Genomic DNA, 72,089 nt, shown 5'->3' with positions numbered 1-72,089 from the left:
GCCGCAGCACACTGAGCCAACGATTTCAAAGTATTATCCACTATGACACCTAGATTTCTTTCCTGGGTGGTAGCTCCTAATATGGAACCTAACATTGTGTAACTATAGCATGGGTTATTTTTCCCTATGCGCATCACCTTGCACTTATCCACATTAAATTTCATCTGCCATTTGGATGCCCAATTTTCCAGTCTCACAAGTTCTTCCTGCAATTTTTCACACTCCACTTGTGATTTAACTACTCTGAATAATTTTGTATCATCTGCAAATTTAATTACCTCACTCGTTGTATTCCTTTCCAGATCATTTATAAATATATTGAAAAGCACGGGTCCCAGTATAGATCCCTGAGGCACTCCATTGCCCACTCCCCTCCACTGAGAAAATTGTCCATTAAATCCTACTCTCTGTTTCCTGTCTTTTAGCCAGTTTGTAATCCACAGAAGGACATTGCCACCTATCCCATGACTTTTTACTTTTCCTAGAAGCCTCTCATGAGGAACTTTGTCAAATGCCTTCTGAAAATCCAAATACACTAGATCTTTATCTACATGTTTATTAATCCCTTCAAAAAAGTGGAGTCAAAAGCCTTTTCAGCATCCAGGCTAAGGATTATTGTTTATTTTGCTGCTGACATCACACATGTTTAACCCCATGGCACCCTTCAACAAAGCCCGTTTGGCCATTTTTTATCATGTGGGGGAGAACTACATTCATTCTGTTAGCTAACATCACTGCCAACATTTTAATATCTATATTTATTAATATTAATAAATATGTAGTGTTGACAGAGAAGATGTGGACCCTTTAGCCGAGGGGGAGTTGGCACTTCCTGAGGGAGTGAACTCCCACAGGTCCCCACCGTCAGGAGGCGAGGCTGAACTGATGCAAGGGCCAGCTGGAGCTTTACTAAAAGCAACCTCGTTCCCCGCGGTTTGAGCCTTTGGGTGTGTGGGGCCGGCTGGACATAGGTGGGCCCTTAAGAAGATGAAGGAATCGCCGAGGTTCAGTCCGAGGTCAGAAGCCAGAGAATCACCAATTGCCAGGCCGAGGTCAGAAGCCAGAGAATCACCAAACACCAGCCCGAGGTCAGAAGCCAGAAGATCCGTCCAGGAGCTGAAGGATGGAAGGCAGGAACAGGACTCGGAAGGCAGGACAGGACTCGGAAGGCAGGAACAGGAGCAAGAGCACAAATGGAGCACAGAAGAACCCACCGAAGCAAGCAGACTTGTTGCCAAGTCAAGGAATAGGAAGAGGAAGCTCCTATTAATAGTCCCTGACCCCAGATGTCATCCAGGCAGCTAAAAGTAATTAAGGTGATGATGGCCCTTTAAATATGAGCAGGAGGCGCGGCCGCACGCCTAAGAAGAGGGCGATTGTTCTGAATCTGTTAGACTTTCTGCTAGGATTTAGCAATCTGTTAGAAAACTGTTATGCTGATGGGAGGAGCAAGCAGAAGGAATCTGTACAAGTAGACTACGGAGTAGCAATCTGTAGTATTTGATATAGTTGTGGGTGGATCCCTGGGCCAGTGGCAGATGACCACGCCCTCGGGAGAATATCCCAAGAGGGACCACCGGCTAGGCTTGAGTATGGAGACAGACACACATTAGTTCTTTTATTAAACAGGTATGAAGCCACCAGAGGTGGCAGTAGTGAGCCGATATGCCTGGCAGGGCTATAGTCCCTCAGGTACTGGAACAGCGATCCAGGATGGCTGAGCTGTTAAGAAACTGTAGAACGTGAGTAGGCAGAGTAGACAGGGTTCATGAACAGAACTAGATGATAAAACTCACATAAGGTCTCAAGGAAGCTCAGGAGCTGGAACGATATAGACCCTTGAGGAGCGAGTACCTGGTTCCAGGGAAAGCTCTGAGAGAGCGATGGTAACTCACAATTGTTTGTAGTAGCAATATCTTCCAAGAAGTAGAGAATCTTCAGAGTGTCCAGGAACATGGGTCCTCGAGGAGAGAGTACCGGTTCCTATCTGTAATCTGAAAGGTAAAGAGAGAGCGAGGCCCCCGAGGAACAGGTACCTCTGGTAAGTCCGAGGAGGCAGAGTAGCTTATTTATTTATTTATTTATTTATTTATTTATAACTTTTATATACCGGCATTCGTAAAAAAAAACATCATGTCGGTTTACAGACAACTGAGAAAGGAAATTACAATGATAGATGGAGGAAGGATAGGAAGTTAAAAGGTGACAACTTTACTGTAGAGCCAACGGGCGCCACAGTTATTAAATGAGATTACATGTGGTTAACCAGGTTGGACATAAATTAATTATATACAAGAGGAATCGAAACTGGATCCGTATCTGTATCTTCTCCACTCCTTGCTAACTCAATTCGATAGTGAAAATAGAGACCTTAAATATTGGAAGCGGATGATGTCATCTCAGGGGGACGCCCCTGAGGTTCGCGCCCTTGCTGGTACTTCAGTCAGAGTGTGCGCGCCCTAGGTCATCAGGCAACATGACGGATCTGCAATGTCAGCCGGTCCGGGGACGCCGGAGGGAGATGGCATGGAGACACTGCGGCAGCCAGCCGTCCATCAGACCCGGAGGGAGTCGCCACAGAGGTAAAGAGGGCGGAGTGAGGACGTCAAGCAGCGACGGACGCAACAACGACCCACGTGGGCTGCAGGAAGTGCTGGCGTGCGGCCTGATGCAGCAAAGAGGAGGCCGAGAGCCGCCTCTCCCATCGCAGAGCGCAGCAGGAGTTCGGCAGCCGGAGCTGCTAGGAAGGAGGGAGCCAGGAGCCTGTGTCTGGGCCACCTCTCTGCTGCCTCGGAGGTGCCGGCAGCAGTCTCGACGCAACGTTTGAAGGTAGGGGGGCCCACCCACGGCTGCCCGCGGCTGGGAACTCCAACAAAATATATCTATACTCAAGTGGATCCCTTCCTTTTTTTGGTAAAACAACAATCACGGACTAATTCATCTCCAGTGGAATGGTGTCCTGGGTGAGTAAACACTGTAGAAATTGGCTAGGGCAGGGAGTACAGCTAACTTTAAGTTCTTAAAAAAACTCTGACCCTAGTCCATCTATCCCTGCAGCTTTTCCGAGCTTAAGGTCCAGAATGACCTGAAAAATTTCTCCATCTCTAACTGGCTGGTTTAATTGATCCACCTGCTCATGGGAAAGGCTGGGTCAGTGAAAATTTGGAAAAAAAACACCTTTTTGTACTTCCTCATTCATGTTTTTAATGACTTACTCCTGATAGTACTCTAAAAAATGATTTGTAATGCCCTCTAGAGAATGTTTGTATCCGTCCTCTTTCCCTTTAATACCAGTAATGTGTGAACAAGACCCCCATATCTGGATTAAATTTGCCAGGAGTTTGCTTGGTTTATTGACCCCTTTCTGATTCCTTTCTCAGGTTTGCAATCACTGCTTTGATCTGCCACTATGTTGAGATCTTCCCCAACTATTTATGTGTAGTCTGGGATAGCTAATAAGCTAGCTACCATACCTACAAAGAAATCCTGGGAATATATATTTGGGGCATAAAGATTACAAAGGGCTATTTTTTGACTATGCAGCGTGCCTATTATGATTATATACCTGCCCTCGTCGTCCTGGAGATAGCGATCAATCCAAAAGGGTAATTGTGTTATGATTTCAGCTGCTATGCAGCCTTACTTTGATTATGACTCCTCCCTACCAGCAGAGGCCTCCGGTGAGCCCCGCTCAGGACTGTCCTCACCATCTATTCCCTTTTCTCATGACTCAGCCTTCTTACAGCCTCCCCTTCACCATGAGGTCTCAACGAGCATACTCTCCAGGCTGGCCAAGCTTCTCCCCTCTGTTCTCAGCATGCCCAGATATCTCCCCTATATAATCCAGCCCTGCCATAGCCATCTTGTCGGTTCATGGAGTTATCTTTGGCTCCTTGTTCTGGCCTCTGTTGTTCTCACTACTTTTCCTCTAGCCTTGCCTTATGGCTTTTGGGCCTTCTGCTTCTAGCCTTGCCTCGTGGTCATCTGACCTTCTCGTTCAATGTCTTGCCTTGCCTTGCATCCTTTGGGCCTTCTGATCCTTGCCTTATTGGTCTTGTGGCATATCTAGCCTTATTTTGTTACCCAGTGGCCTACAGGCCATATGCTTAACTGCCTTTGGGCAAATTCATTCTGTGTTCTGTGTTGCTTTGCTCAGCCTCTGTTCTGTCTTGTTTCAGTTCTGTCCTGCCCTGTCCTAGTCTGGTGTTACATCCTAGCTCTGTCCTGTGTTCGCCCACAGACCCTGCCTTGCAAGGTCCAGCCTGTCCACAGCCTTGCTTGCTTCAGCCTGTCAACAGCTTTGCCGAACCCAAACTGTTCATTGCCTTGCCTGATCCAACCTGTTCTCAGACTTCCCATGTATTGCTGCCACATGGGGTTACTACTGTCCCCTAGGACCCAAAGGCCCAACCTCTGGGGAAGAGGACTAGCTAGAGAGTAGGCCACCGTATGTCCCATTCTGCCATTTTGCGCTACCCATCAAACTGTGTAACAAATTACTTGAGAATCAGTATTGCTACACCCCCTGTCGACTAGAGCAGGTGGAATATAGTTATTGGCTGACTCATTTATGTTTTAATTTAGCGTGTTCTACATTTGTCAAGTGTGTCATCTACAGGTACACAATCTGAGATTTTATTCGCTTAAACATATTCATAACAACAAAAGAAGTCAGATCAAGGGTCGATCAAGTCCAGCATCCTGTCTCCAACAGTGGGCAATCCAGATTACAAGGACCCAATCAATCATTAAATAGATTCCATGCTACTAATGCCAATAATAGAAGTGGCTATTCCCTAAGTCAACTTGATTAATAGCAGTTTACAGACTTGTTCTCCAGGAACTTATTCAAACCTTTTTTAAACCAAGCTACATTAACTGCCCTAACCATATTCTCCAGCATTGAATTCCAGAGCTTAATTGTGCATTGAGTGAAAAATAATTTTCTCTGATTTGTTTTAAATATGCTACTTGCTAACTTCATGGAGTGCCTCCTAGTCCTTCTATTATCTGAGAGAGTAAATAACCGATTCACATTTACCCATTCTAGTCCTCTCATGACTTTGTAGACCTCTATCATATCCCCCCTCAGCCGTCTCTTCTCCAAGCGGAACAGCCTTAACCTCTTTAACCTTTCCTCATAGGGGAGCTGTTCCAGGTAATTTGCTATTCTTCAGTTTCTCAATCTGGCATACTACACTTCCAGGTTCACCATGATTTGGGTCAGTTCATCTGAATAGTCATCCTTGAAAACCGTCTCTGGATCAGGTATCTCTCCAACATCCTCTTCAGTAAACACCGAAGCAAAGAATTCTTTCTGTGATGGCCTTATCTTCCCTAAGTACCCCTTTAACCCTTCAATCATCTTATGGTCCAACCAACTCCTTCAAAGGCTTCCAGCTCTGGATATATTTAAAAAGGTTTTTATTATGAGTTTCTACCTCTATGGCCAACTTCTTTTCAAATTCTCTCTTCGCCTGTCTTATCAATGTTTAACTTGCCAATGCTTATTCTTTTTCCTATTTTCTTCAGATGGATCCTTCTTCCAATTTTTGAAGGAAGATCTTGGCTAAAATGGCCGCTTTCACTTCACCTTTTAACCATACTGGCTATCATTTGGCCTTTGCTTCCACCTTTCTTAATACATGGAATACATCTGGACTGTACTTCTAAGATGGTATTTTTTATACAATGACCACACCTGTTGTACACTCTTAACCTTTGTAGTTGCGCCTCTCAGTTTTTTTCTACTTTTCTCGTTTTATCAAAATTTCCTAGAGCCGTGGATTTACTTATTGTCCTCCTTCCCATCATTAATTGTAATTTGATCATATTATGATCACTATTGCCAAGCAGCCCCCCACCGTTACCTCTCTCACCAAATCTTGCACTCCACGAAGAATTAGATCTAAAATAGCTCCCTCTCTCGTCAGTCCCTGAACCAATTGTTCCGTGAAGCTGTCATTTATTCCATCTACGAACTTTAACTCTCTAGCATGTTTCTATTGTATGCTGGGTTATTGGAATAAAAAAAATTAAGCATTAGAAAAAAAACATAGTGGAGGGGGCAGCATAGTAATTGTTTGTACCGGGCAGCAAAAGAGTTGCACCGGCCCTGAATTTATGTGTGTATTGGGACCCCAAATCTTCTCCTTACTAGCCGTATTTGCCCCTAGTTGGTATGGCAATTGTGGCTTGAACAGGTCATCCCACCTGCAGTTGTGTCAGAGGTCTCAACAGACCCTGACCTATAGTGTGAAATCAGTGTTTTAGTGACGTACCACTCCCCATTGGGAGGGGTCTGTGTGTTAACAAAACTCCTGTGCCCATGTGACAAGGGGGAGTTGAGAATCAGCCTTAGCAGAGGACTAAGGGAGCAGGTGTCTCTACTTGCAGAGGACATTTGGGTAGGTTATCCCTCCTCAAGGAGAGGGCCTGAAGAAGAGGTTCAGGGTTTCATGAAAGGGAATTCCTAGGAGTTTAGAAGAGTTGTTTCTGAGAAAGTATCAGATTCTGAGGAGATCCAAGAGAAGGGAATGCTGCAGAATCTTGGATGAGGTTGCCAGGGAACCCTAAGGGAGAACGGTCTGCAGAGTGCTGGCTCATCAAGCAATTCAGCTAGAGCTCATCAAAGAGAAAAGAGAAAGGTACCAAAAAGATCTGCAATCCAAAGGTACTGAAAAGGCCCAGGGCAAAAGGGTACCCACCCAGAAGAGCTTATCTTTGAGGATAGCAGTGAGTGTGAAAGAGACTGAGATTTGTCTTTTTAGATTTTTGGATTTTGTGTACCAGCTGTGTACTACTGGTCTTTGTTTTCCTGCCACCAATTTCAGGAAAGACTATTTTGAACAACAATTTTTGAAGTCGAGTGTCGTCTGGTATGACTGACTAGTGTACAGAAGAGTCCCATATACAGAGAAAAGCCTAAGAGCCTTGGAAAGACTTCTTTCCCCCCACTGTGCAGGAACCTAGGAGGTCACATATGGGGCTTTGCATGGTCCATGACCCTGTGCGCCCTGTCCCAAGAGCTGACCGGGATTGGGGTTACATGCGCATAAAGGGTTGTTCTAAAATTGACCTAGACTCATTTCTCATTAAAGTGCATACATAATTTGGCTTTGCATGTACTTTTATGTGAATTGTAGAAAAGCGTTCCAAGGGGTGGAAGTGGAATTTAGATGCATGGTTTTTTTGATTCACCCCCTCCTCCCTGTATGCCACCACTTCCTCCCACCTTCTACCACCCTCCTTCTTATCCCAGCTCATGTGTCCTGAAACCGGGGAATTGGGTGGACTGGTCCTGGACCAGCCTGCTAGGAGAAAATGACAGAGGCTGCGGCCTGTGCATAATCACAGAGACCGTTTGAAAACCAAGCCCGGAGAAAGAGTTTAAGGGCTATCCTGGGAACAGTGAGTAGCCATGAAAACTGTCTCTGGAATACATTTCTGCACATTGCTAGATGTGCATCCCTTCTCATTGCTGATGGAAAAGAAAACAAAAAAAAAAAAAGCCTTAATACTAATAATTTCAATAGCAGCATGTATCCTTGGTAAACATTTCTTGGAAACAGGGAAACCAATATAAGAATATAAATGCAATCTAATCCACCAATTATCCATCTCATGTGGTAAATAAAGCAATGATTCAGAATAACAAAACCAAGGCTGAACACAGCATTAGTGCTTTAGGACTGAGTATGACTCAGAATGATCAAGAATCTGGGTGGGATATTTGTGGTCAAACATTAGGTTCCTTTTGGCAGAGGTCCCTGAAGGATAGGTATCGACTTAATTGGCACTCTTTTGACATGATGGATTTCTGTCACTGTCATGCCTCTTAGAGATACAACAAGGGAACAGGTTTTATATTTCTCATGATGTGCTTTGGCAGCCATCAGGTGCATTTTAGGCAGAAAAGACGGAGGCAGTGCCACAGCAGGAGCATTTGAAATGTACGGAAACAGTGCAAAGCCCCCTCCCCCCCCTTTCTCCTTTAGCCATGTGGGCAGCCTACATTCTCAAAGATGTGCTCGGGGCCACCACTTTGTCTTCACTCCCTAGCTACATCCCTGGACTGAAGGTGACCAAGAAGAGTTTATATTTAGATAAGGCAAATTATTTACTTGTACACAGAGAGTGAGTTAGTAACAAAGATAACATAAGAAATTGCCATGCTGGGTCAGACCAAGGGTCCATCAAGCCCAGCATCCTGTTTCCAACAGTTCCACCTTTCATAACTCTTAAGCTTCACGACTGCTTCTACTGTTAAATATTTATATAGTGCTTCATGGTGTAACCAGTGCTGTACATAGAAGAGAGAGACCCTGCTACATGACACTTAGAATCCAAGGTACACAAGACATAGACAAAACCAAAAAAAGCATGATTGGGGATAACGAAAATCAGGTGAGCAGTTAGGTGGGATTAATGAAGAAAAGGGACTAATTTTATCTGAGTAAAGCTGCAGTAAATCAGACCTCTGGGGTGAGTGTAATAGCTCAACTTCCAAAGTTCCATTCTAGACTTGCGTTCACCCTATGACCGATCAGCACATCAAAGCCCATGCACATTTATTTTATTTCATTTCATACTTCTATACTGCCTTTTTCTCCAAAACAATGTGACTCAAAGTTTACAGCAGCAATTAAAATGCATCACAATTAGTACAATAGAAAACAGTTCCTAATGCAGAATGTCATAACCCTTGCTATCACTACAGCAATGGATCCCAACTATTTTTATGCCAAGGCACACCTAGAACTTGGTTCACTTTGTCATAGCACATCACCTTTCTTTTGCTGCCCCTCCCTGGCATCACCTACCCCTTGGCATCATCACTGTCCATTACTTCCACCAGGCATCGCCACCATCCCTTCCCTACCTCCTCGGCAGCTTCACCTTCCCTTCTCTCTCCTCAATCCCTGGCAGCACGTCTCTTCCCTTTCCCACTACTTGGCATCAACATCTTTTCTTCCCTCCCCTACCCCCTGGTATTACCGTCTTTCCCTCCCCCAACAATTGAGCAATCCTTACATTTTGCTACTGCCTCCTCCTCTGCCTACGTCCCACTGAAATCAGAACCATGAAGGCCCTGTAGTCTTGCAAGGCCTACTGGCCCCACACAGTTCTGACTTCAGCAGGAAGCTGGAAGAAGAGGAGGAGGAGGAGGAGAAGGCAGCAGATGGTAGGGAGTGCTACTCACTGATGCCTCCTGCTAGTAGGAGTCCATTACATCATGCAGGGGACATGGTGGGAAAAGATTGAGAGACTTTGCTGCCAGCAGCTGTGACTCATTTCCATTTTCTTTTTATGAGGTACCAAAACTTCACAGCACACTTGAGGTTCCTGCATGGCATACTATTGTGTGTAAAATATTTAGACAATTGGCTTCTTGGTCAATCTTTCTATAGTTTTAATGCGCCACATACATACAATTCAGTACTCAAATAGTTTTGTAGGACCAATACCAACCGAGTCTGTATATCAATCAGACCCAACATGGAAAAGTCACATTACTTTATTGTTATATCCTTGTAATGTTTTTTTAAATTTTTTTTTTTTTTTCACTAAAATCAGTCCATATTGCCACGGGAAATTAAAGTATCTCAATTGAGAATTCTCTTATACCTTGATTTGTGCAAACATCAGCAAATTGCAAAACTTAGCTCATAATAAAGTCCCAGTGAAGTCACATGAAAATCATCAAAATTGCAATACTTAACTCAAAGTGAAGTCATAGTAAATTCCCGACGCGATCTCAGACGCGATAGTAAAGTCCGGACGCGATTTCAGACCCGCTAATTAGCGGGTCTGAAATCAGACCGCCGACGGAAGATCTTGCAAGACGCCTTTTCTGTTGCCAGTTTGGGAAGATTCATGCACTTGAGTATTGCTCTTGAGGAATAAGAGGATTGTCCCCTGAAGCAGGACCGTGTGGTCCGAAACGCGATTGCGTCGGGATTTTACTATGACTTCACTTTGAGTTAAGTATTGCAATTTTGCTGATTTTCATGTGACTTCACTGGGACTTTATTATGAGCTAAGTTTTGCAATATTGCTGATGTTTGCACAAATCAAGGTATAAGAGAATTCTCAATTGAGATACTTTAATTTCCCATGGCAATATGGACTGATTTTAGTGAAAAATGGAAGTGGCCTCGGAGGGAACTTTCCTTCCGCATCCCCCCCCCCCCCCCCCACCTTTGTTGGGCAAGTTACGCCTGCTTGAAGCAGGCGTAACTTGCGCGCACCACCTCGCATCCCCCGGCACAGGCCGCAGTGCCGGGATACTCGGGACCGCCCTCCCAACCCGCCCCTGAACCATCGCCACACCCCTGGACCCGCCCCGGACACGCCCCCTCCCGCCCTTTTTATGAAGCCCTGGGACTTACGCACGTCCCGGGGCTTTGCGTGCGCTGGCAGCCTATGCAAAATAGGCGCGCGAGTGCCCTGCACGCGTAAATCCAGGAGGATTTACGCGCGCAGGGCTTTTAAAATCTAGCCCTTTGATTCTTTATTAATTCTCAATCCTCTTAGGATCATAGATTGTTTAATATATTGAGGTAATGTGCACGAGTAAGTCATTTATATTGATATAGTAGAGCAGACCAAGTACCAATTTCCATAGGAAGCTCTGAATCATCAAACAAAGATGTATCCTTATGCATATTCGCCTCTTGTTGTTCTGTATAACTGAATACTTGTAATCCTGGTATAATAGTGTTACTGCCTATAGCCATATTGTTACTCAATGCTGAAGCTATAAAGACACTGAAATAATTGCATGACTGATAGAATAATAAGTTTATTTATTAGAGGTGTGAATCGTGTAATCGATCGTCTTAACGATCGATTTTGGCTGAGGGGGAGGGAAATCTGATCATTGAGTTTTTTTTTTTCTAAAAATCGTTAAAAATCGGGGGAGGGCGGGAAAACCGGCACACCAAAAAAAACCCTAAAACCCACCCGAACCTTTAAAACAAATCCCCCACCCTCCCGAACCCCCCCAAAATGTTTTAAATTACCTGGGGTCCAGTGGGGGGGTCCCGACGCGATCTCCTCCCGCTTTCTGGCCACCGCTGCGTTGAGAAATGGCGCCGGTGGCCCTTTGCCCTTATCATGTGACAGGACAAAGGTAGCGCCGGCGCCATTTTGTTTCCTGGCTCCCAACATCACTCATGTGGGAGATCGCCCCCGGACCCCCGCTGGACCCCCAGGGACTTTTGGCCAGCTTGGGGGGGGCTCCTGACCCCCACAAGACTTGCCAAAAGTCCAGCGGAGGTCCGGGAGCGACCTCCTGCACGCGGGCCGTATTGCCAATCTTCAAAATGGCTACCTTTGCCCTCACTATGTCATATGGGTGACCGTTCGGAGAAGCCAACTGGGTCTTTGCCACTGGAAGCCCGTGGTCCCCCTGGGAGGAGCCCATAGGGACCCGAGTCGCTGGGACTTAGGTGGACCTTTGAGAGGTTGAGGAGTCGTGAGGTCGGTGCAAGGGCCAACTGGAGCTTCGCCACTGGAAGCCCGCGGTCCCCCCGGGAGGAGCCCATAGGGACCTGGGCCGCTGGGACTTAGGTGGGCCCTTGGAGTCGATGGTCCGGAGGAAGTCCAAAGTCGAGTACCAGAGGGTCATCGCTTACCAGTCCAAGGTCACACACCGAGGGATAACCACTTGCCAGTCCGAAGTCACACACCGAGGAATCACCGAGAAGAAACAGGAACCAAGGATCCGAGGCACCAGAAGGCTCACCGAAGCAAGCAGACTCGAACAACGAAGTTGCCAAGACAAGGAGTGAGTGGAGGAAGTCTCCTTATATATTTCCCCTGGTCTGGTTCATTGGGAACAGGTGCAGGCAATTAAAGGGACGAGGTCCCTTTAAATTCTGTAAGGGGATGCGGCCTCGCGCCTAAGAGGATGGCAGCCATCTTGGATTCCCGGCCGCGGAGGAAATTGGCCCAACGCCATGAGGGAGGAGCAGGGATGCCTCCCAAGCTGGTAGTCACTGCGGAGGTCCGTGCCGGTGTGCGGGAACGACTGGGGCCAGACTCCCGCGACCTCCCCGATGCTGCGGCCCCGCCGTCGCGGGTCAGGTAGGGGATCACGGCTGCGGAACATAACACAAAGTAACTGAAATGCTGGGAGCATTGAAAAAAGAGGCGCTGTAAACTGTCTTGGAAAGGGGTGATGGCATTTTCATCTATACTGGTGTGGCCCTCAAACCTCCATTTCAGATGGAGGAACTGGACAGAGAGCTAGCTGAAGAAATCCAAAAGGTGGGATTGAAGGTAAAGGTTGTATTGTGGGAGATTTTAACCTGTTGAATATGAATTGGAATAGTCCTTCTTGACAAATGGTGAGAAGTGGAGAGATCATGGACTTCCTCCAAGGGGTTTTGTTTAGACAAATGGTGATGGAACCCATAAAGGAAGGGGCAATACTGGACATGGTAATGAATGGAAAAAGCCTCTCTAATGTATGGGCAGGTGTTCACCTGAGCGTTACATCGGCTGGCCGCGGAGCCCTCGTCCGGTCTCCCTCACCCAACTTTGCGCTGCCATAGCAGGAGCGGGCCCCGGTTCCCTGGTGATGAAGGGGAAATGCTCCTGATGCAGCTTTCCATTCCATGGCCCCCTGCTTGCTGCTGGCACTCTTCAAAGCATGGTGGAGATGCTGCCGCTGTCTGCTTCCTGCATCTCAGCCCCCTAGGCACGCGCGTGCGCGCCTCCCTAGTTTATTTAAAGGGCCCGCGGCAGAAAAGGGCTGCTGGCCCTTCCTGATGATGTCATTGGTCTGGGACTATTTAAAGGCAAGCTGTGACAGTCAGAACTTGCCTTGGCAATAGGTCGCCTTGCTTGTCCTGTGCGTAGTTCTTGAGTTGCCGTGTTCCTGATCCTGAGTTCCAGTCTTCGTTCCTGCTTGTTCCTGATCCTGAGTTCTAGTCTTTGTTCCTGCTTGTTCCAGATCCTGAGTTCCACTATCTGTTCCTGTACTGCTTTAGTTCCTTCACCCTGCTCTTTGGACTAAACTTGACTTGACCCCTGGACCAGACTTGACTACGAGTTTGCCGCTTGTCTCTGACCCCTGGACTGGACCTGACTTCTCTTGTTGCCTGCTGTGGCCCCTGGACTGGATCCTCACTTTTCCTTGTCTTTCTCCATGCCTAGCCATCCCCAGGATTATCCACGCAGAGGCCCACCTAAGACCAGCCGACCCGACACCCAAGGGCTCAACCTGTGGGGAACGAGGGCTGGTATTGGCGAAGTTCCTGTTTGCCTCTGCTTCCCTTCCGGCCTTGCCTCCCAACTGTGAGGACCTGTGGGGGCCTTCCCTCACAGGTAGCGCTAATCCCACCTCGGGCCAAGGGTCCACCTCTATAACACTGAGCATGATATGATTTGGTATTATGACCAAAACAAAGAGAGAGGTCACTCAAAACTCAAATCCTGCATTTCAAAAATACTGACTTGGGTAAAATGAATAAAGTAGTTTGGTTGCCGTAGTAATTCACTTGAATATATATATATGTTATTTTTTGTTTGTTTTTATTTGTTAACCTTTATTTATCTATATTATATATAAGGTAAGGACTAACAATCCATTTCTTGACTAACTTTTGAGAGTTAATAGTGAAGGTCAGAATTCAAATGAGCAAAAGATGACATTACCAGGAAATATAAAGTAGTAATGCTGCCATAACTGAATCATAAAAGGCATTCCAGAGGGGAAGGAGGGAGGGAGGTTTATTTGGTGATAAGATGGCGACAAGAGGTATAATTTTGTGGCGTATAATGTGATAGGAAAACTAGGTGTCTGAGTCCTATTTTGTCAGTTCCAAAGTGTCTGATCATTTTGACTTGAAAAATCATGTGTTCCTGGAGTGTTTTCAAATTTCCTTTGAGTAACTTAATCAGAAACTCATTGATGCAGTGACCTGGTTCTGAAAAGTGATCCCCCAAGGAGCTGTCAGCCCTGTGGTGTTCGATTTTGTGTCTGTGTGAATTGACTCTGTCCTTTAACGTTTGGCCTGTCTCTCCAATGTATCATGCATCATCACATTTTCTGCATTAACTAATATGTGCTACATTAGAGAAGGAGCTCGAGTAATTTGGTAAAATGGGCAGGTACATGAGGAGCTATGTGACATGCAAGAACAGTGGGCTAAACTATAAGGAGCTCTAATAATAACAACAAATCTTTGGTAGCAAAGTAGATAAAAGTAAGAGGAAAAGGAAACTGGTATGGTCCTTCAAACAGGTGGCTGCAAAAAAGAAAAGCATTTGAAAAGTATAAAGGATCTCAAAAAGAACACAGGGTAGAGCCTTTGTCAAAGCTGAAAGAGACAAGGAAAGAAATCAGGATAGCTAAAGAGGTAAAGCGAGGTGAAAAGACGTTTTTGGGTATGTCAAGGAAAGAAGAAAAAAGAAAGGTGGAATTGTAGGACTGACAGGAAACAATGATGAGCAAAAAGGAGGTGGAATTAGAATATAATGAATGTATGGAAAAGCATTCCAGGGGAGGCGGTAAAGGCAAAAACAGTAACAAAATTTAGGAAAGCATAGGATAAGCCCAGAAAAGCCTTAGCTTTGAAAAAATGACCGGTTGCCTATGGCATTGCAAAAGGAGGGCTACCAAAATGGTGCCGATTCTGCACCATATTCCCTAAGAGTGGAGACCAATGTTCTGGTCCTGCAGATTCTGTGAGACTATTGGGCCTTGTGTAGTTCAGCCCGTGAGACAACTGAAACGGCACCAGGCAGAGGCCCCCAGCCAACCTAGCTGGAACATTGGATGAGACATAAGAACCTAAATATGTATTCTATAAATGAGAGGAAGACTATAATAGAGACGTCCAATTACCTCAATGGTATAAATAAAGCACAAGAGAAGACAGTGGAAAGAAAATTATATGAGCAGAGGATGTATATCACTGGTCACAATGCTGATATGATTTTTTTCTGTAAATAAATCCTCTTGTGTAGTTTCCTATTATCCTAAACTCATGAGATTGAGTGAGTGAGCACAGAATTTGAAAACAGTTTTTCATCCAGCTTTGAGTGAGTGTTGAGACCTAGTTCCAGTCTAAATGTGGATAAGGGCTTTGCTTGTGTAATTCTCTGAAGGTGTTTACCGTGTAGCCTTTGCAAGGTAAATATTAAATAAGCAGATCTGGAGAGCACAGAAATATCAAAACAGAACATTTCACCTCCTGTTGCTTTAGGGAAAGAAGGACATTTGGTCCCACTGAAGGGGGAAGAAATGTACAGAAGCAGCAGATGCGTATGGTCTGGGAAAGAGACAAACATCACATTTCGCATATCACACAAATTAAAATACAGCATATCTGAGGTTTTAAAGAAGTCTGGGAGAGAGGAGTGAAGCATAACAGGAATGCTGGCTCCCATCTTTCCTGGATTGCTTTCCTAACCCTCATCTCCAGAGGGCTGTCAGTATCTACACTACTTTCATTACTCAATGATGTAGAGCTATCAACAGCATTTTATTTTGTTTCTATTCTATTTTTCTGCAATTTGTTTTTATGTATTGTTTGATGGTAAATTAATTGACATATATTCCCGTGTAGTATCTGGAAATTAAACACAATTTGATTCTGCTCTGGTGGTGTTTATTCATTCAAAAACTGTTTCGATGTTGTCTCTGATGTGAGTACATTACTCCAAATTTCATTGTAGTTGATTTTTACGATTGCACTCTGGAAGCTTTGAATTACTTATTTTATCTTTCTCCTGCATATTCACTGTGGATATCCTGAAAACCTGGCCTATTTGTGGCTCTCGAGGTCTGGAGTTGGCCACCTTTGCCATATGGTCACAAGGATAAGTATGGATGCAGGCTTCAGAACTGGTGGCAGCATGCAGGGTTTAGTTGTATTAAAAAGAAATCAAGACGGCCCGCTTCACATCACACTGGCTAGGTTGAATGTTCAGTGTCTTCAGTGAAGCTCTGAATTCTGAGAAGGGGGGGATTAAGCCAAAAGGGACGGATTCAGGAGTAACAATAGAAAGATGGCAAGTTTAAGGCTACAACAATCGATGTGACTGTACTGGACCTTGCCAATCCTGGGGGCTCCAAGCAAGCTGACTAGGAGCAGCTGTGTGAAAGAGATCCCAATGATCCCTGCATAGCTTCTGCTCTTGTCACTGTTTTGCTGCTACTCCCACTGCGGGGAATTTAAAAAAAGCTGCTGGTTTTGCTGTCCCTCAGCAGGAATAGAACAGCTGAAACCCTCCCTGTTCTGCCAAGGAGAGGAGCTGACGTGCATTGCAAGATGAAGGAGGAGATTTTCTATTACAGGCATTTGAATAATTATCATTGTTTTATCTGCTATTTTTAACTCCTGTTTGATATATATTTAGTAATGGGAGTAATGCCCCATTACTCAGACTAAAGGGGAGTAAAGGGAAAGAGGAAACCAGTGTAGGCAGAGCTAGGAGTAAGGGAAGGGATAACTACAGCTCCCAGAGAGCTCTGGGGCTGAGGGAAAGGGAGATTGCACAAGCCCAAGAACTAGGTGAGGAGCTAATTAAGAAGGAGGAGCTAAAGGAGATACAAAGCCCTTGGAACCAGACCCAGAGGAGAGCCTGGGAAGAGGAGGAGCACAGACAACTGAGAAAACTTCCACAACTGGATTGCAGCTGGAAGAGTAGGAAATGGCTGAAGCCCTTCTCACCTGAAAGTGGGTAATTCAGCCTGTGAGTTTCTTACAAGTGGGATGTGGGAAACCACCCATAAGTAACTGTGCTTGGAGAAAGAGGCAAAGCTCTCCTGGGACTTTGTAAGAAAATCTTGTCTAAGGACCTGGGCTGAAAAAAGCAGCCTGCACTGAACTGCTACGCATCATTAACTGCTGGGTGAAGGAGACAAGGCTATTTTTGGACTTTGTGTCAAAAGCCTGATATAAAGAAAGGACTTGAGGGAAAGACTCTGGTTGTTGGAGACCCAGAGGCAAGCGCTGGGCTTACAAGAGCTATTCCAGCCTCAGATGTGGATTTAGACCGTGTCGCAACCCATTACCCTTAGGATCCTGCACAGGGAATTGGCCTGGGGAAGTTCAAGCTGTGGAATTCTACAAGGTTCATCCTTACAATACATAAATATATTTAGTTTTTAAGCATATGTATTGTAAATCAATTTGAAATGATGAATATTTAATTGTATTAAATATTGTGGAATATATAAAAAAGAACAAATGATAAAAAAATTTGACAAAAAATGGGGAAGGGGAATTTTTTTAAAAGTTGTCTTAGGGTGGAACTGGGGGAAGGGAAACTGAATTGGGATGGTTCAGGAGACTGATGGTCTAATAGAGTCTAGAGAGAGCTCTGGAGAAGTTTGAAGAACTGTGTTGCATCTCGGTTACCCAGGCAACACGTTCATAAGAACATAAGAACATGCCATACTGGGTCAGACCAAGGGTCCATCAAGCCCAGCATCCTGTCTCCTACAGTGGCCAATCCAGGCCATAAGAACCTGGCAAGTACCCAAAAACTAAGTCTATTCCATGTTACTGTTGCTAGTAATAGCAGTGGCTATTCTCTAAGTCAATTAATACCTCCAAGAACTTGTTCTCCTCCAAGAACTTGTTCAATCCTTTTGTAGACACAGCTACACTAACTGCACTAACCACATCCTCTGGCAACAAATTCCAGAGTTTCTGCGTTGAGTGAAAAAGAACTTTCTCCGATTAGTTTTAAATGTGCCACATGCTAAATTCATGGAGTGCCCCCTAGTCTTTCTATTATCCGAAAGAGTAAATAACCGATTCACATCTACCCGTTCTAGACTCCTCATGATTTTAAAACGCCTCTGTAAAATCCCCCCTCAGTCGTCTCTTCTCCAAGCTGAAAAGTCCTAACCTCCCTAGTCTTTCCTCATAGGGGAGCTGTTCCATTCCCTTTATCATTTTGGTCACCCTTCTCTGTACCTTCTCTATTGCAATTATCTTTTTTGAGATGCGGCGACAGAATTGTACACAGTATTCAAGGTGCAGTCTCACCATGGAGCGATATGACATTTTCCATTTTATTCACCATACCCTTTCTAATAATTCCCAAAATTGTTTGCTTTTTTGACTGCCGCAGCACACTGAACCGATGATTTCAATGTGTTATCCACTATGACGCCTAGATCTGTTTCTTGGGTGGTAGCTCCTAATATGGAATCTAACATTGTGTAACTATAGCATGGGTTATTTTTCCCTTTATGCATCACCTTGCACTTATCCACATTAAATTTCATCTGCCATTTTGATGCCCAATTTTCCAGTCTCACAAGCTCTTCCTGCAATTTATCACAATCTGCTTGTGATTTAACTACTCTGAACAATTTTGTATCATCTGCAAATTTGATTACCTCACTCGTCGTATTTCTTTCTAGATCATTTATAAATATATTGAAAAATACGGTCCCAATATGGTTCCCTGAGGCACTCCATTGCCCACTCCCTTCCACTGAGAAAATTGTCCATTTAATCCTACGCTCTGTTTCCTGTCTTTTAGCCAGTTTGTAATCCACGAAATAACATCGCCACCTATCCCATGACTTTTTACTTTTCCTAGAAGCCTCTCATGAGGAACTTGGTCAAACGCCTTCTGAAAATCCAAATACACTATATCTACCGGTTCACCTTTATCTACATGTTTATTAACTCCTTCAAAAAAGTGAAGCAGATTTGTGAGGCAAGACTTGCCTTGGGTAAAGCCATGCTGACTTTGTTCCATTAAACCATGTCTTTCTATATGTTCTGTGATTTTGATATTTAGAACACTTTCCACTATTTTTCCTGACACTGGTCAGACTAACTGGTCTGTAGTTGCCCGGATCACCCCAGGAGCCCTTTTTAAATATTGAGGTTACATTAGCCACCCTCCAGTCTTCAGGTACAATGGATGATTTTAATGATAAGTTACAAATTTTTACTAATAGGTCTGATATTTCATTTTTGAGTTCCTTCAGAACCCTGGGGTGTATACCATCCGGTCCAGGTGATTTACTACTCTTCAGTTTGTCAGTCAGGTCTACCACATCTTCTAGGTTCACTGTGATTTGGTTCAGTCCATCTGAATCATTACCCTTGAAAACCTTCTCCGGTATGGGTACTCCCCCCCCCCCCCCCCCCCCCCCCCAACATCCTCTTCAGTAAACACTGACGCAAAGAAATCATTTAATCTTTCAGCAATGGCCTTATCTTCTCTAAGTGCCCCTTTATCCCCTCGATCATCTAACGGTCCAACTGTCTCCCTCACAGGCTTTCCGCTTTGGATATATTTTAAAACGTTTTTACTGTGAGTTTTTGCCTCTACGGCCAACTTTTTTTCAAATTCTCTCTTAGCCTGTCTTTGTTGCGTCCGTCGGTTTTCGGCTTCGCCCCGCTTGTTGCACCCATATCTCGGCTCCTCCCGTTTACCTGGGCAAGATGGCTACCGCAGCATCGTCAAGCCGACCTCTCTGGCGTCCCTGGAATGGCTATGATGCAGCCATACGCCATTGCTCCTCCCAAGTACCTGCTAGGGTGCATGCGTGTGCAACCTATGTCTAAGTATGCCCAGTGGCGCGAACCTCGAGGGCATTCCCTCATCTGATGTCACGCCAATCTGGGTATTAGAGATGAGCTTCGTTTTTTTTCTACGGGTCGTTTTTTGAGTCAGACGCTTCGGGGTAAAGTTCGTTTTTCCTCACTTAGTTTTTTGGAAAAACGAACAAAAAACGAAATGGGGAAAAACGAAACGGGGAAAAACGAAACGGGCACAAAAAACGACGCGGGAAAACGAAGCTCAAAAAACCCCACCCCAAGCATTAAAATTTAATATAATACATTAAATACAACCCCCTCACCATCCCGATCCCTCCCCAAGACTTACTAACATCCCTGGTGGTCCAGCAGGGTCCCACGAGTGATTTGCCTCTCCGTGCCGTTGGGCTGTCCGGCCTGCCTCGCATCAAAATGGCGCTGATAGCCTTTGACCTACTATGTCACAAGGGCTACCGGTGCCATTGGTCAGCCCCTGTCACATGGTAGGAGCACAAGATGGTGCCGATGGTCAGCCCTTGACACATGGCCAATGGCAATGGTAGCCCCTGTGACATAGTAGGTCAAAGGCTATCTGTGCCATTTTGATGTGAGGCAGGCCAGAAAGCCCGATGGCACGGAGGGAGAAATCCCTCGGGGGACCCCGCTGGACCACCATGGATGTTAGTAAGTCTTGGGGAGGGATAGGGATGGTGGGGGGGGGGGGGTTGTATTTCAGTAAATTTTAATGCTTGGGGTGTTTTTTTATTTAAAAAAAAAATGTTCCCCTCCCACCGTACAAACCTGAAAAACTAATTTTCCTCGTAGTTCGGGGAAAATCAGTTTCGGGGTTCGGGGCCCCCGACCTACGACGAATTAGGCAATATCGTTGAAATTGCCTAATTCGTGATAAACGAAGCACATCTCTACCGGTAATATCTACTTCTCAAGATTGCTAGCTCATTGAGTTGGCAAAGGCTCATATGAACACGAACTGTTCCTGTCTGCGCTACTCTGCCACTTCCCTGCTGCCTGCAGGAAGCTTTCCTTCTGCCCTTCAGGGTTTGCTACTAAGTTGGGTACCCGTTCCTCGGGGGCCCTCTGTTCTATTTTCAGGTGCCATTCAGGGAACAGGTACTCACTCCTTGAGGGCCTGCTCTCCCTGCCTCAGTGCCTGTACCCATGACAACTATCTGGTGGAATCGCATCCATAACAGCTAACACCGAGTGAGTGCTCTAATATCTCATCTGTCTCATCCACAGTAACTCCTTGCTGCGGAACCTCCCGACGTCACCTAGGAGAGAAGGGCTCACTCTGCCGAGGTCCCTGAGACTACAACTCACTACTGCCATCTGGTGGCTATCTTCAAGCTGTATAATAAAAGAGTTCTTCCAGTGTTTTATGTATAGTGTCTAGCCCAGTGCTGTGGCTCCTCACGGGGATCCTCTCCATGGGCGTGATCATCTCCACACCACCCAAGGATCCACTAAAACACACGTAATAAACAACAGTCTTATCATTGATAAGACGGAAAGAAAATCTGTGGCCACAGGAGGTGTTCAACAACTTGCCTCAGTGTTACGATCCCCCCTGTTGCTGCGCTACAGGTGGTCTCTCACCTTCCTCCGGAGGCCGCTCCGAAGCCAGGGCCTCGCCTGTGTTCCACCCGGGACTTGCTCCAGGGCCTGAGAGGCCTAGCTGTGCCTGTGGCTTGCATGCCAGCGTTTGGACTTCCTGTTTGGCGACGCCCTTCTCCTAGGGGCCGGCCCGCAGCTCTCCACCTTATTTATAGGACCAGCGAGGGGCGGTCCTGGCAAGCTCCTCCTAGGGAGTTGCCTACTACCTCCAGTATATAAGGACTTTCTTGTCACTTGCAACTTGCCTTCGGATTGAGCATTACAGTCGCCTGTAACCTTGCCGATTCAGGTCCTCCATGTATTGATGGCTCCTTGTCCTGACCTTGCCTTGATGTCTGTTCCTGACCTTGCCTTGATGTCTGTTCCTGAAGCTGCCTGATCCTGTTCCTGTTCCAGTTCCGGTTGTTCTGCCCTGTGTCTTCGTCTGGTTCCTGAGCCTTCTGTCCTGTTGGGCCCTGGAGTGGCCAACAGGAGGGATTTGTCCCCCGGGCTCTTGAGCTTCTGTTCCTGCCAGCCGAAGGGGCTTCGGATGTCAGTATCCCAGCATCGGAGTTCCTGCTCGTCTGGACCTTTCCTGCACCCTCCTTTCCTCATCGTGGTCCGCGACCAGCCTTCCTGGGCTGTGTAGGGCGCGTCTGGGACGGGGTGGTCCGCGACTCAGTCCCGTGGGTGGGCTGAGTAGGGCGCCCTGTTGGACAGTGCCATGTCTCCTTCCAGCCCTCCTCTTCAACGTCTTGCTTCAGCCTGTCTTGGATGTCTGCTTCAGCCCCTGTCTGACGTCTTCTGTGTAAAGGACTCTGTCTGCCCTCGCCTCTGTCCGGCCTGCTGCCCATTGCCGTTCCCAGCGGCAGGTCCGAAAGGGCCGGGAACAGTCGGAGGACCGTTCATCAGTCAACTTCCCAGTGTTGGCTACCATGGGCGTGCAGGTCCGGCTGAGGGTCAGACTCTGTGCCTGCTTCTGTACCCGCCTGGCTCACCATGCCTGCCCAGCTCACCTCCCATGGTGTGGCTGGGGCTCCTCCCTAGCTTTCGCCGTGGCCCAAGGGCTCACCACCAGCTCGAGACGACCGAGCGATGCGCGCTCGTAACACTCAGGGCTGAATTTAAGATTGTGGTGCCCACAGGCAGAGGACTGGTGTGGTTAGATAGCAGCAGAGGGAGTCCCAGTTTTTGGGCACCTTCAGAATTTGGCACCCAAGGCATATGCTAATGTTGCCAATGCCTAAATCCAGCTCTGGCTTGCGTAGAAGAGTTTCCTTTCCGATCTTGACTTTGGTGGTGAAGAGACCTCAGAGAACCAAATATCTCTGTGGTGAGAATAACTCAGTTAGTGGCTGGGTAGCTGGTGAGTGGCCTTGGGGAAAGGCCTTTGAGTTGGTGAGAGAGCTTTGAGCTGAGGTGGCTTAGCATATAATGTGAACTCTGACTCTTGAAAGCAAACTATGGGAGACAAATGTGTTGTACCTTGGTAGCCCACAGGAGAGCGAATGTTTGATAGTGAATTTATTGTTTTACTGTTGATTTTATGTATTGATTTTAATGTCTTTGGTTATTTAATGTGATATATATATATATATATATATATATATATGTTTATGTAGCCAGTTCCCTGTTTCGGTGCTTTATCCTAGACTAGGAGTGCTACGGGTCTGGACAAGGAGGAAGACTTCTCTTCCAGGGCCCCCGGTGCAGTCTTTACTATCTACATGACCACTTCATATTCTATATCACACTGTTGTGCCCGTCAGTCGCAGACGGCTGCGGCCTTTGCTGCTCACCTCATTTTGCCCTGTAGCTCTGATTCTGGCAAAGATGGCCACCACTGCCTCTGCACGCCGACCTCCCTGGCGTCCCTGGGACGGCGTGGGCGATCCCGGTCGCCATCTTGAATCTGGTGAAACTTAGGGCATGCACGTGTGCGCCTGCCTCCGTCTTATCCACATCATGGTGGGAACCTCAGGGGTGTCCGCTCCGCATGACGTCACTGTCTACGTGTACTTAAGTCTACCGGACCTTCCTACCAATGAGTTAGCAAGGATTCCATCTTGCTCAATTCCTTTTCTCAGATGCTTCACCTCGCTGTTCCTGCGTTCCAGACTGAGTGACTCAGGTACCCGCTCCTTCGGACCCTTGCTGCACTCAGGGCTATCCGCTCCTTGGAGAGCCTTCTCTGCAAGTCTCACCTTCACCAGCTTAGTTGAGTACCTCTCGCTACTTCTACGGATGACCCTTCAGTGTTCCTGCTCCGGGTGTCCACTGCTGCTACTACGATACCTCTACTGCAACTCTACAAAGTGAGTACTAGACCTGATCTACAACTCTGCTTCTCTCTTGTGCAGATCCTCGGGTTACCCCACTCTGCGGACCACTACCGGATCCACACTGTTTTGTGCCTGCTGCCAACATCTACTTCTGGCCTACCCGCGTTGCGGACCACTACCGGAGTCACTATGCACAAGCACTACCAAGAAGGAAGTATTTCCTGGGTTACCCCGCTCTGCGGACCACTACCGGATCCACGCTGTCTCGTGCCTGCTGCCAACATCTACCTCTGGCCTATCCCGCGCTGCCAAGAAGGAAGTATTTCCTGGGTTACCCCGCTCTGTGGACCACTACTGGAGAATCCATCTCAGGTCTTCCTACTCAAGGACTGAGTTTACAAACCCGCTCCTCGTGTTTCTTTTGCTGTATAATAAATATATCTCTGATTCCTGTGTCCATCACTGCTGAGACCCCGCCTGTCGTGGAGAGTCCCTATCCCTGTGGGTGGAGTCAGCTCTTGCCATGACTCAAGGGCCCACAAACCAAGTTCAAGTATAACAGATTGCTAACTCCATGGACCCGGCTCAGCTCTCAGCCTTACAGGCCATCCCTGGCCTGGCCCAACGAATTTTGGAGCAACAGAGGACTTTGGAGATGTTAGCTACCACCTTTAATCAGCTGAACGCCAGACTGAATACTTCTCCTACTTCTGACCAGAATGCATCGCCCCCCGGTGGTTACCGGGCATACTACAGTTCCTTTGCCTGCCCCTACTCATTTCTCAGGAGACTCCCTGTCGTGTAGGGGCTTTCTAAATCAGTGCCTTATGCACTTCTCCTTACAACCGTTGTACTTCCCTACTGCGGTTACCAAGACAATGTATATCTTGTCCTTGTTGGATGGAAAAGCCCTGGCCTGGGCTTCACCACTATGGGAACACAATGATCCAGTCCTGAATGACTTGCCTGGCTTTCTGACTCTCTTCAAGTCTGTATTTGATTACCCTGCATGCCAGTCTATAGCTGGTTCAGCACTCCTACATCTCCAACAAGGGACTAAGCCACTCCCAGACTCTGTGATCAAATTTAAAACCCTGTCTTCTGAACTTCTATGGGATATGGGTTGTTTACGAGTTATCTTCTTAGAAGGCCTCAACTCCCGTATAAAAGATGAACTTGCCGCACATGAGTTGCCTGACACTCTGTTCTCTTATTGACCTTGCTGGATGGATTGACCACTGTATACGAGAGCGATTTGTTGAGGTAAAACCTCTCAAGAGACTCCTCCGGAGGTAATCGCCCTCGCTCCTTGCCTTCAGCTCTGGTCCAAGCATTATCCAATCCTGAAGAAGAAGACGAACCCATGAAATTAGGCTGTAGCCACTTAACAGCCAAAGAGAGGTGCTTTCGCAAGAAGATGGGCCTCTGCATGTGTTGCGGGAGAATCAGCCATGCAGTCCAAACCTGTCCTATCTGTCCGGGAAACACACAGACCTAGGATCTGTCGGAGGACTCTTCCTAGGTCTGACTGCACCATCTCCTCCATTGATTCTCCTGGTCTCCATCATCTCTGGGCCTCTTGAATTCGCCACTCAAGCACTGGTGCAGGTGGGAATTTTATTCTGAAAAGATTGGTAGAGCACCTACGAATTCCTACCGAACCAGTACCCACACTGCTGCTTCTATCCTCCACACATGGCGAGCCATTGCCAGAAGACGTCTTGCTCACCACACAATCCATTTGCCTATGCACTGGGTCCCTGCATACCGAGACCATCACTTTTCTGATCCTCGAGAAAGCTATCCATTCCATAGTGCTTTGCATCCCATGGTTACAAGACCATTCTCCCCAGTTCAACTGGTTTTCAATGGAATTATCACAATGGGGTCTGACCTGCCATTACAGATGCTTGAAAAAAGTAACCGCATTATCATGTATGGTCACCACTACTGCTCTCCCTGGTTTACCACCGCAGTACACGTTATTTCAAGATGTATTTTCCAAACAAGCAGCTGATGTGCTTCCACCATACAGATCATTTGACCGTGCAATTAACTTGAAGCCCGATACAGAACCACCCAGAGGAAGAGTTTATCCACTCTAATTATCTGAGAATGAGACCATGTCGGCCTATATTAAAGAAAATCTACAGAAAGGATTCATTAGACCATCTAAGTCACCAGTGGGAGCCAGATTCTTTTTTGTTGGCAAGAAGGATGGATCCCTTTGCCTTTGCATTGACTATAGAGGTCTGAACCAAATTACCATTAAGGATCGATATCCTTTACCATTAATTTCAGAGTTGTTTGATTGGCTCCAAGGCACAAAGATCTTCACAAAGTTGGATTTAAAAGACGCTTACAACCTTGTCCGCATTCGTTAAGGGGACGAGTGGAAAACAGCTTTTAATACTCGCAATGACCACTTCGAGTATTTAGTGATGCCTTTTGGCCTGTGTAACACTCCGGCCATTTTTCAAAATATGATGAACGACATCCTGCAAGACTTGTTATATCAGTGTGTGGTCGTATACTTGGAAGACATCCTCATCTTTTCCAGTGATGTCCAGAGCCACCAAGCAGATGTCATCAAAGTCTTGCAGAGGCTGCAGGATAATCGTCTATACGCCAAGCTCGAGAAGTGTGCTTTCCACCAGGAGTTTGTTCCCTTCTTAGGGTACATTGCGCCCAACAAAGGCTTCCAAATGGATCCCCAGAAGACAAAAAGCATACAAGACTGGCCTCAACCTACTGGTATTAAAGCTCTCCGTCGCTTCCTGGGCTTCACAAATTATTATCGCACATTCATAAAGAATTACTCGACCTTGACCGTGATCCTTACTGCCATGACTAAAAAAGGAGCCAACCCTTCACAGTGGTCTCCGGACACCGTCACTGCTTTCCAAGCCCTTAAGGAGGCATTCCTCAAGAAACCTTGTTTACGTCATCCTGACCCTTATCGGCCATTCATCGTTGAGGTCGACGCCTCTGATGTCGGCGTAGGGGCCATGCTCATTCAGCACAGTGATACACATACTCTTCATCCCTGCTCATTTTTCTCCAGACACTTTTCTCCAGCCGAGAGAAATTATGGCATCTGTGACAAAGAGTTGCTCGCTATCCAGCTTGCATTTGAGGAATGGCGCCCCTGGCTAGAAGGTGCACAACACCAGATAACAGTGTTCGCTGATCACAAGAACCTGGAATATCTACGTCATGCACAGAGACTCAACCATCGCCAAGCCCGATGGTCATTATTCTTCAACCGATTTGATTTCTTGCTCAAATACCATCCTGCTGATAAAAATGTTCGGGCAGATGCCCTCTCACGCTCTTTTACACCTGAAAATGTTCCTGATGCACCCCGTCACATCATCAATCCAGAGAAGATAGTTCTGGCTGCTACCCATTCTGTTCCAGCTGGTAATACAGTGGTTCCTCAGACACTACAGAAGAAACTTCTGAACTGGGCTCACGACTCCCGGTTAACCGGCCATCCTGGATGGGCCCATACTCTTGCCACCCTACAATGCTTCTATTGGTGGTCGTCTATGAAAAAGGATGTCCAAGCGTACGTTGAATCCTGCGCTACCTGTGCCAGACAAAAGCCTCCTGTCGGTTGCCCCTGGGGTCTCCTATAGCTGTTACCTGTTCCGGACGAACCATGGACACACATCGCAAATGATTTCATCGTTGATTTACAGCTTTCAAGTGGGAACAAAATTATATGGGTCACTGTGGACCGCTTCTCAAAAATGGCGCACTTCGTGGCATTACCCAGACTACCATCTGCCCCAGAACTTGCCAAGCTGTTCATATGGCATATATATTCTGCCTGCACGGCATGCCTAAACACATTGTTTCTGACAGAGGTGTTCAATTCACCGCCAAGTTCTGGAGGGCGCTGTGTCGTAAATTTGACATTACCTTGGACCTGAAATCAGTCCAATCAAATGGGCAAACAGAAATAATGAATCAGACTCTCAAACTGTTCATTCGTGCCTATGTCAACTCTAGACAGAGTGATTGGGCAGAACTATTACCCTGGGCTGAGTTTGCCCTGAACTCTCATCCTGCTTTTGCCACTGGATCTACTCCATTCCAGATCGTTTATGGTCATCAACCATTACCACCACTTCCAATACCTTTGTCAGGTATATCACCAGCAGCTCAGGCTACAGCTGAAGAGATTCACCAACTCTGGACTCAAACTATGGACCTTTTGCAAGAAGCAGGATAACGGGCCAAAAAGCATTATGACGCTCATCACAGAGCAGCAGCCCAGTTTGAGCCAGGAGACAAGGTGTGGCTCAGTACCAAATACCTCCGCTTCAAGCTGCCTTCAGTCAGATTCGCTCCACGCTACATTGGACCCTTTGCTATACTTCACTGCCTAGGTCCTTTGACCTACAGCCTGAAGTTACCTTCATCCATGAAAATACACAACACTTTCCATGTTTCACTTTTGAAGCCTCTCATCCTCTCAGAGTTCTCTCACAAGACTCCAGATCCACAGCCTCTTGATGCTGAAGAGGTCATCGCACATAACGTGGATGACATCTTGGATGTACGTAAGAGAGGAAAGCATTGGGAATATCTAATTTCCTGGGAAGGATACGGACCAGAAGAAAACAGCTGGGAACCTGCTGTCAACCTCCTTGACAAAGACATGGTACACCAATTCCACCTAACTCATCCTAGGAAGCTGAAACCCCCTGGGAGGGGCCCTAAGAAGGGAGGGTACTGTTGCGCCCATCGGTCGCAGATGGCTGCGACCTTTGCTGCTCACCTCATTTTGCCCTGTAGCTCTGATTCTGGCAAAGATGGCCACCACTGCCTCTGCACTCCGACCTCCCTGGCGTCCCTGGGTTGGCGTGGGCGATCCCAGTCACCATCTTGAATCTGGTGTAACTTAGGGCACGCATATGCACGCCTGCCTCCGACTTATCCATGTCATGGTGGGAACCTTGGGGGCGTCTCCTCCGCATCATGTCACTGCCTACATGTACTTAAGCCTACTGGACCTTCCTACCAACGAGTTAGCAAGGATTCCATCTTGCTCAATTCCTTTTCTCAGAGATGCTTTGCCTCACTGTTCCTGTGTTCCAGACTGAGTGACTCAGGTACCCGCTCCTCAGGGGCCTTGCTGCACTCAGGGCTATCCGCTCCTCAGAGAGCCTTCTCTGCGAGTCTCCTTCACCAGCTTAGTGAGTACCTCTTGCTACTTCTACGGACGACTCTTCAGTGTTCCTGCTCCAGGTCTCCACTGCTGCTGCTATGAAATCTCTACTGCAACTCTACGGCGTGAGTACGAGACCTGATTTACAACTCTGCTTCTCTCTTGCTGTGCAGATCCTCAGGTTACCCCACTCTGTGGACCACTACCGGATCCACGCTGTCTTGTGCCTGCTGCCAACATCTACCTCTGGCCTATCCCACGCTGCGGACCACTACCGGAGCCATGTGCACAAGAACCACCAAGAAGGAAGTATTTCCTGGGTTACCCTGCTCTGCGGACCACTACCAGAGAATCCATCTCAGGTCTTCCTACCTAAGGACTGCGTTTACAAACCCGCTCCTTGTGTTTCTCTTTGCTGTATAATAAATATATCTCTGATTCCTGTACCCATCACCCCGCCTGTCGTGGAGAGTCCCCACAGGGCTTCTTCCTGTGGGTGGAGTCAGCTCTCTCCATGACCCAAGAGCCCACAAACCAAGTTCAAGTATAACACACACAACTCCAGGAGGTGCCAGATGGTGAAAAATAAGAGCAGGGAAGTTAAAATTACCACCACAGGAAGAAACCAGGAGTCACAAAGGGGGTCCATCCATTCCCCAGTAAGTCCACACTTGGGTAAAACTCAGTGAAAACATTGGCATCTGTAGTTAGTATTCAAATAAAAGAAAGTATTTAGGATCCAGGTCAAAATGACAAAAATAAAAATCAGCATACATCCAATAATCAATAAAAGTCAAATGTTTTCTCTGTCCATCCTTACTCATCTTACTTCCCTTCTTACTCTTGCACCTTCATCCTGATTGACAATGTCCTCACTAGTGAAAGTGGGATAGCTAGAGTGTAGTTCCAGTTCAGGTATGAACTGATCTAGAAAACTATCCCAAAGCAAAAATATCCAAACTGGGTTCCAACAAGTCAAAATCTTCAACTGTTGGTCAACTAATTCTAACTCCCACCTCTCGGGGGGGAATTCGTAGTGACCCTCTTGCTGCGGTGGCAGAGGCAGCATTGGAACAGCTTTGGGTTTTCAGGTGGTATCAGAGGAGTCACTAATTTTAATTGCCCAGAGGGGGAAAGGATAGAAAAGGAATTCTCCTTCTTACCAGTTCTCCCAGTATTAGGAAAAGGGGTCTAGAACCCACCCAGCAAGTCTCCCAGGGGAAGAGAGAGAAGGCAGAACCCACATAGAAAAAAAAAACTTGAATGTAAGCAGATAGAAAATTTACAAATCCTGAGCTACGAGTCAGATTTATTATCACAAGTTTAATCAGTGAGAAACAAGTAATGAAAAATACTATAAAGGTACCGTAAGTTTTCCAGTTAACACAACTTGGTTTTCCCGTAATTCACAGTTAACAAGTATTTTAAATGAAGAGAACCATAAAACAATCAGATAAGCATAGTTTGAGTATTAACTGCTAAACTTTCTATATCAAGAATTTAGTAACTATTTAATGCTACTATGAAGAAAGTGATCTTTGTATCTCAATTCTGTCTTGCAGGTGCAGCAGGACAAAATCAATGCTCTAATTGCAGGTAAGTAGATAACAAGTGTTTTGTGTTGTTTCTTTTCTGTGTTATTTGACTGTATGTCTAGTTAATCCTTTTTTTTTCTTTCACTCTCTTTTTCCAGTGAACTCTCCAGTTCCTGTGAAATTTGAGGCTTTTGTACTGTGTCCTTCACTTATGTCACTGGCACAATTACTTAGGACAGCTGCTGCAGTGATTCTGTACTTTCTTTCTTTGTGGTGTTGGAAAAGTTTCAATTTAGCTAGACTTTGTGGCAAGTATACACTTAGCTGACTTTATTTAGGATGAATCTTCATACCATCTGCCGCTGCTAAGGGGTGTGGCTTGCTGCAACGGTGCTTGTGGGCATGGCTTGAATGCCAGAGGGTCCCGGATGTCACTTCTTGACTGGTATCCTCCTGTTGTATTGGGTACGTTGTCTCTGGAGCAGTCAGAAACCTATCTATAAATATCTAAATATCTAAATACACTAATCGTGTTTATCTTCCTGAGTGTACTAGGAGTGCTCCTTCAGTGTTTATTCATGGCAACAAACAGGAACTAAGCTAGCTGATTGTGGAAAACAAAAGATAATGAAATATCTTTATTCTAGCCAGCACAGAGGAATTAAATTCAGATGCTCGCTCATGTATGATGAGAATTATTTTCACACTTTCTTTCACTCTCCTCCCTCTGGGGCCGATGCAATATGGTGCGCTGAGCCGAGCGCACTGTTAACCTGCAGTCGGACATGGGTAGAATAGGCGCTAATCAATCCCGTAATGCAATAAGGGGATTAGCGCATATTCAACGAGCATCCAACACGGAGTGAATTTAATAGCGATCGTCACATGCATATGCGTGTGAATGAGGCTAATAGGCATTCACTCCCGATGCAAAAAAAAAAAAAAAAATGTGCGTCTCGGGCACACATTTAACTGTCATCTAGTAATGCCTGCCTGGAGCAGGCGTTAAAAGCTGTGCGCATCAAAAATAAGTACAGAAAAGCAGAAAAAACTCAGTCTGTTTTCCTTACTGCTGTACGCCGGTCACGAAAACAAACGCCGGGTTTATTGGCGTCTGTTTTCGTGGCTGTCCGCCGGTAAGGAAAACCTGTTTTCGTGACCGGAATACGGCGGTCACGAAAACTGATTGGGTTCGCATTAGCTAACGCGACCCCCTAATTTTAATATTGCCTGGTGCCCCCCTTGGGGGCGCCTGGGGTGCGTTAAGAGAACGGGCGCCCGCTTTCTACGAGACTTTATTGTATCGGCCCCATTAGCAACACAGTGTACTGAGTAAAAGTTCAGGTGCTCATCAATAGGTAGTCACAACCAGTAGCTGTATATTTATTTTACAATCATAATCTGAGAAGATTCCACCAAATATTTTCATTTTGGGGATGTAATAAATATTAAAGCACTATTATCTGTACTTCTGTGTACTCTGCCTATATTCTCAACCTGGTGCACAGTGATGACCACAGTATCAGACTGTTTCCACTTAAGATAAATTACAAAATGGTTCTCTCACTTTAGCAGCTGTTCTGCTGTTTATCACCCCTTTCTATTCTTTTCGCTTTCTCAGAGGATTCTATTACAAGCCTTTCTGTAAACAAGTTTACAATTTCATATATCCAGTCTTTCTCTCTGCAGCACAAAACTAGACCGTCTTCTGGTACAGATTCTGGTTCTCCTAGATCAGTTCAATTGGAGAGAACATACTTCTTTAGAAGATATGTGTATCCTCCTATATTATGAGAGTTGTAGCCCTCTCCTTGTTAGAGAAAGCTAAGATCATTTATTATTATATATTTCTTCAAAGCAAACCATAACACAAATATCACACTAACACAGTCACACATACTTCAAACAACCATACTGGAGATGTGTGCCTTCCTCTCTGTGCTCCACTGTTGTGCATTTCTGGGATTTCAGAGCAGTCTCTGAGGAGAACTGGCAGGTGCCTTCTGCTCTCTCACTTAGTCAAACCCAGACTAGCTGAAATCTCCAACCAACACACCCAAGAAGATCAGTGCTCCTGTGCTGACCTCAGCAAAAAATAGTTCTAAGAGGCATTTAGGACCAGTTTTAATATACTTTTGACATATGGACAACCCTCATCTTTGATTGAAGTTGTAGAAAATAAAATTTGGGAATTTTGAGACATAACTTGAGGCTGAGATGGAATCTGAATTTCCTTATCAGTGAGAAATTGATATGTATCAGTTCACTAGTGCCTTAACATAATTTTCCCTCCAACACTGGCTCACAAAATGGTGTCACCAGCTCATTTGCTTAGACAGACACTTTCCTCAGGATTCCAGTTTAAAAATGGAGTTTGATTTTTTTTCTTTCACTGAGAAAACTTGTTTTGTAATCCAAAGTTTATCTTCCAAATAATTTGGAAAGGATTTTGAAGTGATTCAAAGCCTTTTCCAGTGTTTCAGATTCCCTCTTTACCATAAAACCTACTTCCTATAACATCATAATATATTTAAAAATTCCCACTCAAACTTTCATTAAAATAAAATATGTAGAGGGTCCATTTCTGCTCATCTCCAGAGCATAGCCTCTGAAACCTCACAAACCCCCTCCAAAAACACAGGATGTATTTAGTTAGGCATTTCTGCCCTGGCCAATATTGATCTTCAGAGGCACTCTGGGGTAGCTGTGGGTACCTGTTCTAACTGGGATATTTTTGGCACATTCTGAGACCCCAGACCACCTTTGGCTGCTAGGAGAAGCCTCTCCATCTTGGCCCCAATGCTTATTTTGTCACAATTTTAAGTTTAAAAAGAGCTATGGGACCCCCTCCCCCAAAATTGATTTTGGCAAAATTCAATTGAGGCTTTAAATGCAAAGTGGGAGTTCTGGCAGGCTTTCCCCACCTAGAATCTGCCTTTTTAAAGTTTTTTTTGTTGCTCAGATCCATTTTATAAACTTTTAAAAGTTCTTCTGACCTCTGTAAAACCAGGAAGTACCTCTTCCAGGTTGATGATTCAACTTTATTGCATCTTGCAGCTGCCTGCACATCCTCTGCTTCTAATATAGTACCATACTCAATGAGGGAAGAAAAACATGCCACATCCCAGCAATGCTTTCTTAGAGCCCAGGTTTCAGTTCAGTAAAAAAAAAAAAAGCTTTACCTCCTTATTTTCGTATTTTAACCTCTAGTTACATAATAAAATATAAATCTCATGAGTTAGTGGCTCAAAAGTCTATGTCCTTCTCTTCATCCAATCTGTTAGCTAGTCAAAGAAGATCTCCGATTCCAATCCTTTGGGATACCAGGGGGTGTGCCCTTCCTTCAGGCACTGGTCAGTCAAAATCCAAAAATCTTCTCAAAACGTCTTCCTCAATACCACTTTGCCAAATGCTTGAATTGCATTTTGTGAGATCCTGGGGGAATATCAAGCTCTCTAATCGACTCTCTCTTGAAACTCTGGGAAAGGTTTCAGCTCCTCACTCTTCCTCTGTCTCCTGTCTTGTTTCTTGAAATCCAGGGGTGCTCTCTAGCAGCTCTCCAAACACTATTGCTGTGAGATTCTGGGGGAAATCTCGTACCTCCTTCCTTCTTCTTAGCTCCTGACCCACTGAAACACTGGGTCTGCTCCAATATACTATATACCTCCAAAAAGCCTATCCTCCCAAAAGGTAGGGTTATAGCAATGGGAGTAATTACTGCCCCTAAATAGAATAATCACATAGGGATAATGGTTAGTGACTGGCAAAGCCCCATCACATGTATTATATAAATTGCATTGTAGTCTTACAGGACATGCAGTCTATAAATTTGAAAATAATAAATAAAAACAAGACGATTTACAAAAAGTAAAACACATAAAAAGTATCCAACATATAAGTTACCTTGAAACATCCCCAGTTAAAATCTAACATCAAATAGCAGTTTAAACTTATTATTCATTGACATGCTATCCCAAGTCCTATATCACAATCCTGGCTGCTGGGAAGCCTCCCCCCCCCCCCCCCCCCCCACCAGCAGAGGTCCTCACTGAGCCATGCTTTCTTTTGCTCTAGCCACTTACTTGATGGCTCCATGACACAGCAAGGCCAGTCCTATTTAGTCCTGTCTCTCCCACAATTCGGGGCCAATTCATGGAGTCACCTTGGCTCCTTGCATTGGCCTACCTTGTTTTGCTATTGTATGGCCCCTGCGGCCTTCTTGCCTTACTTTGCTTTGTCCTGTGGCTTCCTTGGCCTTCTTGCCCTGCCTTGTGGTTTTCAGGCCCTATAATTTTTATCTGCCTTGCCTTGTGGCCTGCTTAGGCCTTCTTGCCTTGTCTTATATGTACCTTGCTTTGCATTAGTTTCTTATTAGCTTGTGTTTGTATATTCTTTGTCCTGTTCTCATGGTCCTGTCAAATTCAGTCTTATCCTGTCCTGTCCACTCCTTGTCTTGTCCAGTCCTTGTCTTTTCTTGCCCAGTCCTCCCTGTGACCCCTCCTCTCTGTAGGCCTTCAGTTCCAGTTTCTTGTCTCCGACTGTTGCCTTGCCTGCAGGTCCAGCCCATGTCTCTGGTTCTGGCTTTGTCTCCTGTTTCAGCCCTTGTCTTCAGCCCCTGTCTGTCTCCAGTTCCAGCCCTCACCTCCAGCTTCTGCCTGTTGCTAGCTCTTGCCTGTCTCCAGTTGCAGTCCTTGTCTTCAGTTTCAGCCCTGCCTTGTCTCTAGTTCCTGTCTTGCCCAACTACCGTCATATACCATGCCAGGAAAGTCCTGCCGGCACCCAGAAACTGTGAGTTCAACCCAAGGGGGAGGGGGGGCAGGCCAGGCGGAATACCTTGTTCTGCTGTGTCCTGAAGTCCTATACTGCTCCTACTGGGGGAATACCAGAATCCAGCCAGCCTGACCATGACAGCCTATTTCACTAAACATCCAACACCCCCATTATTTATAACTCAAATTCTATTAAATCATAAAACTCATCAAACCTACAGTTCATCTCTACCTGATCTGGAGGCTTTTGATTATGTTTTCACACTAGTCCATCTCCTCAAACATTAATGGGATACACTTTATTTTTTTTTACCAACATTTGATCTGAATTGAGATATCACACTGCTTTACATTCAGGTACTGTCGGTATTTCTCTATCCCCAGAGGGCTTACAATCTAAGTTTTCGTACCTGAGGCAATGGAGGGTAAAGTGACTTGCTCAAGGTAACAAGGAGCAACAGCAGGACTCAACCCCTGGTCTCCTGGTTCATAGTCCACTGCTCTAACCATTAGGCTATTCCTCCTCCCCTGTTGTTGGAAAAGCCAAGCTTTAACATGTTTTCTAAACTGCAGATATCTTTCAACTGCTGTAACCCATCTTATTTCACAACCTGGATGCAATCACAGAAAAGGCTCTTTTCTACCACCTCTTTAGCTTCACATCTGAAATACTGGGAACTACAAGAAGCTCCTTTTGGGCATAATACTGCTGGAATTTAATTTATTTAAAACATTTCTAGCCCACTGATCTACAAGTGGGTAACATCTGAACATACACAGTGGAAGCAGTACAATGAAACCGACAAATAACAGATAACAATGAAACAGACAAAACTAATAAATTAGTATGTCTACACAGTAAAAGCCTGACTACCTTAGGTGAAGACAACAGATGGTCCAAACCAGCAGAGGACACCTGGCCTGAATCCAGGGTTTTGCATTCTGACTTTAGATTAAAGGCACAAGTGAATAGGCACATATCTATTTAAACTATTCTTCAAATAGAGCAGGCCAAGTTCATTTTGAACCTTGAAGGTAAAAGTCAGTTTAAGGTTCTTAACAATAGGGGTACATGGTCCCATTGATTTTAAACCACCTCCAATATAAGCAGCAGCATTTTGGATAATCTGTAAACACTGTAATTGTTTTTTAGATAAACTAGCATAAACAGCATTACAATAATTCAGCCTAGATAATACAAGAGTCTGGACCACTGAAATAAAATCAGCTTGCCCTGCTCTGTCCTGAAGTCCTGTACCACTTGGGATAAGTATGGGCATAACTGTTTAAGAACCCATAATTGGGAGATTCCCTTCTGTTTACTTCTAGTGCAGTCTCTGGCTGGACTTCTCAGGGACTGTCTCGAGGAAAAGGCTTGCTTCCTTGGTCCTGGTACTGACTGGGTTGAGGAGGCATCTCTCAGCTCTGGAGCCATCTCTGGCTTCATGGCCAGCAGCCAGATATCAGGCAGAGCTTTCCTCTCTCCAGTCTCCCTGGATACTCTGATCCTCTTCCTCCTCGACACAGGGAGGGTCAGAGTTGATGCCTCCGCGTTGTCAGGTCTTCCTTTTTTTTTTTCTTGTTTGCCTTTTCTTATAACAGACAGTTGATGAATATGCAAAAAGTTCATGCATAGTCATGCAGCAGGTGGATGGTGTCATCTCTGCATTTCAGGTCGCTGACCCTCCTTTTTCATGAGGGGTCATTGCTCCTATCCGATGAACTGTTCGACGATTAAGTTGTTTTTGCATTTCTGCCCTAGCTGTCCTAGGGCTACTTAAATTTTATTTAGAAAGTAGCTTATAGTCCACAAGCTGATCTGATAAGCTAGGTAGCAAAGTCAAAGTTCTTAACTAGTTTCTCTCTGCTGAGACAGTGTTTCTTTGCTGGAACATACATGTCAGCATCCATATTTCAAAGTCTGTGTCCCTCTGAGGTCAGTATTCATATTTTGTTGCATACAGTAGTAGAACATCTGGTATCTCCCTTACAATCTAACACATGGCAATGTATATCAGCTCTGATCTAGGACTTCATGCATTACTATGTGCGCGATTTACATCATCATTTGCCCCGTAAGAAAATTTATGTACGCTGGACAAAATGGCAGATTAAGTTCTGGTTGATTGAACATTGCAGTTGCCTATGTACTGAGAAAATCAAGGCTCCCCTTGTATCTCATTGCTTGTTAATGGGACATAAATTTAAAGATATGCACTGGGATATCCTAGAACATGACCAACTCCACTGGAGAGGAGGAGACATTGTGGAGAAGCTAAACTATAGAGAAGCTGTTTGGATTTTTAACCTTGGAGCAATGCAACCCAAGGGTCTCAATACTGAGATGCACTGTCTCAGTCTTATCTAATGGCAACCAACTTACCAGTGAATTGAAATGCCTTTTTCATTTTGTCCTTTTGACAATTTTATAAAAGGAGTCTTCCTTTTTATTTTGGTTGACCTTTTTAATAATGTTCACCAATTGCTTAATAAAGTTGGTGAATTTCAATATCCCCGCAATTTGAGCAGAAAATGTATAAATATTTGTAGGAACACAATGGAAGTTTAGTCCATTGCAGTAAATGGGGATGGCAGCGCCAGGAAGTAAGTGTTATGCTTGCCACTCGCAGGAAGGTCCTGCGTGTAGCTTCACTCACCCAGCTTCAGTTTTTTGCTTCAGTCTTCAGCTTCAGCCTTGCTCTGCTCAAGTCCTCAGCTTCAGCTTTGGTCTTGCTTCAGCCTTCAGCTTCAGCCTTAGCTCTGCCTCCGTCTTAGCCCCTTGGACTCTGTCATAGCCTGGCTCATGTCAAGACGCGCTCACTTGCCATTGGTGCAAACCCTAGGGCCCAGCTCATGAGGTTGCACCAAGTGCGCCACAGCAAGAGGGACTCATGCTCATGTTATTTGCAACAGTATGTTGCCACTATGCTGTTACTTCTGCGGGGGTAAAGATCCAATGAGAGGATGGAGTTGCAGGCCATAGTCTGGCACAGTTGAGAAGCAGGTGGAGAAAGAGTCTGGCAATGGTCAGTGGCAGGTGGAGTTTCAGCAAAGTCATTATCCAGGCAGAGATCAGTGGCAGGCGGAGGTCAAGCGGTCAGTATTCAGGCAGAGGTCAACTAGAAGGATCTGTCCGAGGGTAGGCAGAACTGAAGTCTGGCAGGAAGACAAGGTGGGACAGACAGGCAGGATGGAATGCTGAAGAACAGGGGGAGTTCGAACAACTGGCGTCGTCACCCTGTGCATCAGGCCTGTTCAGGCACGGTGGTCTACTGTTTTTCCAATTGGGAGGTCTGCCCCAAGAAGAGGGAATCCCTGGTGTGTCTTAGAGCTGGAGGTAATACTGACAGTCTGTGGCCCCATACCACGGACCGCCAAGTGCAACAGTACCCTTCCTCTTAAACCCCCTCCCAGAGGGTCTGGGCTTCTTTGGGTGTGCAGCATGAAATTTTTTAAAGAGGTTTTAAGGGTATATTGGAGGAGGGCTCCCAAGTATTCTCCTCAGGACTGAATCCCTTCCAAGAGATAAGGTACTCCTATTTCTTGCCTTGGCATCTGGAATCTAAGATTTTCTTTATCTCGTATACAGAGTTGTCTTCCAAAATTATTTCTTGAGGTTCAGAAGGTTTTCTAGGTTTTGCAGCAATACATGAAACACGCTATGGATGTCCAAAGTGGGGGTAGCTGTAGTTGGTAAATTACGGGGCTGAGTTGCCATATCACTGCAAATGGTCCAGTGTAGCGAGGAGCAAGTTGCATAGAGGGCACTCAGAGTCGAATATGGTATGATGAGACGAGAACCGAAGTTGGGTCCAGACAGAGGGTCGAGGCTGGCGGTTAAAGGTCAGGTCAGGTCAAAGCAAAGGGTTGAAGGCAGGCAGCTGAAGGCAATGTCAAGTTCAAGCAAAGGGTCAAAGCCAAGGAGGTCCATCAGAAGGTGAGCTGGAGCAGGAACTGGAACAGGAACAGGTACTGGAGCAGGGAATGGGACTGGAACTGGAACAAGTACTGGATCAAGAACTGGAACAGGAGTAGCAACAAAGCACATGACAGAGAAGCTTGGAGACTTGTTGCCAAAGCAGGCTCTGAACGTCTGAGCCTGCCTTAAATAGTGGAGCTGGTTGATGACATTACTTGGGGCTACGGGAGGCTTTCCTTCAAAACCTAGAGAGGCACGCGCATGCACGCCTAAGGCCAACAGGCTGAAGTGGCGGCGTCTCCCTGCGCTGCACTTGGGGAGGCCCGGTCGACCCCTGAGGAGCTTGCAGCAGCACAGGAGGGTCCCGGAAACATGGAGGGAGCACGGTCACAGAGGCGACTACCCACCGCCGCCAAGGAAGTTGGGCCAGCTCCGGGGGCCCAACATTGGGGGTGAGTGAGCCCGGCTGCAAGCCTGCCATGGCCGGGGAGTGCAACAAATGTACCCCAGGAAGGGAAGGCTCTCTTTTTTTGAATAGACACTTCTCAAATTTGGCATACAACTGATTGTCTCCTTGTTCTTTATCTTGGAGGATAATCCCTCCAAGAAGATTGTGTTCAGGTAATCTTCTCTCCAATTGAGTTTGAAGGCCAGGGTCCAGAACTCTGGTGTGAGCAGAGGTCTGAGCCTGATGTTACCAGGAAGCCAAGCTCACGGAAAGCCATTTTAAAGGCCATCACGAAGTGATGCAGGTCCTGGAGTAGCAGGACAGAGCATTCCCACAGCAGGGAGGCCCAGGCAAAGGCCTTGCCATCGAGGAGAGAAAGGATGAAAGTCGTCTAGACTGAATCCTCGGTGAACAGTGTTGGTTGCAGGGAAAATGCATATAGCACTGGTTGATGAAACCATGACCCTGCTTCGGGTCTCTGGAATACTGGGGAGGAGCTGGCAGATGTAGCATGGGATAAAGCGGAGGCTTTGGTGCTCAGGAAGCAGTCACTAGAAAAGTTGGATCAGTAGGAGATACAGTGGTGTCCAAACAAGTATTAAGGCATTCTATGGAGGCTGCCAAGACTTCAAGGAACCGCTATTGCTCCTGGAGTTTGTGAGGTAGACCTGGAATGGTCTGAAGGGCAGTAACATCTGCCAAGTCCATGGCCACTGCAATCTGTTGTGGAAGTGGACACTTGCACTGAGGTGGAGTTGGCACAACTTGCAGGGAGGAGCCCTGCAGGTCTCCACCACTGGCAGGCAGAGCTGGCAGAGGTAGAGGCCCAACTTCACCAATATCAGCCCATATTCTCCTTAGGTTGAACCCTCAGGAGCCAGGGCAGGCTGAACATAGGCATGAGCCCCTGTGGGAGTGAAGAGCCAACCAGAGCATGGAGTAGCGGGCCATGGTCTAGCGCAGGTGAGAAGCAGGTGGAGAAGATGTCCAGGCAGTGGTCAGTGGCAGGTGGAGGTCAAGCGAAGTCAGTATCCAGGCAGAGGTCAACTAGAAGGATCCATCTGAGGGCAGGCAGAACTAAAGGCTGGCAGGAAGAGGAGACAGGCTAGGCGGGCAGGATGGAACGCTGAAGAACAAAAGACCAGATCACAAGGAAGACAGGAAATGAAGACTGACCACAAAGAAGCAAAGGTAAACCAGAGGTAAGACAACAAACTCAGAAACACAGACTAGGAACGCAGAACAGGATCAGAGACTTAGGAACCAGGATTAGGAACGCAGGAACACTGAAGTAATGCACACTTCAGAGAAGATTACCTATTGCCAAGGTGTCTGTAGCGTGCTGGAGGGAGCTTTTTATATGGAGCAGGTCCTGATGTTATCAGAGGGTGCCGCAGGGATTTCCTGCCATGGTCCCTTTAAAGAACAGTAAGACCGGCGCACGCATGCCTAGGAGGAGCCTGAACAGTTGGTGGCAGTGTCCCATGGTCGGAACTGTTCAGGGGTAGCGGCCTGCTGCATTTCTGATTGGGGCAAACTCAGTACATAAATCCTAAAAATGGAAAATAACTGATTTCAGTTACATTGCTATGGTTCTCCATAACTTTCAGTTTGAGTAGAAGGCAGTTCTCCTAACTTATCTGGCTAAATTCTAGCCACCTAATTAGCCAGCTAGAATTTAGCTGGATAATGGCTGAATATAGTCAGGTAAGCCAGGTAGATGGATAACTATTAAGTTATCTATCTAAATGGCTTATGAATATGGACCTCAATATTTAAAAAATAAAAAAAACATTTAGAACTATGATTATTATAAAGAAAATGTTGGCACCATTTATCAAATTATTGAACAGATGCCGATTTTTGCTACCAGGTGATGTACAGAACATTTTTGTAATACATTTTTTGTAGATTGACCTTTAAATAGCAATGGTTCTTATCTGCTGTCATGTTTCTATGTTGCCTTCCTGTTGTGTGGGAAATTTTTATAAGTTAAACCCAATACAATATACAACTCCTGTAAAACCATTGAACATAGGATCCTTTCAAGACTCAAAAGGAATATTAAAATCTTCCAATATGATTAAATCTTTGAGTACTAGGGAGACTTATGAAAACAAATTAAAAAGATCTTAAGAGATTCTACAATGTCCTATCTTCCACAGGGGCCTGAAATACTAACAAAATTCCTAGGTTCAGTCACTTGCCCAGTTTGACCAGTAGACACTCTGATCCGACTATCTGGTGATAGGTTAACTTGGTCACCATCAAAGCCCCCTTATATAACACCACTACTCCATCCTTCTTTTGCCCTCTTCATTTTTTGGCCCATTGCCAGTACAAATTACAGATTTCCTAGATGTTGTCCTTAGCACTACTACTGTAGGAGAACCTGAGCATGTAAGATCTCAGAAGCTAAGTAGCATGATGCCTAATTTGTAAAGTGGATTGGGGACTACCAGAGAAGACGAGGTACTGTGGGCTGCAGCAGGCAATGTGGTGAGGCCATGATAACCTAACGTTCAATGCCCAGCAATGGGAAGAAAGAAGACACAAAAAAACAACCATTTGAAAATAAACAAGACTAACTGGTGGCTTGCATGGTTCTTGGTGTCTTGAAGTTAGCAGGTTAGAAAAAGACTGAAAAAAAAAATCATTCTTCCGAAAAAAAAAAAAAGATTTATTTGAAAACAACCAAATCTCTGGTTGCAGGAGTTTAAAGTCATACTTTGAAATAGTGCTTATCGTCGATTTAAAAATAGAGGATGGAAATTTTGTGGTGGGGAATCAGACCAAAAAAAGTCTGTAAGACTTTGCCAGTTCTAAAAATAAAGCCTGCATCAACTGATAAACAGCTTTGGGAGCTGAGAAAGTTTAGTGCTGGAATCTGTCTTTCACTCACTGTTCACTGATCAAACCCTTGTGTTTCAGCAATGGAAAGAGTAACCATAAGACACTCTGTGGAGACTCCTGAACGTTATCAGAAGCAGTTTACTGAACAAGATCAGGAAACGTGCAGGCTAGACCACTCTTTATATGCCTTGCCTGGCCCAGCCCAGACCGACCCGGGAAAGAACAGAGATGCACCAGAGAGAGGGACAGAAGTTCGGAATAACAGCAGAGATGAAGGCAAGCCCAACTTCCAGGTCCTCCTGGATGTAGTGCAGTTCCGTCCAGAAGATATTATTATTCAGATTTTCGAAGGCTGGCTCCTGATCAAAGCTCAACATGGATGCAGGATGGATGAACATGGATTTATTTCAAGAAGTTTTACTAGAACCTACAAATTACCAGCTGGAGTTCAGGCTCAGGATTTGTCTGCTGTCTTCTGCCATGACGGCATTTTGGCTGTTGAAATGAAGGATCTCATGAGAACCAATTAAAGCTTTAATTACTTCTAGCAGGAGAGTATTTTTCACAATGTGGCTTTTATAAAATAATTAGATTTAGCATTGTCTGCAAAACTATTACATTAACAAAGGGCATAAAACAAAGATTTATGCATGAATTCTTTGACCCTGTAAATCAAGCTTTATTGTTTACTTTTACCATTGTTATGGAGAGAATACCAGCTGAAAATTGTCTATTGTAATGCTGTTCTGCTTAGGCAATAGGATATCAGTTTACGTGAATCTGAGTATTTGAAACAAACGTATATGTAACCCTAGTCAAAGATTTCTTTGAAGATTCGTTTGAATTAAAGAAAAGAAAATATACATATATATTATATATAATGTATGTCATAAACTGAAGATTAACATGGACAAGTAAGTTTCAGATTGGTACTTATAGAGATATTAGAATCTATGTACTAAGTATTTTTTCCATAGACACATAATAGGAGAAAACCTTAAGCAGAAAAATATATTTCTACACAATGGATATTGCTTTATAAACAATATTGGGAATTCTAGTACATTAGCTTTTTTAGGTACTAAAGTAACTTCAATGGAAAATAGTGCATGGATAATAAAATATTTTGTGATTGCAAACTTAGTACTTATGGATATTTTATTTAAATGTAGGAATATTTTTTATGACTGTTCTTTGTGCTTACCAGAAGAACATTCATTTTCAGGTGTTATTTCATATTTTAATGTTCTAAGATCCTTTTTTGAAAATGACTAGTAGTGCTAGAGAAATAAATAGTAGTGGTAAAACAGGTGGTGAGACAGTTCTGTGAACTGCACATTTTATTCAGAGGTGATGTTCGCAAATGCATTAATGTGTGCTAAATATGTATTTATTTATTGAGAAATATTTATTTTTCGCCTATAGTGACACGGTCATGTTAGGCGAATTACAACAATTTAAACAGCAAAATTAATCAGTCAAATATGCTAAAAATACATTTCATAAAATTATAATTAAAACAAAACGTGCCATAAACCTAAGATGGAAACAAAATGCCTTTTTTCTCTTTTTCCATAAACATCTTAAAATCTTGCACCTGCCTTAATTGTTCAGGAATAGAGTCCCATAATGCAGCACCAACTTACAGAGCTTGCTTACGAAGATAGTGAATGAAGTATTTTAAAGTCAGGGACATCAAGCAAACATGAATTAGAAGACCGAAGAGCTCTTTAGGGAGTATAGAGACGAAAGAGATCTGAAAGATACTTAGGAGCATCTTTTTACAGAGCTTTATACACCAAAGTTATAACTTTGAATTTGAGGCGTTGCATAATTGGCAACCAATGTAGTTGTTTGAGCAAAGGGGTTATAAGGTTTCTGGAATTTTCACAATTAGACGTTTAGCAGAATAGGCAAATAACGCATACTATTCCTTTTGTGAAATTTTGTGTACATTACTTGTGTTCATTGCCAGAAAATCTATGCAAAAATAAGTAATGAGCTGCACGATTATACAAATTCGGCTCTGCCTATGTTCCAATAGGTAAATAATGCAAACTAAAACATGCCAGTGTGCCTGTCCTGTACGCGTGGAGCCATAAAAGAATTTATAACTCTTTGAGGCAGGGACTCTGGTTAGCTCTTCTTTGTGCCCCTTTCCCCAGGGTGCAGATCCTTTTTGTTGGGGGGGGGGGAAAGTTTTACTTTCAGAGCCCAGTGCTGGGTAACTAATATGGAACCTAACATTGTGTAACTATAGCATGGGCTATGTTTCCCTATATGCATCACCTTGCCATTTCGATGCCCAGTTTTCTAGTCTCACAAGGTCTTCCTGCAATTTATCACAATCTGCTTGTGATTTAACCACTCTGAATAATTTTGTATCATCTGCAAATCTTTACCTCTATCTGTGCAGGAATCTTTCATACAAGCAAGGAACCCATCCACCCTCCTGGGTTAGGTAAAATGGAAGTCCCTGTGGAAAGGGTAACCCCTAAGCTGATCAGGAAAACCCCTTCCAAAGATGGCCAAAAATCTTATTAATGCACAGAGAGTAAACTTTCTCCCCAGGGACTGAAGACTCCGGATGGGGTCCTCAAGGATCTTTACAGTTCTTTTTAGGGATGTGAATCGGGCTTCGGACGATTGAAAATATCGTTGATATTTTCAAAATCGTCAGAAATCGGGGGCTCCCCCAAAACGATAGGAAAACCCCACGATATTGTTCGTGGGGGTTCTCTTATCGTTTTGGGGGAGGGCGGGAAAAACGGCACACAAAAATAACCCCTAAACCCACCCCGACCCTTTAAAACTAATCCCTTAGCTTCCCCCACCCTCCCGACCCCCCAAAAATCTTTTTACAGGTACCTGGTGGTCCAGTGGGGGTCCCGGGAGTGATCTCCTGCTCCTGGGCCGTCGGCTGCCACTAATCAAAATGGCGCCGATGGCCCTTTGCCCTTACCATGTGACAGGGTATCCGTGCCATTGGCCGGCCCCTGTCACATGGTAGGAGCACTGGATGGCCCACGCCATTTTTAAAGATGGCTCCGGCCATCCAGTGCTCCCTCCATGTGACAGGGGCCGGCCAATGGCACGGATATCCTGTCACATGGTAAGGGCAAAGGCCATCGGCGCCATTTTTATTAGTGGCAGCCGACGGCCCGAGAGTGGAAGATCGCTCCCGGGACCCCCACTGGACCACCAGGTACCTGTAAAATGTTTTTGGGGGGTCGGGAGGGTGGGGGAAGCTAAGGGATTAGTTTTAAATGGTCGGGGTGGGTTTTTTGTTTATCGGCTCGGGCGCAGCCGATAAACAAAACCGCGATCGGGCCGGACGAAAAAAGAAACACGATGTGAATCCGAACCGGAATCCGAACCGATTCCGGTTCTGATTCACATCTCTAGTTCTTTTACCCACAGTTAGCAGCTCTTCTAATTCTTTAAGTTTATCTCAGACTGGGATCCCCCCTGATGGGCGGGATCCCTGGATTCAGGTATCTTACCTGCTCCAATGCAGGAGGGAAGGTGGCAGCCAAAACAATCTTCCTCCTGGATGTCTCAACTTAATGGCCTTTTCCTTTTTCCAAAAATAACACCGTTTATTCCTTACAGCGGGTCACCATCTCAGATGGGCAGATCTTTCCTATCCGGGTTCCCCATTCCCTGAACTCAGGAAAGGCCCAGGTGTCCAGCAAGACTCCTACCATGAAAGTCTCAAAGTCCCAAAAACAAATTGGAGGGATATCCCCACTAGCTAGTGAGTAGTCTGGAAGGAAACCCCTCCCGAACGGATCCCCAGGCTAGGTTAGCCAGATTTAATTGACTGGGCCTGGAAAAACACAAAAAAAGGTATAACGGACTGCCCACAGACTCTCGGGGGAGAGCTGTTATAAAGCATCTCAGAGGGATGGCCATTTCTAGACCCCTCAAAGGGAGGGGCTGAATTTGAATGGATCCTCCCCCCATATACTAACCTACTCTATCTGGCATTTCTCAGGGTTTACTGGTAACTAGGGATGTGCAGAGCAAAATTTTATGTTCATATTTTTTATGTCCGAAAGGGGGTCCCACTTGCGGCCAATATGGACATAAAAAAAATCCAATGAGTTGGGTATATGTACATATGTGCAAAAAAAAAATTTAAACCCCCTCACCCTCCTTAATCCCCCCCCCAGACTTACCACAACTCCCTGGTGATCGAGCGAGGAGTGAGGACGTCATTTCTGCAATCCTTGGCGAGAAGCATGTGACGTCGGTGGCACGTCGAGTGACGCGGCGTCACGTGATTCCCGGCGAGTTCGCGCCGGACGGCTCGTTCGGCCCAAAAAGAACTTTTGGCCAGCTTGGGGGGGCCTCCTGACCCCCTCAAGCTGGCCAAAAGTTCTTTTTGGGCCGAACGAGCCGTCCGGCGCGAACGAGCCGGGAATCACGTGACGCCGGCGTCACTCGACGTGCCGCCGACGTCACATGCTTCTCACCAAGGATTGCAGAAATGGCGTCCTCACTCCTCGCTCGATCACCAGGGAGTTGTGGTAAGTCTGGGGGGGGGATTAAGGAGGGTGAGGGGGTTTAAATTTTTATTTTGGCTCAACAATCGCGATTTCCCACATATCGAACATATCTATGTTCGATATGTGGGAAATCCGATCGTTTATGTCGAATCAATTTTTTAAGTAAAAAAAAATATGAGTTGCGTTTTACTAATGCGGTCAATCCGAATGCACACCCCTACTGGTAACCGACAGGATAGTCAGGTTAGACATGCAAATGTTAACACATAGTCATTGTCATAAGAAACTTAATTAAACCTCAGTATAGCATGAAATTTAAGATATGCAATGTACCTCCAAACTCATTTGCTGGTGTTGTGTTTGAGGTATTGTGGACCCTTGGTCGCAATGGAGATGACTCCACCCACGGGGAGGAGCCCTGTGGGGAACCACTGCTATTTGGCTGACATAGCAGACACAGAATGGATAGAGTCTGTATTGTACTGCTGTGAATAGATGGTAATGCAGGAAGATAAGGCACTGATCCAAGAGGTGCCAATACGCTCAACATGCTCAGAAGTATAGTCTCACCCAGATGTTCACGATAGGCAGGAGCCCGCAGTACGGGTAACGCCGCAGCTGGTGGGTGGAGTTGGAGCGCCGGTTCGTAGAGGTACAGAGTGAAGGCGTCTTCCTGATGGTAGAGTAGTGGGACCAAAGGTCCGTGGTGCAGGATATGAAGTAGATAGGCCTTCGAGGAGCGAGTACCCAATGGTCCAATATCCTGGAAAGAATAAAAGACCCCCAAGGCGTGATTGTCTAGGTTAGTGAGGACCCTGAAGGGAAGTTGGAAGCGAGAGACCCCCGAGGAGCGAGTGTCTAGAGCTTCTGCTGGAGCGAGGCTCCTTAGCGAAACAAGGCGTGACATTTCATTTTCCTTGTATCAAATCCAACAGGAGTGCAAGGAGATTTTTGGTCCAAAAATCTCCTTGCACTCCTGTTGGATTTGATATTGTGCTTATTGGAGTGCTATTCTCGCTCCTCCTTTTGTGTATTTCATTTTCATTGGTCATCTCCTGCCACGCACATTCTTTAGTTTAAATGTCTGATAATATATAAACTGAATTTCTCACTTAGCATCCTCCTTTCTGCTACAGACAAATGTAGGCCATCCTTACCATATAGCCTTTTACTGCTCCATATACAACCCCAGCCTCAAATGTATCCAAAACCACTTTGTGCACCAGGTTTTGATCCAGGAATTGAAATTACCTATATGGTAGGGATGTGCAGAGCAAAAGTTTATGTCCATATGTCAATATGTCCAAAGGGGGTCCCATTTGCGGTCAATATGGACATAAAAAAAATTAAATGAGTTGGGTATATGTCCATATGTGCAAAAAAAAAAATTTAAACCCCCTCACCCTCCTTAATCCCCCCCCCAGACTTACCACAACTCCCTGGTGATCGAGCGAGGAGTGAAGACGCCATTTCTGCAATCCTTGGTGAGAAGGATGTGACGTCGGCGCCACGTCGAGTGACGCGGCGTCACGTGATTCCCGGCGAGTTCGCGCCGGAAGGCTCGTTCGGCCCAAAAAGAACTTTTGGCCAGCTTGGGGGGGTCAGGAGGCCCCCCCAAGCTGGCCAAAAGTTCTTTTTGGGCCGAACTTTTGGCCAGCTTGGGGGGGGCCTCCTGACCGAACTTTTGGCCAGCTTGGGGGGCCTCCTGACCCCCCCAAGCTGGCCAAAAGTTCTTTTTGGGCCGAACGAGCCTTCCGGCGCGAACTCGCTTGGGGGGGTCAGGAGACTCACATGACGCCGCGTCACTCGACGTGGCGCCGACGTCACATGCTTCTCGCCAAGGATTGCAGAAATGGCGTCCTCACTCCTCGCTCGATCACCAGGGAGTTGTGGTAAGTCTGGGGGGGGGATTAAGGAGGGTGAGGGGGTTTAAATTTTTATTTTGGCTCAACAATCGCGATTTCCAACATATCCAACATAGCTATGTTGGATATGTGGGAAATCTGATCGTTTATGTCACATCACTTTTTTAAGTTAAAAAAAAAATATGCGTAGCGTTTTACATATGCGGTCAATACGAATGCACACCCCTACTATATGGCATAGCTTCTCATTTCCCTTTCCATGAACAGGTAATACTTCCGAAAAGGCAGTAGTCTTTGCAGTGTGTCCTATTATCTTTCCTAGATTTTGGAAATCTTTCTATAGTTCATGGATACCATTTCTATTGAAGTCCTTGGTCCCCACATGGATGATAACATTAATATCAAAGTTCCTACTTTCTTCTTCAATGGCCAAGTTATTCTGCTAACTCAGATATTCAGAGTTAGTCAGATAACTTATCTGGCTGAATCTGGTTGGGCCAAAAACCTGTCCTAAAGTTAGCCAGCTATAGTTAGTTGGCTAACTTTAAGACAGTCAGCTATATTCATTACTGTGGCTGCAGTATTGAATATACCTCCAAAGTTAGCTGGATAAGTTTATCCGGCTAACTTTGCTATTCAGACTGTGTCTGAATATGGACCTCATGATTTTTTTTAGATCAGTGAACTAAATGTACTTGATATAAACCTTTCTGTGAAGAATGAAACTATAATTAAAAATATCTAATTATATAAGTGCTTAAGATATGCCTGACTATGATTCTCTGAATAGTCATGGAATGCTGAGTAGATATTTAAGGCCAAACGAAACAAAGAACCTGATGATAGCCTTCTACTGTTTATACAAATAAAATAAAATAAAACCAAATACAAATAACTTCCTTGGCATGTAAACAAAATGAAAACCCAGGCTGCAAAGAATGTTCTCTCCGTAAGTTTTAAAAACAGATGGCCATGCTAGTGAAATTGCTAAGAGGGGGATTTTTTGTCCACTTGACATGCTTGCTTAGCTTATCTGGGAAATATGAAGCTGTCTGGAAATGGTATTGTTTGCAAAGGTGAACTTTCTGTTTATACAGTCTATCCAGCGCACGGTACACAGCCCCATGTTTAGAAAATGTTGCGTTGCATCAGTCAGGGATTAATGAATTCTATGCACTGGGTTAAATGCTAGGATGAGGGGTGAGATAAGGGATCTTATCCTTTCATACAAATACTTGTAGGGGATTGGTCCCTTCCTCAATCTTTTCACATTTGCAGTGAAATGTCAGGCAGCTTTTGTTCAAGGCAAACCTCAGGCCCCCTTCACCTTGAAGTAAGCAAAGTAAACGAAGCAAAGAGCTTTTTCCTTTTTTTTTTTGGCAAAACAGTTTCCTCCTGCTCCTTTGAGCTTCTGGCTCAGTTGGAACCGGCCTCTATTGGCCTACAGCCCCATGAGCCTCCATTCATATCTACCTGACTCATATTTCTATATCTCTCTCTCTTACCTCAGCCCCAGCCACTGCAGCAACAGTCCGAGGCCAGGGACCATAAGCTGCAGCTCCCCTCTTGAAAATGGCTAATGTGGACCCAGGGAGGATAAATTTAAAACATCCGTATGCGGCGGCACAATTTTATAATCCACATGTATGATAAATAAGCATTTTATAAAATACACATACCTCTAATCTTCAACATACGCTCGTATGCAGGCTTTCACATGACTACACGTAATGCATTGAAACCACGTAGATCGATGTACTGAAAACACAGACTTTTCCTATTTTTAAAAAAATATGCGCATGTATTTTATGCACAAAAGTAAAGCAGGACTTACTTGCTAAATCAGCCAATTTTAAAAAAATGCATGTATCAAGGAAATTACCAGTTATACCAATTAGTCCACCAGTTCACCCACTCCTTTGCCAGGTCATCGAGATCTTCCTGGTTCGCCAACCTGAACTTCCCCCAGTTCCCCCATATTTCCTGCCCAGTCAGTACTACATAATAAACATGTTTAATATCAGTTATGCCACATAATTAGCAGGTGTAAAAGTGTACAAGTATGTGTCTCTTAAAATAGCAACTTATGCGCATAAGTGTTGATGCTGCCTGGGAACTCCCCTCGACCGCCCTTTTTTTACACGTGTATATGCTCATTTTTATGTGTGCAATGTTTTGAAAATTCACCTTTAAGTGTGATCAGGCCCTAGCCCAAGCCTATGACTCTGTTCTGGGACTTAGCCTCAGGTCTGAGCCCCTAGGCTGGGTCAGTGGGGGTCTAAGAATTGTTTCCCCGCATTGAATTCGATAGAAAATGAAAAACAAATGGAACGAATAAACAAAAATTATTTGTTGTTTATTACAAACCAAATGAAGATAGTTGACCTACAAAACAAATGGAGAAACCTAAACAAAATTGTGCCTCTGCAAAATTTTGTCCTGCTTTCTACGGGTAATCAGTCACACAAGTGGGGACTCTCAAGTTGAGAGCTGCAAGTAAATAAATAATCATTATGTTATCATATCAGCAGAAGAACTTGCAACCTCGATTTGAAGAGGATGAAGACATAGTTGAACATTTAGTCAAATAAGGATTTTAGCAATTATAACCAGAGGTTAAAATATGAAAATAAAGGTTTAAAGAATTTTTTTTTTAGTGACCTGAGTCCTAGGGCTGTAAAAAAAAAAAAAGCATTGCTGGGACGTGGCAAGCTTTTTCCTTTCTCTCACTGAATAAGTTACCACATGGGGGAGATGTGCAGGCAGCTGCCAGAGCTCTTTCCCTCCCCTTCTTCCAGCTAAGAGAGAGGAGCAGAGCTGCTGAGATTTTACTTTCATTTTTGCCAAAGCAGCCCCCACCTTTTGGAGAGAGGAGCAGCACATGGAGCACAGCTCAGAGAAGGAGCTCAGAGCAGCTACTCTTTCACAGAGTCTAAGTGCCATTTTTACTGAGATAACGGTATAAGCACATTTAAGATTGAATGGGATGTGTGTGTGTGTGTGTGCGAGAAACTTACAGTAGTTAAATGTGAATTTGAAGACGTTTGCCCAGGTAAGAGACTGGACAGGATCAGATAAAAATAAATTTTAGACAAGGCTGTGGAATGTTTTCTTGCTATTTGATAGAAAAAGAGTGAAAGGCTAAAGAATTCTGGAAGCATGAGAGGTAGGGATGTGCAGAGGGACGCCATACGTTGCATTTGGGATTTGTATTCGTTGGGGGGCAGATATGTTGCATTCGGCAAGGGGGGGCCCCCCGATACGTACATGCGTTAATTCTTATTCGTTTCCTGGCTAAAATTGAATTAAGTACAACCCCCCACCCTCCTGACCACCCCCCCCCAAGACTTACCAAAACTCCCTGGTGGTCCAGCAGGGGGTCCGGGAGCCAGCTCCTGCACTCGGGCTGTCGGCTGCCGGTATTCAAAATGGCGCCGATAGCCTTTGCCCTCACTATGTCACAGGGGCCGACCGTAGCTCCCGGACCCCCGCTGGACTTTTGGCAAGTCTTGTGGGGTCAGGAGGGTGCCGGCCATCCATTGCTCCTACCATGTGACAGGGGCTGACCAATGGCACCGGTAGCCCCTGTGACATAGTAGGTCAAAGGCTATTGGTGCCATTTTGAATACCGGCAGCTGAGGGTGTGAGTGCAGGAGATGGCTCCCTGACCCCCCGCTGGACCACCAGGGAGTTTTGGTAAGTCTTGGGGGGGGGGGGGGTCAGGAGGGTGGGGGGTTTGTTTGAATTGGCTCCTTTAGACGGCCGAATAATTCGGCGAAGATTCGTTGTATTCGTGGGGAATCATGATACGTTTTGCTTCCCCACGAATACAACAAATATGGCCCTATATGTTGCGGATTACAAATACGTAGGAAACGAATGCAAACCCCTAATGAGAGGTATCACTTTTGAAAAAAAATTTGTGTCTTACCTTTGAGCTAAAGTGATACCTTAGCCCATATTCATTATTTGGGGATAAAATACCTTTTAACTTTTTCAAGGAATATTATTCCAGGATATTGTCTTTCCAGTAAAATCCCAGGTAAAATAAATCTGCTGTATGAGAAGACGAGGGAAGAGCCCACTTTTTCTTTAAATAAACACTCCTAATCTTAAAGTTGGGTTATGTACTAAAAATTGTAAGAATTAAGTAAACCTGATAGTTTAAACGTCAGCGCTGTTTCCACCGGGCTCAGGACTGGAGGTAAGTGCGCTGTTATGGCTGCCGGCCGCGGCAGTCCGCAACCGGGGCCGGTCACTCACCCACGGTGTCGGGCCGCTCCCAAGGTGCCTGCGGGAGTAGGCAGCCGTCTCAATGCTCTCTTCGCGGCCGTTGCCGCTGCTGAGGCCTGGCCGCGTCTCTTCCTCCTGCTTGCTTGACTCCTCCCCTGCTGGGCCTTCCTAGAGCATGTTGAAATTCTCAGCTCAATGTGCGGCAGCAGTCAAAAAAGCAAATAGAATGTTAGGAATTATTAGGAAAGGAATGGAGAATAAAACTGAGAATATCAAAATGCCTCTGAATTGATACATGGTGTTATCGTACCTTGATTATTGTGGGCAGTTTTGGATGCGCTAGAATAGGTGAAGAGAAAGCCAACAAAAATGATAAAGGGGATGGAACAATTCCCTTATGAAGAAAAGCTACACAGATAAGACCTTTTCAGCTTGGAGAAGAGACAATTGAAAGGAGTTATGATAGAGGTTTATAAAATCATGAGAGGGGTGGAACAGGTAAATAGTGGAATGGTTATTTACTCTTTCAAATGTATTAAGACTAATGGACATGCCATTAAAGTAACAAGTAGAAGATTTAAAATAAAAAGGAGAAAATCTTTTTTCACTCAATGCACAGACAAGCTTTGGAACTTGTTGCCAGAGGATGTGGTCAAGGCATCCGACATACTTGGATTTAAAAGGGATTTGGACAAGTTCCTAGAGGAAAAGGCCATAAACAATTTTTAATTGTCTTTTCTGGTTTTACATTTGTGTTGTATTGGCCACTGTGTTATGTTATTATTCAATTGTGAATATAAAGTTATAAACTGCTCAGAATTTTAGATGGACGATCTATACATTTAAAATAAATAAACAATTAGACAGACTTGAGAAAGCCACTGTTTATCTCTGGAAGTAAACAGCAAGAAATCTGTCTACTGTTTGGGATCTGCCTGGTACTTCCTAGTAACTCAGACTGGCCATTGCTGGAGAAAGGATATTGGGCTCAGTGGACCTTTGGACTGACCCAACATCACATATTTTGTCACTTACAGTCCATTCCAAGTCTTTTACCAAGCATTTATTATCTAAAAGTGCATTATTTTGTCTTGATGAACTGTTGAACAAATGAGCATTTGTTCTCTTGGGCCTTACAGTGCAAGAGTTTAAGTAGTCAAGGCAGCTTCACAGTAACTGAAACAGAGAATAACAAAAACAAAGATCTCCGTTTTCTTCATTGTATTGGATGAAAGTATGTGTTTTGTAGGCTAGTGCTTTTCTAGGGGGACAAATTAATGCTTGTTAGAAATTACATGGAAGACAGCACATGTATATATTGCATTGAAAAGGGTAAATAAACTAGCCTGGTGTTATTGTTTGTAAGGTTTTGGGTGGACCCTTAGACACTGTGGCAGATGACCTGTGAGGGGCCACAGGTCAGGCTCAGCTTTAGGATACACAACACAGAATTATCTTTTATTAACAGAGTTGAGAAGCCACCAGAAGTGGCAGTAGTGAGTAGAGATGAAGCCCGGCTGGGCTTGTAGTCCCTCAGGACACTGGAACAGCGATCCCTCAATAGCTGTGCTGTAGTGGAGAGAAACTGAGATAGTGAGTACAGTGGAGCATGCACAGGATTCTGTTATGGAGCCTCGTTAGTTGAATACTCACACAGCGGTTTCTCCCGGAAGGTAACACAGAAGCTGGAATAGAGGCAGACCCTCGAGGAGCGAGTACCTGGTTCCAGGGAACAGCTCTGAGAGAGTCTAGATCAGAGCTTTCCAAAGTGTGTGTCGCGACACTTTGGTGTGTCGCCTGAGGTGTGCCGGTGTGTCGCGCAAGCCCGGTGCACGTGACACACCGGCAGGTGGGAGCCAATGCAGCCGCCGGTGGAGCTCATCCCACTGGCGGCTGAGCAGTAAAGAATCGCTGTGCTGTGTGCCGCGGACACACAGCAGGAAGATCGGCATGGCCGTGGTGAGTTCACGTCACCACGGCCCGAAGAAAAAGGGCACGTCTAAACGTGCAAGTGCTCCGCCTCCTTCCTGCCCATGCGGCCCCGGAAGAAAAATGTTGCCGGAGCCACACGGGCAGAAAGGGGGAGGAGCGTCAGCCGCGTGCAGAAGAGGAGCAGCAGCGTTGTTGCAGCGGGTAAGAAGAGGAGGAGGCCGGATGCAGGGTCCCCACCACGGATCGGCCCGAGAAGATCAGGGCCGCTGCAGAGCCCATTCTGCAGCGACCCGTGAAGAGGAGGCCCAGAGGTAAGAGAGAGGCTGAGGGCCCGTAGAGTGCGTGTGTGAGGTGAGTTGAGCGATTGTGTGCGTCTGTGAGCTGAGTTGAGAGATTGTGTGCGTCTGTGAGCTGAGTTGAGAGATTGTGTGCATCTGTGAGCTGAGTTGAGAGATTGTGTGCGTGAATGAGGTGAGTTGAGCGATTGTGTGTGTGTTTGAGGTGAGTTGAGCGATTGTGTGTGTGTATGAGGTGAGTTGAGAGATTGTGTGTGGGAGTGAGGACCTGAATGTTTGCAGAGACAGCATGTGAGAGAGCCTATGTGTGTGTGTGAGAGAGACAGCATGTGACAGTGAGAGCCTGTGTGTATGTATGAGAGAGAGCATGTGACAGTGAGAGTCTGTGCTTGAGCAAGACAGCATGTGGGAGTGAGAGAGAGCCTGGGTGTGTGAGAGTCAGACAGCATGTGCAAGAGAGAGACTGTGTATGAATGATTGTATGAGAGAGAGCATGTGACAGTGAGAGCCTGTGCTTGAGCAAGACAACATGTGGGTGTGAGAGAGAGCCTGGGTGTGTGAGAGTCAGCATGTGCAAGAGAGAGACTGTATGAATGATTGTATGAGAGAGAGCCTGTGAGTGTGTGAGAGAGAGAAAGCATGTGAGAATGAGAACCTGACTGAATGTTTGAGGGAAGAAGATAGATGGAGAGAAAAGAAATAGAAAAAAAGACAATATGAAAGGAATTGGCAAAAAAATAAGAAAGGGGAGGTGGAACAAAAAAGCCTGTGACCAACCGATTAGAAAACTAAGATCAGACAGCAAAGGTAAAAAAAAAGAAATAAATTACTTTTTACTGATTGGCACATGTAATCTTTGGTAATGTGCAAGAGTAGCACTTTCTCTATGCTGATTTCACAATGTACGAGATCAACATGGAGGAAGTGGAAACCCACGGGGCCTGCACAGAGGAGGCAGCAGAATGGGCTTCAGTGCCAATAGCAGCAATCAGCGCCTCCCCAATAGCCATGCGGCAGCAGTGACAGTGGCAGCAGAGGAATGAGAGAGGCTCCGAGGTTGCTGGCAAAAGAAAGAGAGGGGGTTTGCCTTTAGTGTGTGCCTGCCTGAGGGTGTGTCTGTGTATGAGAATGTATGGGTGTCTTCCTGGGGTTTGTATGTGTGAGAATAGGTGCCGGCCTGTGTGTGGTGTATGTGTGTGTGAGAATGAATTGGTGCCTGCCTGGGGGTCTGTGTGTGTGTGAGAATGAATGTGTGCATGCCTGAGGGAGTGGTGTGAAATTGAATGGAAGCCTGCCTGGGGGGGTCAGTTTCAGTGTGTGAGAATGACTGGGAGCTTGCCTGGGTGTGTGTGTTTGTGTGTATGTGAGGGAGCCAGACAGAGTATGTATGAGAAAATCCAGGGGAGTAAGAGTTTGTGTGGGGGTGTGTGTGTGGAGGGAGAGAGAGTGTCTTAGAGCTTGAGAGTGTGTCAGTGTCTGTGAGAGCGAGAGGTTATGGTGGGTATAAGAGCATGAATGTGTATGTATGTGACAGTATATGTGTGAGAGAGAATGGAAATGTGAGTATGTGTGAGAGAGAGAGGATAACCTCCTAATCCTTGACAATATCAGGGTGACTGGAAATCAAGAGCTCCCACGTATGGACAGCAGGGGCTTTTTAAAATCCTTATTAGTTTTAATTATTGGGTGTTATTTGATATATGTGCTGTTTTGAAATATTTTATTGGTGTTTAGGAAATTGTAAAAAATGTATATGATTTTAATGAATAGAAATTCTATTTATCAGTAGTTTTAAAATATTCTTTTATTAGTATGGTTTACTATTATAACTGATGCTTTATGTTTCTTGATTTTATTTGTTTTATGAGGAATGGTGGTTCTGTTTTTCCATTATTAATACACAGAGTCTGGCTTCTTGGGGTTTCCATTTCAGGTTTTGTCTAATTTGTGCTCCTTTATTTTGTATTCTGTATTTGGTGAGGGTCTGTCTCTGCTCTGTGTGTGTGACCATGATGAGAAATTCACTAGCATAGGGATCTATAGCAATCGGGTTTGTTTTGTTTCCTCAGTAGGTGGTGTATTGGTATTCTAGGACCCAGTATAATATTTACCCTTGCTTTTTCACAGGTAGGGTTATTGTTGTTTGAGTCCTTGGTGTTATTACTGTTATGTTATGATGGGATTGCAGTATAGATTTTGAGTGTCTTTTTTTTTTTTGCGAGGTTTTATTTTCGTTCACAATGTGCCTGGCAGTGGAAGGTGTTTGTGCTGCTGTTACTGTGAGGTGACACCAGAATTTGAAAACATCTTTAGTATGATGAGCTGTAAAGGAAACATTCAAGCTCCATTGTTTGGGGGAATTTCAGTGGATGCACAGAGTTACAGAACTGGAGGTGCAGGATTTATATTGACATTCTGTCCCTTCCTATAAATTCCAGTCTTCACTCTCATAGCCATATAGAATTAGTTGAATGAGGCTATCAAATAATTTTATAGTGTGAAACTGGCCAGCTTTTTAAAATTACGCAGAAGACCCTTTGGACTTTCTTATTAACACCAAATATTCAAAAGCTGTGCTCATCCCATCAAGCTCATATATCTCATTAAAGAGGTAAATTGAATAACACAATAACTTTGTTTTATTATTGTTACTCATAAATTATAACAATAACATTAATCTTGGAATATTATATATTTTTAATATAAATGAAAGATTTTCACAAGATAGGTTGTGTTGTGAAACATTTTATTATGTATATATTTAAGGAAACATACATAAATTGTCGAAATACATTTTGTTCGTTTAACCTTTAACCTCTGGTTTGCTAGTAGACTGAATTACTGTGTCCCGAAATTATGTTTGTCTAAAAAGTGTGTCACCAACATGAAAAGTTTGGAAAGCTCTGGTCTAGATGATAACTCACTGATGGTGTAGGCAGCGGTATCTTCCAAGCAGAAGTGAGCTCAGGCAGCAAGTCTGGGAACATGGGCCCTCGAGGAGCGAGTACCTGTTCCAGACAGCGACCTGAAAGAAAAGAGAGAGGCCCCCGAGGAACGGGTACCCCGATAGAGTAAGTCCAATAAGGAGAGGCAGAGTAGCTAGGTACGGAGAGCAAATCCCATCCGTAAGGAGTCCCTTGCTAACTTGTTTAGCTAGCAAACAGAGTAGGCTTTTATATCCGGGATGCGTGACGTCATCACAGGGGGGACGCCCCTGAGGTTCATGCCAAAGAAGGAATAAGAAGCAGGGCCACGGTGCGTGCGCCCTATGGCAGCTGAACAACATGGCGGGATGCAGCGCCCAAGCCGGACCGGGGATGCCGGAGAGGACAGCAGGCAGACGCCGCGGCAGCCAGACGTCCATCAACCGCGGGAGGAGTCACCAAAGAGGTAAGGAGGGCGGAGTGGAGACGTCGGGCAGTGACAGTCGTAACACCAGGGTCTTGCAAGCTCTGCGGGTAGCTATAAGCTGGAGGGTTTGCCACAATAATGAAACCAAAAGTATACATGTACCTTTGGTTTCATTATTGTCCCCTGAAAAATTACCTGTAGAGAACTGTGCCGGCTTTCTCTGTGGGTTATTTTTCTGTCAGAAACAACCTACTTAGTTTTAATTATACAAAACTATGCACTTTCCATCCTCCGCCCTCTCCCTATTCCTGGGAATGTCTATTTGTAATTTTTTATTTAAATTCTTGGTTTGGATGGTTGGAAGTATTTGGATTCAGAGGGAGTGCAGATTTTATGTGCATGAGGTAGTGGCACAGGAAGAGATTGTGGATTTTGTTGTATTGTATTTCTGCTTTGTGATCTGTGGTGTAGTGAATCAAATGGAATAAATGATTTTTAAAGCTTCCTTTTGGAGTATATTGATATTCAAAAACTCTGTCCAATATAATAAGAGTAATTTCTCGATATTGAAATGGAGGGATTCCAAAAGTATAATGTTGAAGAGAACATATATGGTGGGCATGACTAGAAAGTCCGCAGTCAAGAAGCATTGCTTTTGGTAAGCCACTTGTCCTTGTTGAGCTGCCATGGTGAATACATGCAGAGTCTTAGTTGGCAAGGTCATAGTGAGATGTGATCTCAAATGGCAATAGTGGGTAAAACCACTTGTTATGAATCAGCGCTGCCCGCGGGTTCCCCCGCGAGCAGGCCACTTACCCTCGCTGCCTGTCTTCGCCGACGCGGCAGGACGCCGCCGTCGGCCTGCTCACGCGGCCCAGAGGCCGCCTGCATCTCTCCTCCGCTCCGCGGTCGGAGACGTGGCCTTCTTCGGGGCTGGGAGTGCCCCCGACGTCATCTGCCTCTTCGCGGCGTTCAGGCCGCAGCCCCGGGCTTGAGTAGCGGCAGGAGCCGCCCCTGGGGCCTCCTGCAGTGGCTGGAGCCGCTGCTGACGTTGGAGCCTGCGCCCAGGCTCAGCCCTGCCTCTATTCACGCTCCTATGTGACTACGTCGGTGCAGGCTGCTGTCCGCTTTCCTGCACAGTTCCTGCTCTCTAGGCGCGCGGCCGCGTCCTCTTCTACTATTTAAAGGGCCAGACACAGGAAGTGTCTGGGCCCCACCTTGATGACTGTTTCCTGTACCAGCCCTATAAAGGGCTGCTCCGTTCGTTGTTCCTGGCCTTGCATTGTCGTCGAGTCTTCGCTCTGGAGGCTCCGGCCTGCCAGAGTCCATGTAAGGTCTTCTTCTCTTCGTGGAGCTCCTCGTCGTGTCCATTGTTCCATGTTCAAGTCTTCGTGCCTGAGGTCCATGTCCAGGTGTCTTCGTCTCCTACGTCCTGGTGTTCCTGCCTTCGTGATGTTCCTTCCTTCGCCTCACCTTCAAAGCTCTCGAGCCTTCTGGTCCGGTAGGCCAGGGGTCCCTCAGATGCAGTACTCCTGGGTGGACTAGCCTGCCGGTGGACGGTCGTCCTGTGCTCCTGAGCCGTCAAGTCCTGATTGTGTTCCTGTGCTGTCCCACTCCCGTCGTGGTCCATGACCAGTCTGCAAGGGCTGTGTAGGGCGCGTAACGGACAGGGTGGTCCGCGATTCAGTCCAGCGGGTGGCCTGAGTAGGGTGCCCTGAGAGACAGTGCCAATGCCAATGCCTCGTGTTGCCTTTGTGGATGTCAAGAGTCTCGTCTGGATGCCGTCCGCATCGATCCCAAGTGTCTACGTCATGGATGCCGTTGCATCAGCCTTGTGTCCTCGCCATGGATGCCGTTGCATCAACCCCGAGTCTTCGTGCCTTGTGATGCTGTCGCATCAGTCATGTGTCTTCGTCCCTGGATGCCGTTGCATCAGCCATGTGTCTTCATCTGGATGCCGTCGCATCAATCCACAGTCATGTCTTCATGTCAAGGCCCGTCTGCCCTCAACCTCAGGCCAGGCCTGCTGCTCCATGCTGCTCGCAGCAGGTCCGAAAGGGCCCGGAATGGTCGGAGGACCATTCACCATCCAACATCCTCGGATGTTTGGCCATGGGAGCTTGCCGGCCTGGCGGAGGATAGACCGTCAGCCATGCGGGGCCACCGTCAACCCTTGGCTCAGTCCTGAAGGTCGGGGTCAGGCAGAGGCCCATGGGCACACTAAACCACCAGAGTACAACAGAATGCAAGGCCTTTCGAGGCCATTCTCAACAGAATGCTAGGCCCCTCGAGGCCAGAGTATAACTCCACTTAGCTGTATCTTTATTTCAGTAGTTAGAGAGAAATTTTAGTGAGTCCTTTCAGGCCCTACCAGATCTTGCAATCCATACTTTTGAAAAATTACTTTTAAGGGATATAGAGAAGCTTTAGAAAAAGAAACACCAAATTTTCTATAATCTTACTAAAGAAGAATGTAGGGCCAATAATCCTATCTGCACCCCCCCAGAAATCACTATAAAATCAGTGATGGGGGACCATCACGAAAAAAAAGGGCAGCAACAGGATAGGGGGGATACAGTAAACGCTAAGAATGCATTTTCAAATTTCCATGTGTACTTTAAGGTCTGCGAGCTGGCCCTCATTTTCAAAGGGAAACTCCCCTAGGAGGTTGCAGCTGCACCCATGGGTCTGCAGGCCCCATGGAAAGTTTCAAAATCACCCTCCCTAAAACTAAGCATTTCAAGTGTCATTTTATTGTACCAAACAAATGTTAGTTGGCAAATGCATGCCTAAGTTACTTCAAATCTCAAAGAGGACTCATGCATATAAGTCTACTTTAAAAATTACCCCACCAAAAATACCCACATACATTTACACCTGTAAAAATGTGTGCAGAAAATCCAAACATATGTGCCTAAGTCCAAACCCCTGGAACGCCTCTGCTCAGTTCAGGAAAACCTAAGCGTGATCAGGACACATAAGTCCACCTGCATATTGGGTGGGAAATTTTTTAAAAGCTTATTTCTGTCGGTAAAACACCGAAATGCTTTGGAAAATGCTTTCTATGCTTTGTGTCCTTTCTTAGTTCATTACGCTGATTTTCTTCACAGTTGCCCGTTGTCATCATTTCCTTAGTTGACACATAAGCTTAGCAGAAACCCAATGTCCTGCCTTGCTGTTTTCCGTGAAGTGGCTAGTTCTTCAAGTTTTATTTTGCATCTGGTACAGCCACTTCTGCATTTGTCTCCATTGTACCCTATTTTTAAAACCTCAGACAAGGCCCAGCATTTTGTCTTTAAGAGAGGACTGATGTAACCTCACTCAAAAAAGTCATTGTCATATCCATGTTTCACTTTCATTTTAATCCATAGAAAGTTTATCAAAGACTAACATTTTGTTGAACAGACTTTGTAGAAAATATTCATCCAAGGATCATGATACAGCTTTCTGCTGTGACTGTATCAGATCTCTTTCTACAGTTTTCCAGAGATTTGAAGTGACTTCCGCACCAGATATTTTTGACATGATTTTCCAAATGGCTTCTGCTTCTCCTTTCAGGTTCAGACTGACTACTGATTCATTATTCAGTGTTACTTGCTAGAGAAATCAGTGAGGTCGACATTCAGTGAACCTGTGAACGGGAAAGGTACCCAGGTAACATTTCCTGGATATTCATGTGTACTTGACCAGATAATTATCCTGCTGATATACCTAAGAACATAAGAAATTGCCATGCTGGGTCAGACCAAGGGTCCATCAAGCCCAGCATCCTGTTTCTAACAGAGGTCAAACCAGGCTACAAGAACCTGGCAAGTACCCAAACACTAAGAAGATCCCATGCTACTGATGCTAGTAATAGCAGAGGCCATTCCCTAAGTCAACTTGATTAAAGCAGTTAATGAAGTTCTCCTCCAAGAACTTATCCAAACCTTTTTTGAACCCAGCTACACTAACTGCACTAACCACATCCTCTGGCAACAAATTCCAGAGCTTTAGTGTGCGTTGAGTGAAAAAGAATTTCCTCCGATTAGTCTTAAATGTGCTACTTGCTAACTTCATGGAGTGCCCCCTAGTCCTTCTATTATCCCTATCCTTCTATTACCTGGCTGAAGTTGCTCAGTTGAAGGTACCTGGATAACTTTAGGCAACGATTTTTCTGACAGCTATGTTTATCCAGTTAATGCTGAATATCAGTGCTAGCCAGTTAAGTAGCTGACCATTTAAGTAGCTTAGCCAGATATAACTTATTCAGCTTAGTTACATGGTATATTCAGTGGCATGGCTAAATCGTTGAAAGCATGCATATATATCCATGTTTAGCCGTATAAGTTATGACTGACTAAGTTTGGTCCTGCTCTATGGCTCTCCTAAACTTAGTTGCACAATTTATGCAGCTAAGATCAAATATCGATCGTTAGCCACATAACTTGCATAACTAAATCATTCTGCCCCAATCCGCCCACTATATGCCCACAATTTTCGCGGCTAACTTTTTAGCCACATAAGTGAGTAATGTGGCTAAGTGGCAGTCGCTGAACATAGGTGTATATTTAACGACTGCTACTTAGCCACAAAAGTTACACTTATGCAGTTAGATAACGTTGAATGCACTTTGAATATTGACCTCTTAAATTTTAACCATGCCCAGAACATCACGTGTCCTGCTTCTTTTTATCCAACTAAATTTTAGCCAGGTAGTGAGGTTCCTGGGTAAAATCTCACTTGTGAGAGGGGTGGGAACTTCAAATCTTTTTTAATATTGACTATGTTTATTATACAAGGTCACTAAGAAAGCTTAGACGAAACATAATACTTTATTACAAGCTGATAATTTACTCTACCCATAGCTTCAAAGCTAACAGTAAGGGAATACAGTGCTCATATTGGGGTAATTTTTAACAGTTTACATAATAAAATTGGTAAAAATATGGAAAAATTAATCAATTTTCAAAGCAAACAATTTGGTGGGATAATTTTGAAAATTATCCCACCAAAACTACGCACATACAGTTTTACTTGCTAAATTGTAAACAGAGGGGGTAATTTCCAAAGACTGGAGTTGTGAGCATAAAAGTGACATTTACATGCATAAGTTGCCTCTGTGCACTGTCTGTGGATTTTCGGAAAGGTGGTAGTACATACATACTGTCATTGCAGGTGGAAAAGTATGCATATGCAAAGCAGATATTTCAAGGGCATTCCAGGACGGGGTTGGAAGTACGTGCACATTTACATATTTAATATACAGCGTATGTGCAAACATTAACATGCAAGCATGCTTTTTACACCTAATCAAGTCGCAGATATAAAATCTGACTCCCCATTTGTCTGCAGTTGAAAGGTAGGGATCTGGAGCAATTAGTGGAGAATGTGATGACCTGGTGGAGGGTTTGGGTGCAAAGTTGAAAGTCTGGGTCAAGTGGTGTAGGTCTCAGCAAACTGGTGCTTGGAAGTATGTGCACAAGTATTTTTATAAGAAAGATACACACAATACATCAGCCAACTTTATAAATAACCTGCCTCCATGCATAAATTGAGGATTATTATGTGCTCCTGTCACCATTGAATGTCTAAAATATATGGGCCTGATTTTAAAAAGCATTTACATGCTTAAAATTGGGTTTTGCTCAAGTAAATATACTTTACTCGAGTAAATGGCTTTTTAAAATTGCTATGATAGTACGTTTCATTTACGCACATAACTCCTTTTAAAATTCACTTGTAAGTATGTACTTTTATAAAATAGCTCTATAAACGAAAGATGTACGTGTGCTGAAACATACGCACATACATTTGGAGCTGTGATACGAAGTATTCTATAAACTGAGTGGCTCCTGCTGCACAGTTTATAAACATCAGGCATAACTTTAGACATACTGTCATATGCATGTGTATACTGAATTATGCACACTATTCAGAAAGTTTTCAGAAAATTTTACATGCACACTTCTGAAAATCCAAAATTATGTGCACAAGTCCAAACCCAAACTCCACCCTGTGAACATCTCCACTCAGTCCACGTAAACTTATATGCATACAGAACATATAGAAACATAGAAATGACGGCAGAAGAAGACCAAACGGCACATCCAGTCTGCCCAATAAGCTTTGCACTTTTTATTTTTATTTTTTTCTCATACTTCTGTTAGTCTTGGCTCTTAGTAACCTTTTGGTTCTATTTCCCTTCCACCCCCACCATTAATGTAGAGAGCAGTGTTGGAACTGCATCTAAGTGAATATCTAGCTTAATTAGTTAGGGGTAGTAACCGCCGCAATAAGCAAGCTACCCCCATGCTTATTTGTTTACCCAGACTATGTAATTCAGTCCTTGTTGGTTGTTGTCTGTATATAGATCCACTTTTCTTCATTCCCCCTGCCGTTGAAGCAGAGAGCTATGCTGGATATGCGTGAAGTATCGGTCTTTCTCCCCTACCGTTGAAGCAGAGAGCTATGCTGGATATGTATTGAAAGTGAAGTATCAGGCTTATTTGGTTTGGGGTAGTAACCGCCGTAACAAGCAAGCTACTCCCTGCTTTTTGCGAATGCATGTCTTTTTCCACATTTCCTCTTGTCGTTGAAGCTTAGAGCATTGTTGAGTCGCATTAACCGTGTGTATGTTTATTGAATAAGGGTATTATCTCCAGGCAGTAGCCGTCATTCCCGCGAGCCACCAACTCTTCAATCACGTCCTCTAGACTTTATGGATCCACAGTGTTTATCCCACGCCCCTTTGAAGTCCTTCACAGTTCTGGTCTTCACCACTTCCTCCGGAAGGGCATTCCAGGCATCCACCACCCTCTCCATGAAGAAATACTTCCTGACATTGGTTCTGAATCTTCCTCCCTGGAGTTTCAAATCGTGACCCCTGGTTCTGCTGATTTTTTTCCTACGGAAAAGGTTTGTTGTTGTCTTTGGATCATTAAAACCTTTCAAGTATCTGAAGGTCTGTATCATATCACCTCTGCTTCTTCTTTCCTCCAGGGTATACATATTTAGATTCTTCAATCTTTCCTCATAAGTCATTCGATGAAGACCCTCCACCTTTCTGGTCGCCCTTCTCTGGACCGCCTGCATATTGTCTCTGTCTCTTTGGAGTTACGGTCTCCAGAACTGAACGCAGTACTCCAGGTGAGGCCTCACCAAGGACCTGTACAAGGAGATAATCACTTCCCTTTTCTTACTCAATATTCCTCTCTCTATGCAGCCCGGCATTCTTCTGGCTTTAGCTATTGCCTTGTCACATTGTTTTGCTGACTTCAGATCATTAGACACTATCACCCCAAGGTCTCTCTCCTGTTCCGTGCACATCAGCCTTCCCCCCCCCCCCCCCCCCCCCCATCGAATACAGTTCATTCAGATTTCCACTCCCCATATGCATGACTCTGCACTTCTTGGCATTGAATCTCAGCTGCCATATCTTCGTCCACTCTTCCAGCTTCCTTAAATCCCATCTCATTCTCTCCACTCCTTCTGGCGTGTCCACTCTGTTGCAGATCTTAGTGTCGTCCGCAAAAAGACAAATCTTACCTTCTATCCCATCCGCAATGTCGTTCACAAATATATTGAACAGGACCAGTCCCAACACAGATCCTTATGGTACACCGCTTAAAACTGCTCTCTCTTCAGACAGAGTTCCATTTATGTGTAAACGTTTACATGCATATCAGGGGGTGTATGTGAAAAGGGCCCTGAGAAATCAGGGATTGTGTGAAAGAGGAGCTAGGGAAGAGTGGATGGTACGTGCTGTATGTGTGTTTGGATAGGTGCGATGGGAACAATAAGAGAACTGAAGATGGAGAGAGAATGTTAAGGATGATAGAGAAATGGTAGGGGCCAGAGGTTGGGAGAGGGAATGCTGGGGGTTGGAGTATGAGAGGGAAGAGGGCTGAGCTCTCCTCTCTCCAGATTCCCCACTCCCCCAAGATCTCAGGTCCTCTCGTCCTTCCTGTTCTCTTCAGTCCCCATTCCCAGGTTTTCCTACTCCTCCACACCCATCTCCAATTCTCCCTCTTCCTTCCTACCTCCCCATCCCTAATCTTCCCTCCTTTTCTCTATTCCTAATTCTCAATCCCTCTTCCCTTCTCTGAGATCTTCTCTGCTTCTTTTCCTTTACATTATTTGAAATTCCCCACCTACTAAACTCCCCAAAAAAACAAAATCAAAGATTCAGACAAAAAGCTAAGTTGGAAAACAACTTTATTTTTATTATGCAAAATAAGCATACATTATTTATTATGCAAACTAATTTAAATATATATATATATTTCCTTTTAAAATACTAAATCTAAAGACAGACAAAAAAAAAGTAACAGCAAATCAGCCCTTTCCATTCTAAAATTCCTCTGTATATCAAAGCAATAATAACACTTCCAGCATTATACACAGGCAATAGCTATTTTACATTAGAAGCGGTCGGGATTGCTGAGCAGAGTGATCCCAGCACAAATAAGAGGAGGCCACTTCGGGAAGTAACGGTGTAGAGCGATTTCTCCTGTTTACCAATGATGCACCAGTTATGAATTATAATAGCCTTGCACAGGATAAATTCTGACAGGCCCAGGTGAACTTTAAACTACCTTGCATCAGTGGAAACTAAAGGCCTTGTTCCAAGCAGCATTAGAGGTCTTGTTTCAAGCAGTATTGAAGCCATTATCAGATGCGTCTGTTTGTAGTTCCTGTGCAAATAAAGAAACCATACAAAGAGACAATACCACTTAAGATCCTAAGCAGGTGTCAGGGACGTTCCAAAAAAAAAAAAAAGAGCAGCCTGAGACAATGCTGATACAGCTTGGTATGACAGTTTCTTCCCCAAATAAATTGGGGGGGGGGGGGGGACGGGACCTGCTGATGTAAATAAGGAAGAAGAGAAAAGACCTGCAATGCGGCAAGAGATCATCCACCCATCACAAGGGTATGCATGAGCTTATGCATATTTATCAGCAGAGAAGTATAAAACAGGGGGACAAGGAGGCTGAAAGAAAAATCTTATCCGGAAAGAAGAGAGGGTTCGGTTCCAGAAAGAAAGAGGCCTGAAAGAAGAAGAAGAACCTCCTGGCAGAGCGACTGAGGAGCCTAAAAGGGGAGCAGGCACGGACCCCCGGAGGAGCCCAAATCCTGAGCGCAAACCCTGGGAGATGACCGAGAGCGAGAACCTGTGCCGAGGTGTCCCTGGAAGTGAAAGGAGGTTCCGAAGCCGGATAGATCTCCCTGCCATCCTGAAGGGTGAGAACCAGCTCTGCCAGCCAGTCCAGGATGCAAGCCTCTCCCCTGCCACGCTCCCCAGCACTCCAGCCAGAACCTGCTTCAGAGGTGAATTGCCTGAACGTTAGAATCAGGGATAAGTAAGTTAGCCACAATTATTTATATCAAAGCAGGCTAAGGTTTATGGCATGTTTTGTTACCACCCATGATAAAGAATTTTCTTTAGGGAAAATTGGTGCTTAGTAGCCAGGATGTTAAAGATAGGAATTATTGTTATTTTCTAAGTGCTATGTCTTGCCAAATCTGATAAATAAAGGTCTATTTCAGAGGAGAATATACGTTGTCTTTTGCCTGACTTATGAACTCAAGTATTTTTAGCGGGGAGGGGGAGGCCCGGACCAGCAGCGATCGTTGGATGAAAGTTTTAAACTTCTTGATCTTAAAAGTTTGGGCCAGTTTGTGGGGACAGCCAAGGGGGAGGTACATACATGTGGTGGTGGTGGGGTGGGGGTTGGGCATTGGGCCAGGAGGCCCCTGACTCAGAGCTTTTTTTTCTAAATTGCACTACTTACACGGATATCTCTGAAGATATCCGGGTAAGTAGCGAGTTATATGGCCACACGAGGCCAGATAACTTTAGGCCTAACAGGCTATATTCAGTCACTGGCCAGTTAGGGCTGGAAATCTTTAACCAAGTATATTCAGTGGGACCTTTATCCCATTGAATATACTTAACAAGTTATCTGGTTAACTGTAGCCGGGTAACTTGTTCTCTAAATGGCCTACTGAATATTGGCCTTAATGTCTTTGTTTTTCCCTACTTAGATAGCTGGCTCATATCTAGCAACATCCTCCAAGGGGGCACTTGCACCGTTCACTATACAATGAAGATTTTTCAGTCCATGGGATTCATTATCAATTTTCCAAAACCCAATCTACAATAGACACGTGATAGATTTCAGAGGAGCTTCACTGGATACTATACAAGGGAAAGCTTTCCTTCCTCAGAGGATGGGTGATCTAACCTCCATAATCCTTTATCTGTCCAATCAAACCAAGGTTTTTGCCCATCTCTTCATGAAGATACTAGACAACATGGCAACAAAATGTTCATGACTCACCAATCACTCATCTCCACATGAGGCAAGCTCAATGGCATTTAAAATCACAGTGGAATCGGCACCTACAACCGCTATTGCAAAAGATCCAAATTTCAGACTCTCTATTTCACTCTGAGGTTGTAGACATCAAACCTGCAGAGAGGACAATCTTTTCAAAATCCTAATACATAAGATTTGCCATACTGGTCAGAGCAAAGGACCATCAAGCCCAGAATCCTATTTCCAAAAGTGGCCAATCCAGGTCACAAGTACCTGGAAGGATCCCAAGGAATAGATAGATTCCATGCTGCATATCCCAGGGATAAGATGTGGATTTCTACAACTCCAACTTAATAATGGTTTATGGACTTTTCCTCCAGGAATTTGTCTGTTACAGTCGGTGGCCCATGGATTTCCCCACAGACCGCCTCTCCTACCTTTTCCCAGTCCTAGCTGCTTTGCAATGTGGGGGGATGCCACCGAAGATGCCGCTATCGGCCCCTGCCCCAAGTCGTCCAGTCGCTTCTCGATGTAGCTGACAATGACGTCTTGCTCAGTGCGCTGCCTTAGGTATGCGTGAGTATCCCTCCTCAGAATTTAAAGGCACCACAGCTGGAAATCCTCCACGACCCGCACCAATGATGTCTACCACTGTGGCCTATAAAAGGCCTCTCCTGACATGATTTCTGTGCCTTGGCAATGGCTCAGCCTGCTTTGTTTGGTGGTGTGAGTTGCCTGCATTTCATCTCCCGTTCCAGCTTGTCTTCTCCAGTTCCAGCTCATCTTTGTCTCCAACTTCAGCTTATCTTCATCTTGAGTTCCAGCTTGGAGCTTCAGTTCCATTTCCTGTCTTATCTTCAGTCCCTGTGGTCAGTCTTCAGTTCTTCAGTGTGTTTTGCAACCTGTCTAGCTCCTTGTCCTCCTGCCCTGCCTTTGTCTCACCTTTCCCAGGGACAGATGCGCGGTAATTGACATGTGCCTGACTCTGGACTCTCCTTGAATGCTGCACATCTCTACATATACCAGTTGCCATTCTGCTCCAATCCTGCTACATCGCAGAATCCTCATCATCTGCAGAGGCCCCCTCCTAAGACCTGCTGTCCCCGGCCCCCGAAGGTTAAAAACCAAGGGGAACGAGAGCTGGTAAAGGTGAAGCTCTACTTGGGCTTCTGCCCTGTCTAAGTCTGCCTGCCAGTGGTAGGGAACTGCAGGGTTCTTCCCTGCAGGTTGTGCCAACTCATCAGTCCAAGGGTCTATGCCTGCAACAGTCCAAACCTTTTTTAAATACAGCTAACTAATAGCTTTAACCACATTCTTTGGCAATGAATTCCAGAGCTTAATTATGCATTGAGTAAAAAAAAATTTTCTCTTATTAGTTTTAAATGTATCACCAAGCGTGTGTCCCCTAGTCTTTTTATTCTTTGAAAGAGTAAACAACCGATTAACATTTACTCGTTACACTCCACTCATTATTTTACAGACCTCTATCATATCTCCCCTCATCAGTCTGTTCTCCAGGCTGAAGAGTCCTAACCACTTTAACCTTTCCTCATAGGGCTTATTGTTCCATCCCTTTATCATTTTGGTCACCCTTCTCTGTATCTTTTCTAATTCTGCTATATCTTTTTTGAGATATGGTGACCAGAACTACACACAATACTCAAGATGTGGTTGTAGCATGGCGCGATACAGAGGCATTATGATAATCTCTGTTTTATTTTCCAAATAATTCCTAGCATTCTATATGCTTTCTTGGCTGCTGCTGCTGCACACTGAGTAGATGATTTCAACATATTTTCAATGATGACACCTAGATCTTTTGCCTGAATGATGACTCCTAATGTGGAACCTTCCATTGTATAGCTATAATTTGGGTTACTCTTCCCTAAGTAAATCACTTTGCACTTGTCCACATTAAATTTAATTTGCCATTTGCATGCCAGTCGCCGAGTTTTCCAAGGTCCTCTTGCAATTTTTCATTGTCCTCTTGTGATTTAACAACTTTGAATAATTTTGTGTCATTGGCTAATTTGATTACCTCACCCATTTCCAGGTCATTTATAAATATATTAAAAAGCAGTGGTCCCAGAACGGATCCTGTGGCCACTGCCACTGCTCCCATTGGACACATACCGCAGTTGTTCAAACAGCCAGATGGAATAGAAATATATTTACACTCCGGAGATTTAAACTAAACGATGTGATCAGATTTGCCCATGTTGGACTCTACAAATATACAGTGACACAATCCAGATCACAGTAGTATTGTAGGCTGCTACAATACTAAGAAGGAACAACTTGATCATAACCGCTGTAGACAAAGCTGAAGTATAACTTTGTGCTATCAGCCGTGCTGAAATGCATTGCCCCTGAGGCAGCTCTTGTTTAAAGAGCGAAACTCGGCCAGAGTCGGACTATTTTCATATAAAGGTCTTTCTTATACACCGATCTCCACTTTGTTTACTGCTATACAGCAACCTTGGATCGGCTTCCGATTTGTTTTCTGGGTCCAATTGTTCTTTTTGTTCCACAAGCATTATAGGCACTCAATGGCGTGATCCCCAGTCGGGCCGTACCATTTATTTTTCTGCATCCATTGATTGTAGATCTATCTTTGTAGTGTATTTCATAGTCTGCCCTTGTTTTAAAATACCATCATCTCCAAACAATTATGTGTGAATGGAAATCAGAATAGTACTACCATATACCACCTCAACCACAGTAATTCATATATAATTATAAAAGACTGTCATAATAGGCCTTCAGCCTTTTTCACTTATAATTGTTCACATTTTTTTTTAGGGGTAGATTTAAAATATTTGCGCGATTGCATACTTTTGTTCGCGCACCAGGCGCGAACAAAAGTACGCTGGATTTTATAAGATATGCACGTAGCCGTGGTTATCTTATAAAATCCGGGGTCGGCGCGCGCAAGGGGGTGCACATTTGTGCAACCTGCGCGCGCCGAGCCCAGCGCGCGCTGCCTGTTCCCTTCGAGGCCGCTCCGATTTCGGAGCGGCCTAGGAGGGAACTTTCCTTCGCCCTCCCCCCACCTTCCCCTCCCTTCCCCTACCTAACCCACCCCCCCGGCCCTATCTATACCCCCCTTACCTTTGTTGCATGATTTACGCCTGCTAAAAGCAGACGTAAATCTGCACGCGCCATCACCCGACCCAGGGGCTGGTCCGGAGGCCTCGACCACGCCCCCGGGCCGGCGCCACACCCCCGGGCCCACCCCCGAAACGCCGCGTCACGCCCCCGAAATGCCGCGTCATTTCGGGAACGCCCCCAACACGCCCCCTCCCCGCCCCTTTTACGAAGCCCCGGGACTTACGCGTGTCCCGGGGCTCTGCGCGTGCCGGCGGCCTATGCAAAATAGGTGCGCCGGCGCGCAAGGGCCCTGCGCGTGTAAATCCGGCCGGATTTATGCATGCAGGGCATTTAAAATCTGCCCCTTAGTGTTTTGCTTGCA

The 72,089-nt window shown here is 45.2% G+C and overlaps 1 protein-coding gene across 2 annotated transcripts; it reads left to right on the top strand.

The window, feature by feature from the left end:
* Positions 1–16,585: 16,585 nt before the first annotated feature.
* Positions 16,586–43,267, top strand: HSPB3 (heat shock protein family B (small) member 3). Of its 2 annotated transcripts, none has more exons than XM_029577332.1 (3): positions 16,586–16,694; positions 30,167–30,200; positions 42,207–43,267. In XM_029577332.1, the coding sequence occupies exon 3, from the start codon at positions 42,209–42,211 to the stop codon at positions 42,656–42,658; it is 450 nt and encodes a 149-aa protein (XP_029433192.1). In that variant the 5' UTR covers positions 16,586–16,694; positions 30,167–30,200; positions 42,207–42,208; the 3' UTR covers positions 42,659–43,267. The 2 variants fall into 2 exon arrangements, with proteins under 2 accessions (XP_029433192.1, XP_029433184.1); XM_029577324.1 differs by having other exon boundaries at positions 16,592–17,091.
* The last annotated feature ends 28,822 nt before the right edge of the window (positions 43,268–72,089 follow it).

The sequence above is a fragment of the Rhinatrema bivittatum genome, chromosome 1 (assembly GCF_901001135.1).
Source record: "Rhinatrema bivittatum chromosome 1, aRhiBiv1.1, whole genome shotgun sequence".
In the NCBI taxonomy this organism is placed as follows: domain Eukaryota; kingdom Metazoa; phylum Chordata; class Amphibia; order Gymnophiona; family Rhinatrematidae; genus Rhinatrema; species Rhinatrema bivittatum.
This window is presented reverse-complemented; position numbering and strand designations above follow the sequence as displayed.

What these genes read in the sequence shown, in the direction of transcription:
- HSPB3 (XM_029577332.1), top strand. Translation starts at nt 42,209, where the DNA reads ATGGAAAGAGTAACCATAAGACACTCTGTGGAGACTCCTGAACGTTAT.